Source organism: Rhinopithecus roxellana, chromosome 14 (assembly GCF_007565055.1).
Source record: "Rhinopithecus roxellana isolate Shanxi Qingling chromosome 14, ASM756505v1, whole genome shotgun sequence".
Lineage (NCBI taxonomy): Eukaryota > Metazoa > Chordata > Mammalia > Primates > Cercopithecidae > Rhinopithecus > Rhinopithecus roxellana.
In genome coordinates this window covers 54,511,453-54,583,541 of record NC_044562.1, presented here as the reverse complement: position 1 = coordinate 54,583,541, position 72,089 = coordinate 54,511,453, and the positions used below count along the sequence as shown (strand labels likewise).

At 36.0% G+C, this 72,089-nt stretch overlaps 1 long non-coding RNA gene and 1 other non-coding gene across 2 annotated transcripts; one reads left to right on the top strand and one right to left on the bottom strand.

Annotated features, from left to right (window-relative positions):
- The first annotated feature begins 33,303 nt into the window (after positions 1 to 33,303).
- On the top strand, positions 33,304 to 59,799 carry LOC115893307. The gene is made up of 3 exons (XR_004053325.1): positions 33,304 to 33,394; positions 43,897 to 43,940; positions 59,614 to 59,799. It is a non-coding gene; the product is annotated as an uncharacterized LOC115893307 (long non-coding RNA).
- TRNAV-UAC lies at positions 51,799 to 51,871 on the bottom strand. The gene has a single exon. It is a non-coding gene; the product is annotated as a tRNA-Val (tRNA).
- Positions 59,800 to 72,089: the final 12,290 nt, after the last annotated feature.

The window sequence follows — 72,089 nt, the reverse complement described above, 5'->3', positions numbered from 1 at the left end:
ATAGTATGTAAACCAATACAACGTGTGTGTGTATTTAACACTTTCTTAATTTCTAGCTGTACAAAATGCTTTCTGTTCACCTTGTATATATGAACAGAATGATAGACCTAGAGTCAGTCATTTCTGTTAGCACTCCTGGTTCCTTTTATTAGATAATGGTATTTGAAAATAAGATCCAGGCCGGGCACGGTGGCTCGAGCCTGTAATCCCAGCACTTTGGGAGGCCGAGACGGGCAGATCACGAGGTCAGGAGATCGAGACCATCCTGGCTAACACGGCGAAACCCCGTCTCTACTAAAAAAAATACAAAAAACTAGCCGGGCGAGGTGGCGGGCGCCTGTAGTCCCAGCTACTCCGGAGGCTGAGGCAGGAGAATGGCGTAAACCCGGGAGGTGGAGCTTGCAGTGAGCTGAGATCCAGCCACTGCACTCCAGCCCGGGCTACAGAGCGAGACTCTGTCTCAAAAAAAAAAAAAAAAAAGAAAAGAAAAAGAAAATAAGATCTGGCTTTAGGTATATTTCTTTTTAATGAGAGTGTTGTTGCTTCCAGGCCCTGTAAGCTGACAGGGAGTAGATACGTGTGTATAGTATGCAGATTATATATAAATACATACATACATATTTCTATATGAAACTATGTGTATCTGTGTGAAGCACAACAGGAGTTCATACTTATTTCTCTAAATCAAATTCATTGTCACATGGATCGTTCCACCTTCACCTTTTTCTTCTCTGAAACTTCACACACAACAGTCAGAAACTTGGCTTTTACTACCCATCACCAATTTACTTAAATATTAAATTCTTTTATTCATATATTGTGGTTTCAGAATTATTAACTCATATTCCTGTGCAAATGACTTCTTCAGTGAGAGTACAGGCTTATAGTCAGCTTGCCTTTAGTCTTAGAGACTCTACTTATTTCCAAATATACATATGTTTCTACTTTTTCTCTTTAACCCCTACAGCAAATTTGTTTCACACATATAATCCAGTGAGGTTCCATTCTCTCCTTTTGCATTTTATCATGAGATCCCTGAAGATCCTAAACGTTTATTTTATTTGCACATATTAGGTTAATTTTTTGCATCAAGTTCTTGATAAACATATTATATTGTGTATCCACTATCACGGTATCATGTAAAATTAGCATCACTGTCCTGTGCTGTACCTGTTCAATCCCTTCCCTTGTCATTCATGACAGGCACTACCATGTTTATCATCTCAATAGCTTGGCGTTTTCCAGAATGTCATTTAATGGTAACATGCCTTTTCAGATTGGCTTTTTTCACTTAGTAATATGCATTTAAGATTCATTTGTGTCTTAGTGTTTCTTTGTATCTTATTACTTTTAAACTCTTGCTATGGTTTGAATGGGTGCTCTCCAAGATTCAAGTGTTGCCAATATGATGGTATTAAGGGGTGGGGCCTTTAAAAGATGATTAGGTCATGAGGGTTCCTTTCTCATTAATGGGACTAAGGGTTTTATAAAAGAGGCTTCTTGAAGCATTCAGCTGGCTTGCTAGCTTGATCTTCAGCTCTAGTTTCTCTTTCTTCTAAGTAAGGATGCAGCAAGAAGGCCTCACTGGATGCCAGCACCTTCATCTTGGGATTCCCAGACTCCAAAACTGTGAGAAAGAAACGTCAGTTCTTTACAAATTGCTCAGTCTCAGGTATTTTGTTGTATCAGCACAAAATAGACTAAAACAGTTCTGAATTGTATTTTATTGTATGAGTATACCTTAGTTTGCTTATCCATGTACTTACTGAAGGATGTGTTAAGCCATTCTTGCATTGCTATAAAGAAACACCTGGGATGGGCATGGTGGCTCACACCTGTAATTCCAGCACTTTGGGAGGTCTAGGTGGGCGGATCACGAGGTCAGGTGATCGGGACCATCCTAGCTAACACGGTGAAACCCCATCTGTACTAAAAGTAAAAAATATTAGCTGGGCATAGTAGCGGGCACTTGCAGTCCCAGCTACTTGGGAGGCTGAGGCAGGAGAATCACTTTAACCCGGGAGGCAGAGTTTGCAGTGAGCCAAGATCATGCCACTGTACTCCAGCCTGGGTGACAGAGTGAAACTTTCAAAAGAAAAGAAACACCTGAGGCTAGGTAAAAAATACTTAGTTGGCTAATGGTTCTGTGAGCTTTACAGGAAGCATGATGATGGCATCTGCCTCTAGTGAGGCCTCAGGAAGCTTACAATCATGACAGCAGTCAACAGAGAGCCAGCATGTCAACATGGTAAGCACAAAAGCAAGAGAGTGGTGTGAGGAGTTGGTAAACTTTTAAACAACCAGATCTTGTGTGAATGAACTGAGCAAAAACTTACTTATCACATAAGGGGATGGTGCTAAACCGTTCATTGGAGATGCATCCCCTTAATGGAATGACCTCCCACCAGGTGCCACCGCCAACATTTGGAATCACATTTCAACATGAGATTTGGAATGGACAAACCTCCCCAGCATAAAAAAAGACATCTTGTTTGTTCCCAGTGTTTGGTAATTATAAAGAAAACCATTATAAACATTCATACATAGTCATTTGTGTACATGTATCTTAAAATTAATTGGGTGAAAACCTAACAGCAAGACTTCTGGGGTGGTAAGGTAAGACTATATCTTGCTACATAAGAAGCTCCCCAACTGTCTTCAAAAGTGGCTATACCATTTTGCATTTTTTGCCAACATTAGATGAGTTCCTATTGCTGGGCATCTTCACCAGAAGTCAATATTGCCAGGGTTATTAGATTTTTAGCCAGACTACAGAGATAGCAACAAACAGAAAACAAGAAAACATGGAATAAATAGAAACGGTACAGATATCAAAAGATTATTTAAAAATTAGCATCCTCACAGAAATAAGACAGTGTATTGAAACCATGGAACAGAAAAATGACACTATAAAAAGACATCCATAAGACAAGAGTTTTCAAAGTGAAAATGTGGCAGCAGACCATAAAAATTCAACAGAACAATTTAAAATGAATATATATGGATCATATTTGTGAATAAATGGAAGAGAGAGAGAGTCAAGAAGATATAAACCAAGAGAGAAAAGAAAAGGAAATTAGGTAATTTTAATTGCAACATCAAATTAATAGATTGAACAAAGTGAAAGCAACCATATTTTCCAGAATTAATAGAGTCAAAATTCCTGAACTTGAAAAAAATAATGTTCCAAAGAAAATAGAACAAGTACAATAAAAGAAAAAAGACCCATGTGAAGACAATTTTTTGCAAAATTTGAAAGTACTAAGGATAAAGGGATCATATTAAAATATTTTAGGGAGGGGAAAATCAGAACAACAAAAAGAAACTATGAAAATAATCAAAATGAGTGACATTGGCCTTCTCCTAAGATGATACCAGAAACTGGAAAACCAAATATACCTAGAATCCAATACCCAGTTGTATTGTGCTTATTCTTTGTCAATGAACAACATTATTTCTTAAAGCTGTTCCACATTTATTCATTACTTCAAATCCTAGTACTATCAAGTTCTCCTTCTGCAGTTACACAGTTAATACAAGTTCATTCCTTTCACCATAAACATTGTTCTTTATATGCACCAAATTGTTTATTTCTATTTTTGTCTGGTTTTTATGTCTGTTTATTTCTACTACTATTTGTGTTTGAAGCTCTGTTGCACAAATCTGCTCATTTCTATACTTCCGATGCATAGAATAGTGCTCCACTTAATAGATACACTTAATGAATTAGTAAATATTATACTAATAAAGAGCTCTAGCTTTCCTGTATGTTTCCCTTTTAGTGGGAATTAGATATTTGAATTATCCGTTTATCTGAAACCAGGCTAACTTCTCAAGGAAGGACAGGAAGTACATCTTCTAACCTCATCATCATCTTAAAATTACTTCATCATTATTTTAAAGATATTACCTTTGTGTTTACTGTGATGTAATTACTATACATATCCTCGTTACCAAAGATCCATGTGATTCTAGCACAGATTTTCATGTTCTGGAGCAGGCTTCACTCTTTAACTGTTCATGCCCATCACATACAGCTTACTCATCATTTTTCCTCCTGATTTCTTGGCGTCACTTGATGTGTACTTGGATCACAGACTCCAGGATCTTAAAATCGATAAAAATTTGCCAGTTAAACTCTTATTCTTGGGAATTTTCTGAAGAGTGCAGTCTGATTTTTAAATTATACATCTGAGCCTACAAATGCATACAAATGCAGCTGTTTTTACAAAGAGGGCATCTGGGATACCTCTGTGGAAGAGAGGCATAAACAGGAGGGTGTTTCTGAGTTTTGTAGGAAGTCATTGAAGGGCAAGAGTCTTTGTATGTTTTCCTTCAAACATAGTGACATAAAATTCACCCTCAATAAATTATTTCCAAATTGAAAGCCAACGTTGTGAAGAATTGAGATGGCACTACAGGTAAAAATGGAGTTGCTTCACTTTTTCCTTAATTTGGGACATGTATTATTTTTTCTCTTTATGGCAGTGTAATGCCTAAGGAGATTACTGTTTCTTCCTCTTTCCAAGTTTATATTAGTGTTCTAAATAAACAAATACAGTCACTTTTTCTATGCATGTCTGGGTATTTGGGCTTTGTAGTCATTTTCTCTCTGCCAGTCATAAAGTGATGTCTTTTCCGGCCACTGCACTCCAGCCCGGGCGACAGAGCAAGACTCCGTCTCAAAAAAAAAAAAAAAAAAAAAAAAAAAAAAAAAAAAAAAAAAAAAAAAAAAGTCTTGCCTCAATTTCTTCTTTCATTTTAGCTTCTGTCTTGAATTTTAACCCTTTTAGTTGCCGGGAAGGCTATAAGGTTATGAATAGTTAGCTCCTGCTTTCTATTTTCTTTAATTCTAGTAGGAAGGAAAAGGAGAGAAACAATGATATGTTTTGCCAAAAGGCTCATCCTCCTCAGCATTTTCTAATATATTATTTCCTGTCAAATCTGCTCCAAATGATCTCATATTCACCCCCATCCAACATACCTTACAAAAGGGTTTTGAGGAACACCTGAAAATATGTATACAAAAATGCTTCACAGACTTTAAAGGTTTATTGGATTAGTCGATGGATTGATTTTTGTGTACATAGTTGTATTATCTGAGTATTGTTGAGAAAGTCTTCTAAAGCAAAAATAGTCTTACAAAAACAGCAGGAAATATAGAAAATTTTTCATTTGGAAAAATCTACCAGTACTTTTATTAACTTAAGATGTAATGCATAAAAAGACAAAATGAAAATTGATTCATAATATATCTTGAATATAAGTCTGAAGATTCTCATGTTTATCCCTATAAAGGAACATCATTGTGAAAGTAAGTATTTAGTAAAATTAGTTCTGCAATTTCTTGCAGGTTGGATTTGCATGGCACAGCTGGAAGTAGAGATTAGAGAAAACTCACATAGCTCATGGTTACAGTCATAAGAAGTTGACCAAGGCATTCCTGGATTGGACCATCTCATGTAAAGACTTTACTTGGCATACATAAAGTAGGATGTAAACAGTGTTTTAGCCTAAAATATTCAGCACTCAAAAGGACATTCCTAATTATAACTTCTTGATAATTAATGAGCAAGTTATTATATTTGTATATTCAAAATGACTTTGACTGTCTTCTGTCTCTATTCAGTGGGAATGATTTAAGCTATCATTCTTATAACTTCAGAGTCCAATAAAAGAACCTAATCAGGCAAGTATTTCCCCAGATTCAATTAGACTTTCCATAGATTTTTGAGAGCCTGCTGTTTCCTCTTGAAACACTTGATGGCTTTTGTGTGCGGCTTCTTCCCAGAATAATTTACATCATAATCTAACCCCAGAATGAGAGAAATCAGAAATTTTCATAGCGTGATTCATGGGAGAATACATACAATATCTACTTGACTGAAATCATTGCTAGTTCTTATGTGGTTAGAATTCTTAAGTTCTGAATAAGGTATTGAATATTTAAACACTGTTTTGTATAGTACAAATTTTCGTGTTAGAAAAGAAGAGCAGTATTCACACCAGTAGGCACATATATAATATCTACAGTTGGTTCTTATTTTATTAGAGCTGTGTAGACTATTTTCTCTGACAGTCTACTAGATATCTTCCAATTGAACATTCTGCATATCCACTACTGAGTGTTAAATATAAATATTAGTTTACAAGAATATAAAAAATTATCATAAAAAGTGATTAAATGTATCACATGCATTTGAGTCTGTCCAGGGCTTGTTTACTTTCAAATCTGTTCCTTATTCTTACCATATATTGCTAGGTGTTCCAGGTGGGATGACCCCTGGAAGCAGTTTTCGTGGTTATTTTGTCAGCTGCTGCCAGATGTGTTTCAGCCAATGGGAGACACTGGCAGGCGATTTCAGAGCCTGATGCAGCGGAGAGAGGAAAAGGAAAAAGCTAGGGCATATATACTCCAGTCTATATGCCGAGGCAGTGCGTTGTACTCCAGTCTATATGCCGAGGCAGTGCGTATGACAGCATGGTATCTTGTTTACACCACCAATCCCTCTTGTGGTTATTCCACTTTCTGCTGGGTGACTTCACCCCCTGAAATTTAGTAATACCATTCTCTTTCTCTCTCTCTCTCTCTCTCTCTCTCTCTCTCTCTCTCTCTCTCTCTCTCTCTTTTATTTTTCCTGCTGATTCTAATGCAATAGTGAATTTCTATAGTTGGAGATCTCTGAGTTGTCTCTCTCTAATTGGCTCCCTTGGTCTTCCAGCAACTGTGTAACCAAATCTCTCTACTAAATTATCTGTAATATGCTTAAAATGCTTGCTATTTTCCCAAGTTGGACCATGAACACCAGTGTAGTGTTAATTGTATTTAGACTTTAATTTGTCATTATATCAAAATACATAGAGAATCGATCACTTTGCAGAAAATGCAAGCAGCAGACCTCTCCTTTACTTGTTTCCTCTATCCAATTCCCTTTTTAATTGAGGAGTACTAAGAACATTTTTGTGTCTCCTTCAGGGTAGTTCTTTATATATGTGGACATACACATGCACAAACATAACTTTGAAACTTGTTTCTGTTTATTTAAAAATGTCTCTATCAGTTCACATGGATCTGCCTAATTTTTTAAACTGCTAACTTGTGACATAATATAGGTGTTCTGTAATTATATATCACTTTATAGGTAGATGTTTAGGATATAAATTCTTATCAGATATTGCTATGTGTTATACTACACCCTTACAAATGTGTAAGTACCTTAAACTTTTTAATGTTTGCCAAAATGTTAAATGGTAACAATCTCATTTTAATTCCACTTAAATACTAGAAATTAAGATTTTTTTATAGTTGTGTTCATTTATTTTACTTATAATATTTCTAGTTCATACTGTTGTTTCTTTGTTTTAATATTACTTGATATATATAATGTTGTTGTCATTCATAAATAGGTTAGTCGCATTAGCTTTTTTTTTGACAAGAGTCTTGCTCTATCGCCCAGGCTAGAGTGTACTGGCTCAATCTCTGCTCACTGCCACCTCTGCCTCCCCGGTTCAAGCAATTATCTTGCCTCAGCCTCCCGAGTAGCTGGGATTACAGGCATGCACCACCATGCCTGGCAAATGTTTGCATTTTTAGTAGAGATGGGGTTTCACCATGTTGGCTTGGCTGGTCTCGAACTCCTGACCTCAGGTGATTCACCTACTTTGGTCTCCCAAAGTGCTGGGATTACAGGTGTGAACCACCATGCCCAGTCCACATTAGTGTTTATATAACATTTTCTTAAATAATGTTTTTTGAGTATACGATCATATAATTTTTTAAACAACAATTTTCTAGCTTTCTTCTAAAATTAACCATCTTAATAATTTATCTGGTTTTATTCACAAGGATCTCTAGTAAATGGTTTATACTTGCAAAGACAGCAGTCAGGCTTTTCCAGTTGTAGAATTCAGTGGAAATTTTCTAACATATCAGCATTATAATGGTTGCTGGAGATTATTTTTTTAAAATTACCATGTATTCCTTAATGTTGGCATTTTCTTTTGAGTTTAACAACTTTTTTTGCCTAATCTCAGAAATGTGTGATGTTATAAAAATATTTTTATGAGAAAAAATTATTTAATTTCCCTATGCCATGAATTTCATTAATAAAGTCCTGAATATTAAAATGTTTTACACTTCCTTGTAAACCATGTTTAATGTGTTATTTTTTCAACTATATTATTCATGTGCTTGGCTGACAGTTTTTCTTTCTCTAACTTTTCCCTACTGCATCTGCTTCCCTTTTTTCTTTCCCTCTCATTCTGTCAACTATGTTAGGTTTTGATGTCACAATCACTCTATAAAATATCCTTTTAGAACACTACAGGATGCTAGCCAGGTTTTCCCGGGCTTTAGAACAAGTTATGTAAATGGTGCTTAACCATCCCTTGAAGTATGATAAGATTTACATCCTAACTGTATGGAACTGGTGCTTTTGTTATGGTTTGCATTAGTTTCCCATTACTGCTTTAATGAATTGTGATAACTTGATGGCTTGAAATAACTTTGTGTTAAAATCAAGAGTTGCATTTCTCTTGTAGCTTCTAGAGGAGTGTATTAGTCCGTTCTCATGCTGCTTATAAAGACATATTGGAGATGGGATAATTTGTAAAGGTAAGAGATTTAATTGACTCACAGTACCACAGGGTTGGGGAGGTCTCTGCAACCTTACAATCATGGTAGAAGGGGAAACAAACACACCCTTTTTCACATGGCAGCAGTAAGGAGAAGTGCAGAACGAAGGTGGGGGTAAAGCCTCTTATAAAACCATCAGAAATCATAAGAACTCATTCACTATCATGAGAACAGTATGGAGGTGACTGCCTCCATGATTCAATGGCCTCTCACTATGTCCCTCCCACAATATGTGCGGATGATGGGAATTACAATTCAGGATGAGGTTTGGGTGGGGGCACAGCCAAAACACATCCGGGAACATCAGTTTCCTTATATTCTCCAACTCTTCGGGCTGCCTGCATTTCCCCTTCGTGGCACTCTTCCTTCCTCAAGGCAAGAATAGTTTGTATAATTTTCTCATCGTCGTTCTAACCATTCTAGCCTTCACTCTAGCTGTCAACTTTTGTTCCTCCTCCTTCCACATTTAACGACTTACAATTATATTGGTCCCACTTGGATAGTTCATTAGAATCTTTCTCTTTTAAAAGTCATCTGATTAGAAACCTTATTTCTATCTGGTACTCTAACTTGTCTTTGACATGTGATGTAACATATTCACAGGCTCCAGGGAGTAGGAGGTGAACGTCTTTGGTATGCAATTTTTCTGCCTATCACAACAGCATTTGACTACCTTTAAAGTTTATTCTTTGTTTTTTCTTTATTACTTCTTTTAAATCAGTATTGTTAAATAACATTTCACCAGGGAATCATATGTTAAGTTTAGAGTTTCCAATACATGATGTAAATTTGTACATTATTTTAATTATTTGATCACATATGTATCAAAAATTATGACTATCTATTTTTTATGTTTTGCTGTTGTTTATTTCATCATTTTATTTTTCAACAGAAATAAGCACTTTTCTGCATTTTAGTAATATTGCTTTTTTACAAATAACCAGCTTTCACTTATGTCAATAATTTTTTTGGTGGTCTCTTTTTAAAAAAAATACATTTATTTGAATTTTAAATATTAATCATGTTGTTATATCTTGTGCTTGTGTGGTTCTTCCTTTTTCCTCTTTCTCATGTGAAAATTGGATTTTAGTCTTTATTTTGTAATAAGTTAATTTAACACTAAATTTCCTCTGAGTAATTCATCAGCCATATCCCGAAGTGTTTGTTGTGTCATGCTTTCATTATCATTCATTGTTAAGTTATTGCCTACATTCCCTGGCAGTTAATAAGGAAATAAATAAATTATAATAAGTAATAAGTTATTTATTGTTATTTTATCCTTAAATCTTCAACGTATTCAGATCAGTTTTTTAAAAATAAAATATCCTAGTAAACACAGTTTTTTTTACAATTGACCTGTTACACTGTCATTTACAGTATGATGACCAAATATAAGTTACTTTATATATATATATATATATAATTTATTAATGATATGGTTTGTCTTTGTCCCCACCCAAACTTCATCTTGAATTGTAACTCCCACAATTCCCATGTGGGAGATAATTGAATTATGGGGGTGGATGTTTCCTGCACTGTTCTTATTGTGGTGAATGAATCTCATGAGATCACATAGTTTTAAAAACAGTTTTTCTGCTCATTCTCTGGTTTTTCCTGCTGCCATCCACGTAAGATGTGACTTGCTCCTCCTTGCCTTCCACCATGATTGTGAGCCCCCCCACCAGCCATGAGGAACTGTAAGTCCATTAAACTGCTTTATTTTCTAAATTGCCCAATCTCAGGTCTGTCTTTATCAGCAGCATGAAAACAGACTAATACAGTAAATTGGTACTGGGAGTGGGTTGCTGTTGAAAAGACACCTGAAAATGTGGAAGCGCCTTTAGAATTGGGGAACAGGCAGAGGTTGGAAGAGTTTGGAGGACTCAGAAGAAGACAGGAAAATGTGGGAAAGTGGGAAAGTTTGGAACTTCCTAGAGACTTGTTAAATGGCTTTGTCCAAAATGCTCATAGTGACATGGACAATAAAGTCCAAGCTGAGGTGGTCTCAGATGGAGATGAGGAACTTGTTTGGAACTGGAACAACATTTGCTCTTGTTATGTTTTAGCAAAGAGACTGGCAGCATTTTGCCCCTGCCCTAGAGCCTGGTGGAACTTTGAACTTGAGAGGGTTGATTTAGAGTATCTGACGGAAGAAATTTCTAAGCAGCAAAGCATTAAAGATGCAACTTGGGTGCTGTTAAAAGCATTCACTTTTATAAGGGAAGCAGAGCCTAAAAGTTCAAAAATTTTTCCACCTGACAATGAAATAGAAAAGAAAATCCCATTTTCTGAGGAGAAATTCAAGCTGACTGCTGAAATTTGCATAAGTGACAATGAGCCAAATATTAATCCCCAAGACAATGGGGAAGATGTCTCCAGGACATATGAGAGACCTTTGTGGCAACCCCTCCCATCATAGGCCTGGAAGTTTAGGAGGAAAAAATTGTTTCCTTGGCTGGGCCCAGGGTCCCTCTGCTGTGTGCAGTCTAGGGATAAGACACCCTGCATCCCAGCTGTTCCAGCCGTGACTAAAAGAGGCCAAGGTACAACTCAGGCTGTGGTTTCAGAGGGGTAAAGCCCCAAGACTTGGCAGCTTCCATGTGGTGTTGAGGCTGCAGGTGCACAGAAGTCAATAATTGACATTTGGGAACCTCCACCTAGATTTCAGAGGATGTATGGAAATGCCTGAATGCCCAGGCAACAGTTTTCTGTGGGTGCAGTACTCTCATGGAGAACCTCCACTGGGACAGTGTAGAAGGGAAATATGGGGTCAGAGTCCCCCCTGGGGCACTGACTGGTGGAGCTGTGAGATGAGGGCCACCATTCTCCAGACCCCAGAATGGTAGATCCACTGACAGCTTGCACTGTGCTCCTGGAAAAGCCACAGACACTCAATGCCAGCCCATGAAAGCAGCCAGGTAGGAGGCTGTATCCTCCAAAGCCATGAGGGCAGATCTGCCCAAGACCATGGGAACCCAACTCTTGCATCAATGTTACCTAGATATGAGACATGGAGTCAAAGGAGATAATTTTAGAGTTTTGAGATTTGACTGCCCCACTGGATTTCAGACTTGTATGGGGCCTGTAGCCCTTTTGTTTTGGAAAAATTCTCCCATTTGGAAGGGCTATATTTACTGTATGCCTGTACCCCCATTGTATCTAGGAAGTAACTAGCTTGCTTTTGATTTTACAGGCTCATAGGTGGAAGGGACTTGTCTTGTCTCAGATGAGATGTGGGACTGTGGACTTTTGAGTTAATGCTTAAATGAGTTAAGACTTTGGAGGACTATTAGGAAAGCATGATTGGTTTTGAAATGTGAGGACGTGAGATTTGGGAGGGGGTGGAGTGAATGATATGGTTTGGCTGTGTCCCCACCCAAATCTCATTTTGAATTGTGACTCCCACAATTCTCACATGTCATGGGAGGAGTCTGGTGGGAGATTATTGAAATATGAGAGCAGATATTTCCTGTGCTGTTCTTGTGAGAGTTAATGAGTCTCATGAGCTCTGATGGTTTTAAAAACGGGAGTTCCCCTGCACATTCTTTTTGCCTGCTGCCATCCATGTAAGATGTGACTTGCTCCTCCTCCCTTCTGCCATGATTGTGAGGCCTCCCCAGCTTTGTGCGACTGTTAGTCCATTAAATCGCTTTCTTTTGTAAATTGACCAGTCTCAGGTATGTCTTTAACAGCAGCATGAAAACAGACTAATGCACTAAGCTTTTTGGTTTGATATAATACATCAGTCCTCTTTATTATGCATTTATGATAATTAGAAGATATTTTGAATTCCTTTTAATAATCACAAAATTGTGGAATAATAGCCAGACACAGGAATTAAGAATATTGACTAAGACATAAATACAGAAAATAAACCATGCTGCCCATCCTATCTATCAGTATATCCATTTTGCTTTATTTTCGTTGTAGATTTACTGTTTGGCCATTTTTAGCTATTTCTACTGATGCAAGTTGGTCTAAGCCACCATAATGTTTTACATGAATTATTGCTATGGGCTTCCAATCTGTTCCTGTCATTCCACCCTTACTTACAGTTAACTTTATTTTTCCCACCAAATTACCCAGTCCTGCAATTTTGTGTAAACCAGATCATGTCATTGTTCTATTCAAAATCTCCTATTAGCTTTAACTCTTACTCCTCCTTTGAGCATTACTCAATGTCTTATTCTTAGTGAAGCCTTCCCTAATAAACCCAAGTGAAACTGCAATCTGCTCACCCACCCAGGCTGACTTTCCTCTTTCTCTTCAAATACTTACTACCTTGTCATATGTGGTGTATTTAATTTACTTTTTCAATTGTCTGTCTTTCGTTATAAAAATGAGAAGGTAAAATCTTTAGATCTGGACTTTTCTTTTTTACTGACACAATCTAGAACACTCCAAAGAGTAACTGTCACACAGTGAGTACTCAAAAACATTTGTTGAATAAATGGCTAAACTACTTTTATTGCGTCGTTCAAATCCTCTGCCTTATTTATTATTTTATTCTTTTGCTGATTTCTGAAAATTCTGTGTTAAATGCTACCATTGTGTTTCTAGAATTGGCAATGCCTCACTTTCTGCTTCTGCTTTATATGTGGTAGCTTTTGTCTTACATGATTAAAGTTTAATGATTTATATTTTATTATATTACCTTTTGTTAATACGGACTTTATGATGGAATTAAAGTCTGTTTGGAGTTTCATCAACATTTTAACATTAGCTTTCTTTCATCAGCACTTGCTGGCATATATATCATTTCTCCTATAGTTTTATCTTTAAAATTTTATCTTAGGTGCGTGTCTTAAAAGTAAAATAAGGCTACATGTTGTTGTTTTGTCTATTATATCTTTTCTTTAATAGTGTGATAATCAGTGAATTTTATTAAGAAAATTTAAATTTTCAATATGTAACTGATTTGTAATGGTTAATTTCTCAAGTACATATATTTTTATAACATATTTTTTATGAATCACCAAGATAAATCAGTTATTCCTTCATCCTCTTACTCTTCACCCCATTTTTCTTCTAATAATAGATAAACTAGCATGCTGTCATTTCCTCCTGGCCCCCCATCTCCCATGTTGAATTCATCTGGGGTTGTTTTATTGCAGTTAATAATCATTTGTTTTTAATATATGTATAAATATTTATATTTTATCATTACATGATTATATTGCATACATATAAATGATATATGTTATGAATATATTATTTATACTTCCAAATTATTAAATATCTATTTTAGTGGCTTCTATAATCTTACTATGTTTAAAATATTATATTTTATTACATTATTTTCTTTGGCTGTAGTATATGCTTTCAGTGCTAATTCTTTCAGAGAGAGCCAATGGGTTTTAGATTTCTTATATTAAATTTCTTACTCTTTACAAGTTCTAAACTTTCATTATGTCTTTAAAATTAACTGTTGCTATGTTCTGTTCACATTTCACATAATGGATTGACTGGTTTCAAAACAATTTTCCTTAAATCTCTGTGAATATTGCAGCATCATCTTTCAACATGTAATTTTGTTCATGAAATGTCAACATAGTTTTCCTTCTTTTGTTTTCTAGATATAGTCTTGCTCTGAAAGTTTTTAGTATTTTCATGTCCTGTTACAAAGCATGAAGCTTTGGATTCAAATCCTTGCTCTACTACTTACCTACTACTTACCAGTACCTCTATTAAAAATATATTAGCCCTCTTAGATTAATCCTTGATATCTTCTAACTTTTTAGCACATTTTAAAAAATTGCTACCTGTAATTCCCTTGTCTTGGTATTTTAATTTTCTGTTTGAGTTTTATTGATTTGATTTCATTTTCAGCCTTATGTCGATTAGGCAATGTTTATCCATTTGTTTTTTTTTTTTTTTTTTTTTTTTTTTTTTATTTATTTATTATTTTTTTTTTTTATTATACTTTAAGTTCTAGGGTACATGTGCATAATGTGCAGGTTTGTTACATATGTATACTTATGCCATGTTGGTGTGCTGCACCCATCAACTCGTCAGCACCCATCAATTCATCATTTATATCATGTATAACTCCCCAATGCAATCCCTCCCTCCTCCCCCCTCCCCCCTCCCCATGATAGACCCCAGTGTGTGATGTTCCCCTTCCCGAGTCCAAGTGATCTCATTGTTCAGTTCCCACCTATGAGTGAGAACATGCGGTGTTTGGTTTTCTCTTCTTGTGATAGTTTGCTAAGAATGATGGTTTCCAGCTGCATCCATGTCCCTACAAAGGTTCTGATTGCTTCATTTTCTTAATCCTTATAGTTGTTCTCTGGTTTCAATCATCTCTCAAATTTCTCATAACTAGCATATATATTTTATTAAAATCTCCTTTAGTCCCTGGATTTCCTTTTAGCATCTTTTCCAGGCACCTTAACTGATTTCTTCCTTTCTTTAATATTCTTTGTTTTCTTCAAGTAGCTTATGATTCTTAGTGATTGATTTGAGTTTATGAGTTTAAGTAGAAGGGATATGAGTTTAAGTAGAAGGGATAATCAAACACTATGTGTAAAAAGTTAAGAATTGTTTTGTTAAGTTCACTCAGGGTCTATTAGTGTGAGGCTTGCAGCGAACTTTAGGACAGTCTCTAGCAGCTAAAATAAGGAATAATTTCTTCCGACACTTAAAATATAAGTAAATTTCTTCCATGAATGAAATGACTTCTCTCCCACCTCCCCACTCCATTTCTCAACCTGTCCAGACTTTCCTGAAGCTCTCTCCTTCTTTCTCATTATTCTGTGTGTTAACAAAACCTGACCCCAAGCAAGTAGTTCATATTATTTATGGTACAGCTTTTGGGTTTTTAGATTGCCATTGGGTATTAGGGGTTGTGGACAGAAAGTAGGTGGATTCATTTGATCAGCTGGTTAGGATTTTTGTCTTTAATTAATTACTATGATAGCTACTTAGTACTCTCATGCTTTGTGGATCTCCACTCTTCATTTGTCATATTGGGTTTATAGTTTTTCTGTTCTTATTTATCTGATATTAATTACTTTATACCTTTTCTACATTTTTCAAAAATTTTGGAATTCCTGTTTCTTTCCATAAAATTGGAAATTAATCTGGGGTGGTATGCATAAACATACACACTTGTGTATGTGTGTAAAATATGCACACATATGCAGAGTAGTCATAAGAGATCACATAGAAGAGGACAAGTCAAGTGTATATGCTCAGACTATCTAATTAGTCCATCTTTACTATGTTTCAGAATTTTATTTTGTGTACCAGGATATTTGTGATTAGTGATTGAACAGCCAGAATGTTCCTTTATACAATGAAACAAGGAGTTTTCTATTGTATTAAAAAATTAAAAATATAGTTGTCACATGTACTCTGTCATCAGTGAAATACCATGAGAATATCTAGGTCTTTTAAAAGCTTGGCTGTTCAAACCGCTCCTCTGCAGCAAGAATTTCCCAGCCTTGGCAACCTGTCCTGATTCAACTCTAAGTAGAAATATGTGACAAATATTCTTTTAATTTTTTTTTAAAGAGAGACAGGGTTTCACTCTGTTGCCCAGCCTGGAGTGTCGTGGTACGATCACAGCTCACTGCACCTTTAACTCATGAGCTGGAGTGATCCTCATACCTCAGCATTTGACTAGCTAGGACTACAGACATATACCACCAAACCCAGATGATTTTTTTAAATTATTTTTTAGAGATGGGGGTCTCACAGGCTCCATGACAACTATTGCCTTAAGACCTTCACATTCTTCTTTCTACATCAAAATGAAAAACAAAACAAAACAAAAGGTATACCAACTGATGTCACTTTCAAAAATTCTAAAGAGTACATCTACCTGTACTCTTTAGAGTTGTCTGTGTCTTAGAGCCTCTTGAAGAGGCAATGTTACAATCTTTACTAAGTTATACAAAGCTCCTGTTATCCCTCCATTAATTTGAGCAATACTTACAGAGCACCTACTATGTGAAGGATACCATTCTCAGCATTGAGATACATGTGTAAAGAGAGGAAAACAAATCAATATTTCTTCCTTTATTAACTTACATTCTAAAGAGTATCTCAAGTATTTTCTCCTCTCATTCACAGTAGAACTAAAGCTAATGCTAGAGGGACTAATGTTTTAAAAACTGCTAGTTTAAGTCATTTGCAGCAAATTCAATAACTATAAAATACATTGCAAGTAATATAGAATAATAATTACAGATCTTCTATATTGATACTTGATGGTATCAGCAGTTAATAAGTTATAAAATGGTTAAAGTTTCTACTTTTATATTAAGCATTTAACATGGTTTGTCTATAAATTTTTGATGGTTTCTCTTATTTTTCCAAATTAGTAACACAGCAATTCAAAAAATATTTGATTTTAAGGTAAGCCAATCATTCTTAAATAAGAGTCTAGTTCAGAGAAAGGGCTTTTTCAGATGAAGGCTGGGTCAATAATCTGCCAGAGTTTCTAGTTCAGAAATGAAAATGTCAGTCACTCATAATGTTTCAAAGTATCTGGACACTTGACACTGCATAGACAGACAAATCTATGGGTGAGGGAGCTGAATTTTTATGTTATTTCTGTTGTTCCATCAGCATATACCGAGGTAATGCAGTCCCAGAGGCACTCCCTCAGTTCAGATTAGTTTCAACAAGATTCAAGAAATTAAGAATAGTTTAAGCCACCATATCAAGATATTCCAGGATATGTCAGCCTATTCTGATGCAACTCCATGGACATTATAGGACAGTTATTCCTTTAACTCCTTATCATTCTTTCTTCAACCTCCATGTAAAAAGAAATCCAACTAATTCATGCTACTTTTATAAATTAAGATGTATTGTCATCTTAGGGCAAAGTAATTTTTCCCTCCTCTGATACCATACCACAATGAGCTGAATGCCTTCAAAGCAGTTATATACAAATCAGCCTAAACTTGAATCAGAAAAATTTCCCTGGTAATTTCCCTGGTAATGAGTATTTCTCATTTAAACCTAAGAATAAATAATATACATAAATCATATGGTTTTATGTATGACATATATATTCATATTATATGTCACATATATAATCTTATATATTTAATATATCTATATAATGTTACAGTGGTATGAGAAATATGAGGTAGTCAGCATCAGTTATATTGCAAATAGCTATTGCTATCCTTGACATAGTCCCAATTTTATAAATTTTACTAAAAATAATTCACTTTTTAATCGCTTTTTGTGGTTATCAAGCATGATTTTATCAAATTCTTACATGAGGCTCAAATTGAAGATACAAAAGTTCTGATAAATACAGCAGCACTTGCCACATGTAAGTTACCTTTTAGGCCACTGATCTTATTTTACTTCATGCTATGTCTGTTCATAGAGCACTGCCGTCCCATACAGCATCATTGTCTCTAAGACTTGTTTCTACTTTTATACTCTCTAATGAACTCATCTGAGACAGTGGAGATTAGGTCACAAAGCAGGCTAAGAAGATGCCCCAGAATACAGTGACTCTACTCATCGTCAAAACATATACAACAGAGAAAATTATCTCACAGGTCATCAAAAACATGGTCATCTGTTTCCTGGGGAAGTTGAAACCTAACTAGAAACCCTTACAACTTTGAAAATGTGAGTCTGTGATCTATATCCTTGCTCTCCTACTCCTCACCATTTCTACCCCCATTAACATGGGAGTTGAAAAAGTTCAACACCTACCCATTAACACTTGACACACCTTGAAAGGATTTTGCTTTCTTCTTCATTCTTCCTGTTCTCCAGACATTATAGTAAGAAATTACTGTCTTAGAAAAGCTCTTGAATTTAATCTGCTATGAAAAGATTTGATTAATTTTTTCTTTGCAATTTCTTCTGTTTATATGCCTTTGGGAGAGTTTAATAAATATTTCTTTCTTATTCTTTGCTTTAACTTGATCTCTGGGAAATATTTAGGAGGTTATATGTATTCTTCACAGTTTTTCACTTTGCTTCCCTAATACAAAGTGACAATGGATTTTTAGCTGACTATTCAATTTATTAACAATTTTGAAAGTTTTCTTGCTGTTGTATCCATTATTTTTTTATTAGTTTAATTAAACTAAAACATTTATCCCGATTACACATTTCATTTACCTTCCTTAACACAAACAATTAATTAGAAAATAAAGTACAGAATACAATTTTTTCATATGGAACTTTTCAAATAAGTGTCCCAATCAAGTAAATATATACATTTACAGAGAATTGACATAGTAAGGTTATACTTACTCTTATATCCCTAGCTAGTCATGCAACATGAGAAAAACCCCCAGACTTCCTGGTCCTTTAATCTTTTCATTGATAAATACAGAGGATGAGATAAGATTATTCTGAAGCTTCCTGCACATGTATAATGACCTATTATTCTAAAGCATAGTCAGTGTAGCTTCTTAGACACTCATATTTTATTCTACATTTAGCTGAGTATTCTTTGAAAATCTTCACTATAGCAAATAACCTTTTTTTATTCATCTATATGTAAGATTGACTTTTGCAATCTTGAAGACAGGACTTAAACGTAGAACCTAGAGTTGTAAAAAAGAAAATCATAAATTCTTCAGTTAGGGCACAGTGAATTCTACTTAGTTCCTGGCCTCAAACACTTTACTGTAGATACAATAATGTACAATTGTGGTTGATTGAGAGTGCACACTGAATCCTGGCTGAAGGTGTCTGATCCTTATAGGGCATCATTTTGTAGCTGATGTCTCAGCTATACCTTCTTTAGGTTATTCCGTCATCGTATGAAGTCATTTGTTTCCAGATAGTGCCAGAACATGGTACAACTTTCTTGCTCTAGAGTAAGTCCATTGGTTATATGGGATCCTGTGTAAGGGATCACATATTCTGTGAGCTCTAGGATAGTACTGCTGATTTAGGTATTGTGGACAGGTAAGGGAAATTAATATCAAGAATATATTTGTATTATATTCCAGCCAGGTGCAGTGGCCCATGTCTGTAAATCCCAGCACTTTGGGAGGCTGAGGCAAGCAGATCACTTGAGGCCAGGAGTTCCAGACCAGCCTGGGCAGCATAGTGAAATCCTATCTCTACTAAAAATGCAAAAATTAGCCAGGTGTGGTGTCATACTCCTGTAATCTCAGATACTTGGGAGGCTGAGGCATGAGAATCACTTGGGTCCTGGAGACCAAGGTTTCAGTGAGTCGAGATCATGCCACTGTACTCCAGCCTGGGTGACAGAGTGAGACTCTCTCTCTCTCTCAAAGGAAAAAAAAAAAAAAAAAGAGTATAATTGTATTCCACTTTAGATGATTGCTATCTCTTCTAGGATGAAATGGATTAATGTAGTCAACTTGCCAAGTGGCTATGTTCTCTTTAAAAGATGGTGACATATAGAGGACTTAGTATGTATCTGTTTCTTGTAGTTAGGGCAGCAGTAATAGATAAATCGGCTTTGGGAACAGGGAACCCTTGCTTTCGCATTTATGAATAATCGTCCTCTCAGCCAACGCAGCTACTTTGTAAATGAACCTACTGTATCAGCATAAGTGTGGCCGACCAATGCAGAGGCTGGCTGTAGCATACCAACTGAATCATTTTGTTTATTTGATTGATTGTAGCTTCAACTTTGATATATGCTCTCTCGTGGATATTAACACTTGATACAGATCTTCACACCTGATCATTCTCATAGGTCCATGCATATGTTTCTTCCACAGAAGTTTTTCAACCCAATCATTCAATATCTCTTTCTAGTTCCATTCAGCAGCCAGCCTGTGAATCCATATAAATTCTAACCTCAGGACTGGGGCCAACTGGCATAATAGGAACAGTTTTTTGAAAGGTGTTTAGTTCTTTGCTTCCAATGTAACTAACTTGCTGTGGAACAATATATGTCTATATTGCAATTCTTCTTTAGGCCTTGTCATAAAATTTACGTGGTATCTTCTCCCAACACAGATATCTCTAAAACCCTGGGTCTCACTGGATCATATCTCCTAAATGATAGAACCACCAGACAAATTAGGAGACCACATATAACACCTGGAATTCAGCACTCTTGGAGGATTTTCCCTCATCACTGTCTCTCTATGTCATTTCTAAATAGGGCTATAGTACAACTGTCATCCATTTTCAATGTGCATAAGCTGCTGAGTTTATTCATCCATGTACCAATATTTGACTTCTTCCTCCTCTGTCAAGGGACTCCCATGCGGCTATTTGTGTGATCTGAGGCAATAAGCCAGGAGAAAAGTGGTAGATAATGTGGGGGATCTAGGCTACTTCCTGTACAGACATTTTGTGTCCTATGCTTTTGTTTGGTAACGAATGCATTACTTACATCCTGCAACTGATTCCTGCTGGTCCAATTCAGCCTATGATTTGGCATGTATGGTAAAAGCCAGGTTATAGCAGTTCTTTCTACATAGATAGTTTATGTCCCATCATCAGACAATCTGTCTGTACAAGTATGAATTTGTATACTAGGAACAGTTTTTTGAAAGGTGTTTAGTTCTCTTTTTCCAATGTAACTTGCTTTAGAACAGTAGAGGTCTATATTGTGATTCTCTACTAGGTCATATATCCCAAATGACAGGACCTCTTAGATCTTAATCTGGGGTTGCTGCAAAGCCTATGCTTACTCTTGGCCTCATTCAAAGCTGAGTAAGATATGTCATCAAATGTATGAGTTCAGCAGGATTCCTAAGTGCAGAATATGCTTCCTCAGGAACCCAAAGGAGGCCTACAATGTGCCATGCTTTCTTCTTAGTAGTGAGGGGTACAAGATGGAATCATTTGTTTTTAGCTTGAAGGGAGCACCATATACTATTAACTGTCTCCACAATTCTATGTGAGTCCCCCAGCTTTCTCTCTGGCCTGGTTTTGACAGCAATAAACAACTTGGCTTGTATCCTTTCAGGAACATGCCTTCCCCACTGCTATCATGTAGTGTAGTTCTGTAACTGTATCTCCTACCATCAGCTGTGAACTTTAGAGAACACATACTCAGGGCTTCTCAGTGATGCTGGTGCCTCTCGCATTAATATGCTCCTTATTGTTTTTGTAAAGGAGGCGTCCACCAGGAACACAGTCATCTTCTGAGTATCCCGATATTACATACTATATCCACTTTAGTGTGTCCAATGCTCAGAACATTTTGATGCCTTACTTCACTCTGTATCACAGTAGTCCAAATACTTCTATTTTATACTGTAATCCACTGGCTTTTCCAAATTTCTATTAACCATATAAGCACTGGTAGGTGCGATACCCAAGGTCTTTTCCGGAGTATTAAATTGTATGAACTGGAAGAGGAATCTCACATGAATAAACTTACCTTTATCCAACTTCACATTTCACTGCCCCCCTGCCCTGATTTAACACTCTTGAAATTTATTTCCATATATAACACTCCCAGTTCTTGCTTGTACAAGTTGGCTAGTTCTGCAAGTCATTCAGTGTGCAGCTTTTTTCTTTTATTTAAGGCCTAAAACTTCTCCAACTCCATTATCTTGTGATACAGCCTTACTTAATGATGTTGTAACCAGAAGGTAGTTAGAGGAAGATTAAAACAGTCTCTGCCTTTAAGCACAGGGGGTAGACCTAGCTTTCAACAGGGAGAAGTGGACCATTTCTGCAGGCCATAGAAATTGAAGATTTGAAATGTGTTACCCAGATATTCCTAACTTCATGTTTTGGAGGCCCTTCTTCCCAATCAGAGTCTTGACATTGAGGTAGCAGACGTGATGAGACTAAGAGTTCAAAATTTGCTGCAATTCTGATTACAGCTTTGAACTGAGCTTTTTCTGCCCTCCCAGTCCAGGAAGTGAGTCTCATTCTGTACTGCCAAAAAACACTTGTGATTTTTGCAAGTAATGTTTAATTGCTGATTATCACTCTCAGCATCTTATTAATAAAATTAATAAATCCTATTAATTATTAAATATAAATTAAATATGTGTGCTCACATAATGAAATCAACAAATTATACAGTATCAATTGCTCCCATCAACAGCTATCCAGTTGCATTGCTTTATTATTTTCTCTATTAGACATAAATACCCCAGTGCATTTGTCTGTCACTGACACAACCCAGGCCTAGAGAAAACTTGAGAAGGTCATGAGATGAGCTTTTAAGTATGATAATTTGGAAGTTTGGGTATCTATGCTGCTCTCTGTTCCGCTGCCCCATTGATTCTATATCTCTCTAGGTACAAAATCTGAAACTAATATTTTTGTTGTCATAAAATGCCTTCAGTCTTCAATTATCCTCAGTGGCCTGAGAGTAACATGACTAGGTGACTGTGCATTCCCTTAGATTACTACTAAGTTTCACTTCAATGAAAACCTGGAAATCTTTGCATACAAAAATTTTAATATGTAGAGTATGCATTTAGCTTAATGATTCCTACTGTCACTTAATGAAATAAGCTTAAAATGAGGGGAGTACAAACAACAGGAGAATAGATCAGTTTGTTATTTGTGTAATTCTATAATGTACTTTAAACCATTTTAAATGTTTAAACGAAAGTTAAACTGTAACATGGGGAACATCTCTCGTGAGCTGTTTTCTGTCTTGCTTTAGGAATTGTTTCTACTCCTTGGGAGAATTTGCACCCTCAGGTTCTACGTTTTGATATGTGGAATGATGCTGTTAATTTATGCTTTATATGAACATTGAATATTTTAGGTAGTTTATTTTATTCATTTTTTTAAACCCAAAACTTAATAAGCCAACAAAAATAACCAAAAAAAGGAAACAAAAATTAAAACCAACAATAATAAGGGAAAATATCTTCTGTTGTTCAGCTATTGTCCTATAATAAAGCACTGGAAAAGTCAGTAACATACAAGAGTACAGAAATATCATGCTAATAAGCCTCTGGTGAGCTGGAACAGATCCACATAAGGCTGCAGGTCTGTGAACCAATGAGAATGGCTCTGCTTCATGCTTTTCTAGGACTAGTGGACTTCCTGGAAATAGAGTAGGAAAGAAGATATATAGAATACAACCTGATTGATGATTTGAGCGATAAACCAGACATGCAAATTATATTGCCTTTAAAATATTTGAGAAAGTTGAAATTATACAAACTATTTTCATTATTTTATTTAAAAATATTGATTTAGTCTTTGTATATCATGTGCCAAACATTGTGGTAAATCCTAGAGATGCAAAGTTGAGCAAAGCAGACATATTGTCTTCCTCTAGGAAGCTCACATTATGATGTATCCAAGAATGGATGTTCAAGCTAAAATCCCAGATTCTCATTTGGCAAATCTCTTTTTCACATGGCTATATTTCAACTCGGGTAAATGTACATAAGAAAAGATTTTACATATTTTTTTAAAAAATTGTCCTTTTTATAAAAATGTTTTAGTCTTTAATTTTAATTCAATTTTACAATATTATAAAGCCTGAAATTAATTTTTTTTTGAGGCAGAGTTTTGCTCTTGTTGCCCAGGCTGGAGTGCACTGGTGCAATGTCGGCTCACTGCAACCTCCGCCTCTTGGGTTCAAGTGATTCTCCTGCCTCAGCCTCCCGAGTAGCTGGGATTACAGGTGCCCACCACCACATCTGGCTATTTTTTTATATTTTTAGTAGAGATGGGGTTTCACCATATTGGCCAGGCTGGTCTCGAACTCCTGACCTCATGTGATCTGCCCATCTCAGCCCCCCAAAATGCTAGGATTACAGGCGTGAGCCACTGTGCCCAGCCTAAAATTCATTGTAATCCATCGCTCATTTGCTGTTTAACTTTGAAAACTTATTTTGTCCAGTATTCTCTTGCCAGTATTCTCATATATAATATAAAATAAATATGAATGATAGTCTTGATTCTCCTGGCTCAAAGTATTCTCATTTCTCATGGGCACCATTCACATATTAATCTTTTACATTTTAATCCTTAAAGAACCTGTTAAACCTCTGCTCTTAAGCTCACTTCTTGTGTGTCCATGTCCTTGATTTCCTTGTCATGAGAAAATGAACCTCGGATATCATCCCAGACAACAAGGCTGCTTCAGAAGGGATCCAGTTTCAACTTCTGCATATGGCTAACCAGTAATCCCTGCACCATTTATTGATTAGGGAGTTATTTCCCCATTGCTTTATTTGTCAACTTTGTCAAAGGACAGATATTTGTAGGTGTATGACTTTATTTCTGGGTTCTCTAAACTGTTCTGTTAATCTGTGTGTCTACGTGTGTACCACTACCATGATGTTTTGGTTACTGTAGCTCTGTAGTATAGTTTGAATTCAGGTAGTGTGGTGCCTTTAGCTTTGTTCGTTTTGCTTAGGGTTGCCTTGTATATTCGGGCTCTTTTTAGGCTTCATACAAATTTTAAAATAGGGTTTCGTTTTGTTTTTTAGTTCTGTGAAAAATGCCATTGGTAGTTTGATAGGATAGCACTCAATCTCTAAATTGCTTTCGGCAGTATGGCCGTTTCCAAAAAACTGATTCTTCCTATCCATGAGTATGTAATATTTTCCCATTTGTTTGTGTCATCTCTGATTTATTTCAGTATTTGGTAATTTTCATTGTAGAGATCTTTCACCTCCCTGGTTAGCTAGATTCCTAGGTAATTTATTCTTTCTGTGGCTGTTGTGAATGAGATTGGATTCTGGATTTGGCTCTCATCTTGGATGTTATTGGCATATATAAATGCTACCAATTTTTATACAGTGATTTTGTATCCTTATACTTTGCTGAAGTTGTTTATCAGATTTAGGAGGTTTTAGGCAGTGACTATGGTGTTTTCTAGGTACAGAATTATATAATCTATATACAGAGATAGTTTGACTTAATCTCTTTCTATTTGGATGCCTTGTATATCCTCCTATTGCCTGATTTCTCTGGCTGGGACTTCCATTACTATGCTATGTAGGAGTGGTGGGATTGGGCATCCTTGTCTTATTCTGGTACTCAATGCTTCTAGCTTCTGCATGTTCAGTATGATGTTGCCTGTGTGTTGGTCATAGATGGCTGTTATTACTTTGAGGTATGTTCTTTAAAAGCCTGATTTGTTGAAGGTTTTTAATGTGAAGGGATGTTGGATTATATCAAAAGCCTTTTCTGCATTTATTGAGAGGATCATATAGTTTTTTAAAATTATTTTTATGTGATGAATCGCATTTATTAATTTTCGTATGTTGAACCACCCTTTCATCCCAGAGATAAAGCCTACATTATAGTGATGGATTAGCTTTTTGATGTGGTGCTGGATTTGGCTTGCAAGTATTTTGTTTAGGATTTTTGTGTCTATGTTCATCAAGAATATTGCCAGAAGTTTTAAGTTTTGGTTTTTTTGCTGTGTCTCTGCCAGGTTTTGGTACCAGAATGATGCTGACCTCATAGAATGAGTGAGGGAGAAGTACCTTCTCCTGAGTTATTTGGAATCGTTTCAGTAGGAATGATAGCAGCTCTTCCTTATACATTTGGAAGAATTTGTCTGTGAATCCATCTGGTCCTGGTCTTTTTCTGGTTGGTAGGTTTTTTACTACTAATTCACTTTTGGAACTCATTATTTTCCTCTTCAGGGATTTAATTTCTTCCTGACTCAATTTTGGGAGATTGTATATTTCCAGGAATTTATTCATTTCCTCTAGGTTTTCTAGTTCGTGGGCATACAGTTTTTTTCTAATAGTGTCTGAGGGTTTTTCATATTTCTGTGGGATCAGTTGTAAAGTTCCTTTTGTCATTTATTATTGCATGTATGTCTTTTTTAAAAAATTAGTCTAACTAGAAGTCTATCTATCTTATTTATTCTTTCAAATGACCAATTAATAAGTGTGTTAATCTTTTGTATGGTTTTTCACCTCCCAATTTTATTCTGTCCAACTCTGTTTTGCATTATTTCTTATTTTCTGCTAGCTTTGGGGTTGGTTTACTCTTATTTCTCTAGTTCCCCTAGTTGTGATAATGGGTTCTTAATTTGAGATGTTTAACTTTTTGATGTGAGTGTTTACACTGTAAACTTTCTTCTTATCAATGTTTTTGCTGTGTCCCAGAAATTCTCGTATGTTATATCCTTGTTCTCCTTAGCTTCAAAGGATTTTTTGATTTCTCTCTCAATTTCATTGCTTACCCAAGTGATTCAGTAAGAAGGTTGTTTAATTTCCATGTAATTGTATGGTTTTGAGTGATTTTTGTTAGTATTAATTTCTACTTGTATTACACTGCGGTCTATGAGTGTGGTTGATATAATTTCAGTTTTTGTGAATTTGCTAAGGATTATTTTATGGTCGATTGTGTGGCTGATTTTAGAGTATATGCCATGTGCAGATGAGAAGAGTGACTTTTCTCTTGTTTTGGGGTGAAGAGTTCTGTAGATGTCTGTTAGATCCATTTGGTCAAGTGTAGACGTTCCGGTCCCAGATATTTTTCTTAGTTTTCTGCCTTAACGATCTAATACTGTCAGCGGGATGTTGAAGTTCCTCATCGTTACTATGTGGCTAGCCACATTGCTTTAATAATCCCTAAGAACTTGGTTTTATAAACCTAGGTGCTCTTTTTCTGGGTGAATACATACTTAGGGTATTTAGGTTTTCTTGTTGAATTGACCTCTTTACTAATGTGTAATGCTCTTCTTTGTCTTTTTTTAAAATCTTTATTGTTTTAAAGTCTTTCTTTTTTCTGAAATTTGAATAGCAATATGTGTTCTTTTTTTGTTTTTCATTTTCTTGGTAGATTTTTCTCCATCATTTTATTTGAATCTATGCGTGTCATTGACTGTGAGATGGATATCTTGAAGACAGCATACACAGAGTTGGGTCTTGTTTCTTTATCCAACTTGCCACTCTGTGCCTTTTAAGTGTGTGTTTCACCCATTTACATACAAGGTTGATGTTGATATGTGTGGATTTTATTCTGTCGTAGTGTTGTTAGCTGATTATTATACATATGTGATTATGTGCTTGCTTTATGGTATCAATGGTATCAATAGTCCATGTACTTACGTGCGTTTTTTTGTGGCAGCTGCTAATGGTCTTTCTTTTCCATATTTATCATGCCCTTCAGGACCTCTTGTAAGGTAGGTCTTATAGATGTAGTAGGTCCTTGTATTCCCTTAGCATTTACTTGTCTGAAAAGGATCTTATATCTCTTTGGCTTATGGGGCTTAGTTTGGTTGAATATGAGGTTCTTGACTGAATACTGAATATAGGCTCCCAGTCTCTTCTGGCTTGTACGGTTTCTGCTAAATGATCTGCTGTTCGTTAGCCTGATGAATGGGGTGCTCTTTATGGGTGACTTGCCCCTTCTCTTTCTTTTTCTTTCATTTTGATATTGGAGAATCTGATGACTATGTATCTTAGGAATGGCCATCTTGTACAGCATCTCAAAGAGGTTCCCTGCATTCCCTGAATTTGAATGTTGGCCTCTGTAGCAAGGTAGGGGACATTTTCGTGAATAGTTTCCTTAAATATGTTCTTCAATTTGCTTGGTTTCTTTCCCTTTTGGGAATATCTGTGAGTCATAGATTTGATTTCTTTACATAGTTCCATATCTTTTGGAGATTTTGTTCATTCTTTATTATTTTTTCTTTATTTTTGTTTGATGGAGGTATTTTGGAGAACCAAGCTTTGAGCTCTGACATTCTTTCCACAGTTTGGTTGATTACTCTTGTTTACACTTGCAATTTTATTCTGAAATTCTTGAAGTGATTTTTTTCCTCCATCAGATCAGTTTGGTCCTTTCTTAAAATGACAATTTCATCTTTCAGCTCTTGTATCATTTTAATGTATTCTTTAGATTCCTTGGATTGCATTTCAATTTTCTTCTGAATCTTGATGATCTTTGTTTCTATCCATATTCTGAATTCTATTTCTGTCGTTTCAGCCATTTTAGGCTGCTTGATAACCATGCAGTCCTTTTGAGGTAAGAAGACACTCTTTTTTGAGCTGCAAGAATTCTTGTGCTTTTTTTTTTTTTCTCATCTATGTGCCGATGTTCCTTCAGCCTTTTAAGTTGCTGTCCTTTGGATAGGATTTTTGCTTTGGTCTCCTTTGATGACCTTGTGGGTTTGATTGTGGTATATAGTGGATACAGGTTATTGGCCTTGTTTCTGAAAGATTTCAGGAGGCCAAGGCCCAGCTCGGTGTCTGCATGTTTTAACTCTGTGGGGGCTGGGGTTCTACCTTTCAGTTTTGTTCTGTGGCTTCTTGAGGTTAGAAACATGCTGTGCCGGAGGGCCTGAGGTGTTCCCAGTCTCCCGGCCACAACACTCCAATGGGTGGTGCTGGCTAAAATGCTTTATAGGGGTGGTGGCAGTGAGATCCATGCTCGCTCATGCATGCCAGGAGTCACAGTAGCATGGTGGAGTGCACGTGCATCAGCTGGGGTAGGGCACCAGCAGGAGTGGGTTTTGACATTCCTGTGTGTGCTCATGCTAGCAGCAGCAATGATAGAATGCTGGTGGGAGCAGGGCTGCCATTGTTCCTGTGCACATTTACACTGGCAGTGGCAGGTGCGTGACAGGTGGGCAATAGGGGTAAGGTTACTGGAATCTGAGTGAGCATTCCCTCGGTAATGATGGCATGGCTGAGTGCCTACACATCATCAGGGAATGGGTGGGGCAGTAGTTGTCCTTCCACCTGCAGCAGTGTTTGGTGGGGTCTGTGCATATATGCAGGCTGGCAGGGTGTGGGGAGTAAGCCCCCGTGTGTGCCAGCAAAGCAGTGTGGAAATGGCTATGGGCAAGTGTGTACTGGCAAAGTGGTGGGGGAAGGCTGCAGAGGGAGAAGGGTAGCGTGCAGGGATGCTGCAGGTAGGCTGGCACATGTTGGCGGTGGTTGGTCTACTGGAGCTCTCTGATGGTCAGGTGTGGTCTTCTGGTAAAACAACTATAATGTGGGCACTGAGAGGCACCCTGGTTGGGCATCGAAAGCTGTGCTGCAAGTGGGCACAGCCAGGCTGGGGCCCCAGGAGAGGCAAGTGGACAGGAGAACACTCAGATCAGACTGGCCCTATCTCACAGGCAAGACCAATCTGCTCTGTCTAGGTCCAACAGTCACTTTATGGCTAAAGTCTCCTATAGGAGCATGTCAAGCCTTAGGGGATGGGCATCCTTGGTTGTACTGCACTCCTGACATTCTCCCATCAACCTCTCTGGACTATATACAGGATGGACTCCCACCCCTATAATCTCTTTAAGCAGCTCTCTGCCAACTCACGTGTCTGTGAGGGTCTTCAGGTTGCCTGCAGCTAAGATTCTGAGGTCCATGGTGAGAATACGCCATTCCTTGCCTTTTCAGCTTACTCCTTCACTAGGAGTTACTGGAGGGCAGGAAGCAGTCCTAGTGCTCACTAGCACCATCCAAGGTTTCCAGCTTTCTCCCTTTGCAACTCAGCATCCGTGTCCCCCCTCCATCCATTCTCAATGCTTTCCCTTAAAAAATCTGCTCAGAGTATGCCAGTCTTCCCAGTGTTCTTCCTAGCTTTGTCTGATAGGCCATCTTGGCTCCCTCCCCTTCTCCTTTAAATCTGGACTGGCCTGTGACTGCTTAACCAATAAAATGCAGTGGAAGTAATGTGCAACTTTTAGGCAACTCTTGAAAAGGACTGGCAAAATTGGCTTTGTCTCTGTTGGAAAGCTGCTTCCTGTCATACTTGCTCTCAGAACCCAGGCGCTATTTGGTGAGAAGCACAAGTCACATGCAGAGGCCATGAACACAACCGAGCTAAGCCAACAGTGTAGGGTCGTAGCTGCATGCTCAGTGATTGCCAGCACAAATTGACAGTCATGTGAATGCGTCATTTTGGTTGTCCAGCTCGTCAAGGACTCAGATGACTCCAGCCTTCTCTGGCATGTAATTCCAACTACATGAGGGACCCTAAGCAAGTACTTATTAGTTGATTCTATCCAACTCCAGAGATGTAAAACATAATAGGAAGAGTTAATTTGTAAATTTGGGGAATGATTTAATATGCAGCAAAACATAACTAGGATGGGCATCTTTAGAGCTACTTACTTTCATGGGTGTCTTCTCAGGGCTCCAATATTTAATTTTATATTCATAATTTTGTACTGTTTCCCATGAGGCAGTCCCCTCCAATTGTATAAGCTTCAGATATCCAGGATTTGCTCACTCTCTTACTTCCTCTAACCTCTCTTCTCTCCTACTTTCTAGTTTGCTTTTCCCATTCTCTCTTTACCCAACCCTCTACCCACCTTTTGAGTAAACTTTGCTAATTTAGAAAAGGCCAGTACTTTGCAGTTTTAACATATGCATGCCAATAAAGTTATTTGATTTAACCTTGTGATCTCTTTGTTGCTTACTTACTATGAGTTCCAGTTCGCCATATTTAGAGAAAACAACATGTCCCCATATGGTTGTGGAGCAGATTACAAAAGAAATGCCATGTATATTACTTAACACATGGTCTTGTTTGTAGTTTTCAGTACATACTCAGTAAACATTTACTTCTATTTTCTCAGCTCTAGCTTCAATATTGCCTCTATTGATGTCTGCCTTGCAGAGCAGCCTTGATGGCTGAAATTTACCCCGTTCTCTGCCCTAGCTTACCTCAGCCACATTGGCCCCAGTTACTGAAAAAAAAAAAATCTTCACTTGATTATAGTTCCTGGAGCTCATTAAGCTTAAGCCTTCCAAGCACCAGAATTTGATTACTGCATTAAAAATGAATTCTCTGGTGGTTGTTTTTAGATGTTGCTTCTAAACAATGGCGTGTTTAATTAACACAATTTATATCAAGTCACTCAGATATACGCATTCTCACTGTGTAGCATATTTACCCAAAATAGACAACCTAATTACTTAAAAAAATTGGCTGTATTTGCAGAACTAGAGCATTATAAGAAAAATGAACTGCAATTATGAAACAGAGAAGGATGGGAAAATGCCAAATTCTTGCTATTTTTATTTTGCTTAAAAAATGTTAATTAAGTTATGGAGTTCACAAGTACTGTAGAGTTTAGCACCAGTGAATGAATAAGTCTCTTCAACGTGGATAAAAGGAGAGATTCTTCTTTTCTAGCTTACTTATCTTGAATTCATAAATCCTAAGAAAGTGCTGCTGAAGAATCAGAACACAGTAACAAAGGCAGCACTTTGTCTCATTCGTGCAGAGAAGCTGGGTGCTCAATAAAGCCAGTGAACTTGTTGGGAAGTCATTTAATAAAATTTGGAAGATACATGATTACTTTAATTATTATCAACACAAATTTCTTAGAATTAAATAAGAGAATGGTGTTAAATTTAACTTTTCTCTCTGGTGGGCTTTGTGTTTCTGCTTTTCTAAAGCAAGGTCCTTAGGGAAAAAAGAAGTAAAGGGAAAGAACAAAAGCCTTTATAAATGTAAAGATAACCATATTTTCCCACAGAGGTCATCCAATGAAATGATAATTTTAACTTTTTTTTTCACTTGAGGCTTTTGTGCCTGATAGAGATCTTTTATTAATTTTAACTAAGTAGTGACTACAGGCAAGTAAGAACAATATAAGAAGCAAAGATAAAAATCTTTTATATTCCCACAAATATTTATCATTTTTTTTTTGCAGTGCACTATACTTGTTATTAAGAAAGTTACAATGAAGAAATGAGAATTAGTTTCTTTTTTTATAGACTTTTTGGGGACTAGGACACAGATATATTAACAAATGGTATGAATATAGAGTAAATATTACATCAAAATAGACATATGTTCAAAATGCCATAAGAACATATAGGAAAACATAAAATCTAATCTGGCAAGGAGGCCACGATGACTGAAACTGGCCATTTCTATATATGGTGCCCAGCCCCATTATTAACAAGTAATGAGTATTCAGTAAGTTTAGATTAAATCAATAAATGCAATGGTAAGAAGTTTTTAAAGAGGAGAATACCACGGAAAGATGATACAATAACACAAAAGGTTGCGTTGTCAGTTCAGACTCACATAAATCAGAGATCACATCCAGTATCAAGCTTTAGTAATAACGTCAAGGACAAAGCTAATCACTTGATATTATGGAGCAGCCACATGTCTTCCCAAGTATTTCTTCACCATATGAGAATGTGCCCTGAACCAAATTAAACATGCAAGTGGAACATCATCATGCAATTTAGGTTACAAAAATCCCTAGTTTATAATCTAATAATTGCATAGCTTAAATGATACTTTTTGACTTATGAAACTGTGCATTTCAGTTTAATTTATTTGACTTAAGCAATCAGAATGGTCCTGGTACATCATGCAAAAGCATTTTGTCGATAAGGACACTCATGCTAGTGAAGGCTAACATAGGATATGGAGGCTTCCTTTGTGAGGTCTGTTACTAGCATGTTAACGAGGGAATTTGGCAGTTTTATTACTTTCCCAGTTAGATTAGGGATGAAATAAACTGCAGGTTACTATTAACACTCTCTTTTTTTTCAATGGGAAAATCAAAGAGATAGATTAAAATGGTTTATTAAGGTCTTTATTACTTGGTTGCTATATTTTATTTTAGAAATTGGCTTTTAAATGAGAGCCACATGAATGCAAATCCTGACTCCCCAAACTTGGGTAAGCTATTTCAACTTTCTTAGTAGCCATTTTCCAATTTCTACATTGTGAGAAACAAACAAACAAACAAAAAATCAGACTCAGAGCGTTGTGATGATCAATAAATAAGGTAGCAAACACTGAGCATAATGACAAGCGTATATTAGATACTCAATGAATACATTTCTCACTTCACATTTCCCCCCAGATTTCTCGTTCTCTCATCCAGATGCACTGGATAAACCATGAGGCTGCTCATTCAATAAATCCACTGTTTCACAGTGTGGTCCTTTCAAGGTATGTTTTCTTTCCTGTATCTCAATATTCCACATATCACCCAACTCAGTCATGTTTATATTTGATAGGTTTGACCTCAAACCAGATTAAAAGCTTTATGAATACTGAGCCATGTCCAAGGTATCTTTTATTTCTCCAAATTTCTGTGTGTAATACCATATGCACAAATATTGCCAATTTAACACTGGCTGATTAATTGTTGATTGGGTAACTTATAACTCAATAATTAAAGTTAACATATAGTTCAACCCAGCTATGGTAAAATGGACATTTATTAATGCTAAAGAAAATTAGTCTTTATTTTCTCTATACCAGACATTGTAACCTTTTATATTACCTAATTTGAAACTTACTGACAAGTCAAAAAGATACTACAAAAACTTTGAATAGTTTGAGGGTAGAGGTACCATCTCTTAAGAATAAGGGGTTTCTCTAACAAAACTACAAGAGTGTAATCAAAACCAGGAATTTATCATTGATACAATACTATTATATAATTCTGGTCCATACTCAATATTTTTTAAATGTCTCAATATTTTCAGTACTATATCCCATCAACTACCACTATCGTCTTGGCCATAGCTCAGTCTGAGGATTGCCTGAAATTAGCATCAAGTTAGCTACTTTTAGTTGAGTGGAACATACCCTCAGCCCTTTTCTAGCTTGTGTAGCTTTGAAATTTTTGAAAAACATAAGCCAAATATTTTATAGAATATCCATTAATCTAGGTGTGTCTGTCTGACGTTTCCTATTGATTATATTTAGGTTAGAGACTTTTGGGAGAAATATCATAGAGACATCAGTGTTCCTTAGTGGATCATCAGTGCAAATAGAAAGTGAGTCTGTATTTATCCATTTTCATGCTGATTATAAAGGCATACCTGAGACTGGGCAATTAACAAAAGAGAGAAGGTTTTTTTGTTTTGCTTTTTTTTTTTTTTTTTTTTTTTAACACAGCTCAATAATTCCTTGAAAAAATGATAAAATTTATTTGGTACTGTTTAACTGAATTTTTTTTTATTATACTTTATGAACTTACAGTTCCACATGTCTGGGGAGGTCTTACATTCATGGCGAAAGGCAAGGAGGAGCAAGTCACATCTTAGGTGGATGACAGCATGCAAAGAGAGAGAGCTTGTGCAGGAAAACTCTCCCTTACAAAACGGTCAGATTTGGAGAGACTTATTTACTATCATGAGAACAGCATGGAAACGACCTGCCCCCATGATTCAATTACCTCCCACTGGGTCTCTTCCACAACATGTGGGAATTCAAGATGTGATTTGGGTGGGGACTCAACAAAACCATATCATTCCATCCCTGGGCCCTCACAAATCTCATGTCCTCACATTTTAAAATCAATCATTTGTTCCCAACAGTCCCCCAAAGTCTTAACTCATTTCAGCGTTAACTCAAAAGTCCACAGTCCAGTCTCATCTGAGACAAGGCAAGTCCCTTCTGCACATGAGCCTATAAAATCAAAAGTAAGTTAGTTATTTCTTAGATAGAATGGAGGTACAGGCATTGGGTAAACACAGCCCTTCCAAATGGGAGAAATTGACCAAAACCAAAGGGCTATAGGACCCATGCAAGTCCAAGATCCAGCAGGGCAGTCAAATCTTAAAGCTCCAAAATGATCTCCTTTGACTCCATGTCTCATATCCAGGTCACAGTGATGCAAGAAGTAGGTTCCCACAGTCTTGGGAAGCTCTACCCCTGTGGCTATGCAGGTTACACCCTACCTCCTGCTGCTTTCATGGGCTGGCATTGAGTTTCTGCAGCTTTTCCAGGTGCACGGTGCAAGCTGTCAGTGGATCTGTCATTCTAGGTTCTTGGGGTCAGTGGCCCTCTTCTCACAGCACCCTAGGCAGTACCCCAGTGGCTACTCTGTGTTGGGGCTTCAACCCCACATTTCCCATCCACACCACCCTAGCAGAAGTTCTTCATGAGAGCCCTGTTCCTACAGCAAACTTCTGCCTGGACATCCAGATGTTTCCATTCATATTCTGAAATCTAGAAACAGGTTCCCAAACCCCAATTCTCGACTTCTGTGTACTCGCAGGCTTGACAATACATGGAAACTGCCAAGGCTTGGGTACCCCCTCTGAAGCCATGGCCTGTGCTCTATGTTGGCCCCTTTCAACCATGGATGGAGTGGCTGGGATGCAGGGTACCAAGTTCGTAGGCTGCACGCAGCAGAGGGACCCTGGGTCCAGGTTACTAAACCACCTTTTCTACTAGGCCTTTGGGCCTGTGATGGGAGGGGCTGCCATGAAGACCTTTGATATGCCCTGGAGACATTTTCTTCATTGTCTTGGGGATTAACGTTGGTTTTCTCATTACTTGTGCAAATTTCTGCAGCCAGTTTGAATTTCTCCTCAGAGAATGGGATCTTCTTTTCTTTCTTTCTTTCTTTCTTTCTTTCTTTCTTTCTTTCTTTCTTTCTTTCTTTCTTTCTTTCTTTCTTTCTTTCTTTTTATTTTTTTAGTTTTTATTTTTTTATTATACTTTAAGTTCTAGGGTACATGTGCATAGCATGCAGGTTTGTTACATATGTATAATTGTGCCATGTTGGTGTGCTGCACCCATCAACTCGTCAGCACCCGTCAATTCATCATTTATATCAGGTATAACTCCCAATGCAATCCCTCCCCCCTCCCCCTTCCCCATGATAGGCCCTGGTGTGTGATGTTCCCCTTCCCGAGTCCAAGTGGCAATCATTAAAAAGTCAGGAAACAACAGGTGCTGGAGAGGATGTGGAGAAATAGGAACACTTTTACACTGTTGGTGGGATTGTAAACTAGTTCAACCATTATGGAAAACAGTATGGCAATTCCTCAAGGATCTAGAACTAGATGTACCATATGACCCAGCCATCCCACTACTGGGTATATACCCAAAGGATTATAAATCATGCTGCTATAAAGACACATGCACACGTATGTTTATTGCGGCACTATTCACAATAGCAAAGAGTTGGAATCAACCAAAATGTCCATCTGTGACAGACTGGATTAAGAAAATGTGGCACATATACACCATGGAATACTATGCAGCCATAAAAAAGGATGAGTTTGCGTCCTTTGTAGGGACATGGATGCAGCTGGAAACCATCATTCTTAGCAAACTATCACAAGAAGAGAAAACCAAACACCGCATGTTCTCACTCATAGGTGGGAACTGAACAATGGGATCTTCTTTTCTAACACATTGTCAAGCTGCAAATGTTCTGACTTTAATGCTCTGCTTCCCTTATATAACTGAATATATAACCCTATAACCTTTATATAACCTTTAACAGCACCCAAGTCACTTCCTGAATGTTTTACTCCTTAGAAAATTTTTCTGCCAGTTACACTAAATCATCTCTCTGAAGTTCAAAGTTCCACAAATCTCTAGGGCAGGGGCAAAATGCTGCCAGCCTGTTTGCTAAAACACAACAAGGGTCACATTTGCTCCAATTCCCAACAAGTTCCTCATGTCCATCTGAGACCACCTCAGCCTGGATTTCATTCTCTATATCATTATCAGCATTTTTGTAAAAGCCATTCCACAAGTCTCTAGGGAGTGCTAAACTTTCCTACATTTTCCTGTCTTCTTCTGAGCCCTCCAAACTGTTCCAACCTCTGCCTGCTAACCATTTCCAAAGTCAGTTCCACATTTTCTGGTATCTTTTCAGCAATGCCCCACTCTAATGGTACCAATTTACTGTATTAGCTCATTTTTACACTGCTAATAAATACATACCCGATACTGGGCAATTTATAAAAGGAAAAGGTTTAATGGGCTTACAGTTTCATATGGATGGGGAGGCCTCACATTCATGGTGAAAGGCAAAGAGGAGCAAGTCACATCTTACATGGATGTCAGCAGGAAAAGAGAGAGAGTTTGTGCAAGGAAATTCCCCATTATAAAATCATCAGATCTCGTGAGACTTATTCACTATCATGAGAACAGCATGGGAACGACCTGCCTCCATGATTCAATTACCTCTTGCTGGGTCCCTCCCACAATACGTGGGAATTCAAGATGAGATTTGGGTGGTGACACAGCCAAACCATATTACAGCCTTTGTCCAATATTGATGTTATTGATTTTGATAACTTGGTTAACATGGTATCTACCAGAATTTCCACCATAAAGTTAATATATTACTTTTTAAAATGAATACATAATGTTGTGAAAACATTCCTGTTCTTCATCTATGTAAAGTTTCTATTATTCATCAAACTCTCATTAGGTTTAGTGGTCATTAATGACATTATAATTTCATAATTCCTTCTGTATTTAATGACATACTAGAAAGATGAACTTCTCTTTCTCTCTAATTTTTCCTTTTATCAGCATAGACTTATGCAATTTTTCTTAAATTTAGTGGGTGATAATATTTCACTATCACTGTTAACTATTATTAATTATTATTTTTCAGTGGAAATCCATTCATTTTGATTATTGTCTTCCTTTGATAGGTCTCCTTTATTCTCTGAGAACTTCTTTGCTGTTTTGCATATCAAGCTCTTGCAGAGCCATGTTACATTTCCCTTTTTGAGCCCTGGAATTAACTATTTCTGTAAAATGGGTGCTAGGTATAATCTATTGCTGCTGGTGTGTCATTTTTTTATACCCTGTCAGTACTCAAAGCTAAGAACCTAAATTATCTAATTCCTTTATACTTAATATAATTACTCATTTACCCACACTTAGAATATGCAAAGAAATTGTTTCAGAATTACTAACCTATAGCACTATGAAAAGCACACCAATTAACTGAAAGTCAATATGTGCTTCGTATTTTTGTTTTTCACATGGAGGGAGGTGTAAAATACACAGAACAAACTACACAAAACTGAAGTAAACTTCATCTACAGCAATCTCCCTCATTCTGGAGACTGTGTGTGCCTTAGGAATGGGTTGGCTGCATGGATTCTCCAACTGCTACTCTCCTGATCTTCTATTATTCATCTAGGTTTATAGAAACATCTCCTAGTCTTCTTCTAGCACCATGTGGCTAATCCACAGGCTTAACATTTTAGCTGTAATCATGGGTTATTAGTCAAGACAGGCAACCTCTGAAATAAACTACATTAAACTTGAGGTCTAAAAAGGCAGGGACTGACTCTCAGCATGCACCTTATCCTACCTTCAAGTATCTTCATATTTCACTGTCCAAGCTTCAATAATTTCCTTGCATATTTGATGGTATATTTTCTCATGTTGTTTACAGTAAATTTTGAGAGAAAACATCAAAGCAAACATACTTTCCCTTGGTCATCATTATTCGTACATCAAGTAGGTCATAATTAGGTACTATAACTTACTGATACTCTTAATTACCAAGATTTGCATTTTATTTAAATTATTTATTTATTGAATTTTACATGTATGTTGCTTATATTTGAGACACTTGTTAATATTAGATATATATCAACATTCATAAACATTTATTTATAAGTCTTCATGTTACCATAGATGATACTAAGGTAAAAAATTATAGCCATTAACTAAGGTTGCCCTGCTAAATTTGGGAAAAACAGGGTCTGGGAACTAGATTCTCCTGATTTTTAGTGCAGTCAGTTTTCACTAGTTAATACCCTACTCTACTTAGTTACCTACCCAGGCAGAGGTTTCAGGTAAACAAGACGGGAGAATGTTGAAAAAGATGCTATTCATCTTATTGCTAGCGACAAATATATCCTATTTAATTATTGCCATAGACATTAAAGAAAGAATTGTGTGATCTCTCATTTTCCCTTTATATAAATATAATACTCTATTGGTAACAGAGAAACAACAATAATGGAAGTTTATAAACCTACTCTTTTCTTTTATGAACAGATTCAGTGGCATCAGAAAAATATACCTGAAAAAAATTATTTTATTTTTCAGTGTTTTAGAGTATCTCAGGGGACAGAAGGATTGTCAGGATTGTTAGTAGTGCCATGATAATTTTCAAATACTAGTTTCTGTTTAGTTCAAAAGATGGTTGAGATATAAAATTCAATTATTTTGTTTAGATGCAAATGGTTATAAGAAAATGCTGTTTTATCTCTTTGAAGATAATTAACACTTTATCTCAGTTAGATTGTCTTTAGCTGCAGTGATGTTGTCTAATATATCATAAATGTTTAAACCTTATAGCACAACCTATTGCCATTAATTTCTAGTGTTCTAAAATATTTTGAAAAATTGAGAGTATGGTCTTTAAACTATGCTAATTCCTTTCAATATAAATGAATTTAATTTTATTTTTACTTAAATTAATCTTAATAATTGAAATTGATATTGTGTTCCAGTCTATTGGGGGAACATTTATGATCTAAATCTTCATGAACAGTCTAGACTTGTCATTATAAAAATAGCAATCAAAAAGTCAATGATCTCATAAAGTATCAGTAAAAATTAAAATTAAAATACAAAATCTAATAGTCAGAAAATAGTATCATAAAGTAAAAATTGAGATCACTAAGTAAACCCACTATTCAAAAATGATATGAAATATTTATAAAGGAGAATAAATGTGTATATGGATAAAATTAGAATCAATAAATACCAGAAGAGTAATCAGTTGACAGGAAAATTAACATATGTGAAAAGAATCCAACCAATGGAACAGAATGAGGATCTCCTCGACAAATGATGTTGGAATAATTGGATATTCACTTGGAACAAAGTTACACTTAGTCTTTCCCTTACATGATCATATAAGCCAATTTCGTCTAAAAATTTTTTCAAAGAAGATGCAAAATCCACAAACCATAAAATAACTGACTGACAAATTTAATTTCATTACAATTGAAACCAAAAATATGCATAAGCACATAACAAAAAACTGTTAAACTGAAACCACCTTGAAGAAAATGAAGAAAATTTATAGTCTGAATGAAAAATCTGTTTATATAATAAATGATTAAAATTAGTAATATATTTGTAAACTATTTCTACAATAATTGTTTTAAGTGTCTATATAAAAGATCAAAAATATGAATAGACAATTGCAATGAAGACATACATGTATGGCTAATAAACATACACAAAGATACAGGGACCCATTATTAAATAGTACAAGTTAAAATCATAATTAAATCTTGTTTTAGATCGTTCAGATGGACAAAGCATTCTGTTAAAGGTGTTATGAGGCCAGTGTGGTGGCTCATGCCTGGAATCCCAGCACTTTGGGAGGCCAAGGCTGGTAGATCACCTGAAGTCAGGTGTTTGAGACCAGCCTGGTCAACATGGTGAAACCCTGTCTCTACTAAAAATACAAAAATTAGCTGGGCATGGTGGCAGGTACCTGTAATCTCAGGGGAAGCTGAGGAAGGAGAATTGCTTGAACCTGGGAGGCGAGGTTGCTGTGAGCTGAGATCTCACCATTGCACTCCAGCCTGGGCGACAAGAGCAAAACTCTGCCTTAAAAGAAAAATAAAAGAAAAGAAAAGAAAAGAAAAGAAAAGAAAAGAAGAAAAAAGAAAAGGAAAGGAAAGAAAAGAAAAGAAAAGAAAAGAAAAAGGAGATACAGTTGAGGGTGTGGTACCTAAGGACTTTTAGACACTGTGATGAGACAGTTTAGTAGAAATAATTTGGACAACGATTTTTATAGAATGCCCTGAGACACATGACATAAAGGTATACATGGATACATGAAAATAATAATCAAATTCAGGACAGAATTTTTATCTGGACAGAAAGAAAATACATATATGTACACACACATGTATATATACACCTGTTTGTGTATATATATGTGTGTATATATATTTTCTTTCTGTCCAGATAAAATTTCTGTCCTGAATTTGATTATTATTTTCATGTATCAATGTATATACATATATATACACACACACATATATATATACACACACATGTGTATACATATGTATTTTCTTTCTGTCCAGATAAAATTTCTGTCAAATACATATATATATATACACAAATATATATATGCCTGTATATATATATATAGATATATATATATGATAGGAGAGAAATACACAGGAGTAGTTTAAACTATACTGGAAATGTTGTATTTTTAACCCAGTTGGCAATTTAAGTGTTTGGTTTATCTTTTTTGGCATTTTAAAATATCTTTTTGTATATTATACATTTTATATATTGATTATTTTCAGAGAAAACAATAGAAGTGGTAAATAAAATGTGGTTTTTGGAAAACTTTTTCCATGGAAAGGAAATATGAACATTTTCAGACAGTTCAGCAAGTTCTGAAGGGGAAACGATGGTTTCCTTAGTTAATTCAGGATACATAAAATTATATTTATATGATACTAAATTAATAAGTTGATAAGAGATGTTTTAGATTCTATTCTCTATGTCACAATCTCTCCAACTCTGAACATACAGACATTTCAGAAAAATGTCTGTATGGGAAAATGTCTATATAGGAAAACTGAAGGGAAAGAAAATACAAAACCAATCACATAAAGACAACTGATCAATCAGATTCTAGAAAGAAATCAAAGTAAGCTAAATCAGGAAGAAAACATTAATCAGCTTTGGTTGGGCATTTCTTTTAATTGCTTGTAATACGTGTCCTTTGACATCAGTTAACTTCTTAAGATCCACTGCAAAATGGCTGAGCAGGTATTTGCAAATTATTTCTCATTCTAACATTGATTTTCATTTCTAACAAAATTTTCCTAATCAAGATAAAGTCAGATTATGTGTTCTATATAGTTACAGTAAGAAAAACATCACATACCTTTAACTCCCAGATTCGAATCTGCTTTCAACTCTCCTATGGCAGTTACCATCATCTGATCAAAGCACTGAACTTGGCTTTGCCACTTACTCTGAGAATGTAATTTAACATTCTGGGCCCAAGGTGACTTCTCTTCTAACACTTAAGTCTCTAATCCATCTTGAATTAATCTTCGTATAAGGAGTAAGGAAAGGATCCAGTTTCAGCTTTCTACTTATGGCTAGCCAATTTTCCCAGCACCATTTATTAAATAGGGAATCCTTTCCCCATTTCTTGTTTCTCTCAGGTTTGTCAAAGATCGACATTTCTCAAAAGAAGACATTCATACAGCCAACAGACACATGAAAAAATGCTCATCATCACTCGCCATCAGAGAAATGCAAATCAAAACCACGATGAGATACCATCTCACACCAGTTAGAATGGCAATCATTAAAAAGTCAGGAAACAACAGGTGTTGGAGAGGATGTGGAGAAATAGGAACACTTTTACACTGTTGGTGGGATTGTAAACTAGTTCAACCATTATGGAAAACAGTATGGCAATTCCTCAAGGATCTAGAACTAGATGTACTATATGACCCAGCCATCCAACTACTGGGTATATACCGAAAGGATTATAAATCATGCTGCTATAAAGACACATGCACACGTATGTTTATTGCGGCACTATTCACGATAGCAAAGACTTGGAATCAACCCAAATGTCCTACTGTGACAGACTGGATTAAGAAAATGTGGCACATGTACACCATGGAATACTATGCAGCCATAAAAAAGGATGAGTTTGCGTCCTTTGTAGGGACATGGATGCAGCTGGAAACCATCATTCTTAGCAAACTATCACAAGAACAGAAAACCAAACACCGCATGTTCTCACTCATAGGTGGGAACTGAACAATGAGATCACTTGAACTCGGGAAGGGGAACATCACACACTGGGGCCTATCATGGGGAGGGGGGGAGCGGGGAGGGATTGCACTGGGAGTTATACCTGATATAAATGATGAATTGATGGGTGCTGACGAGTTGATGGGTGCAACACACCAACATGGCACAAGTATACATATGTAACAAACCTGCATGTTATGCACATGTACCCTAGAACTTAATGTATAATAATAAAAAAAAAATTAAAAAAAAATGAAGAAGCTAAAGAGGAAAGTACAGGTGCCAATTACTGTCCTACCACCCATCAACTGCGTGATAATAAGCAAATCACTTAGCTTCCCTTTATTCATTTCCTTACTTGTAAGTCAGAATTTCTAATTTCTCACTGTCAAGGTCATTTTAAGGATTATATGGCAATGTTTGTGTCAATATATATAATGGTTGACATATGACAGATGACCACTTCTTCAAAGCACATTATATCTCTGCATCTGCTCAATAGGCTTGTCCTACCTTTGAAGACGTTTCTGTCTTTTAAAGGCAGAATTATCCAACAATTATGAATTCATTACTTTTGTATGAGACAGCTTTCTGAAACTGAGGGTTGAGGTTGCATCTTGTCTCACAATGGACAAGCTTTTGTAACACGTGTGGAAACAACACAACAAGAGAAGTGAATTAGAGGAATGGTTATCCTTTCATGCTTTCTGTTTCTTTAGCATTGGCTTCACAACTAGTAGAACTTAAAGGAATACAAGTAAACCAGGACTTTAGCAATCTATCAAAAAGTATTACCCAATCTCACTTTAATTCATTGGAATAATTTCATATTTGTATACCAGAGATAAGAAATTTCAACAATTCTAGTGAAATATGAGTATGTATTTGTTACCTTTCAGATAGTGGAATTTAAGTTCCCACACAGCCGTTTCAGTATGTCAAGGTAAGCTGATTCAATCTTCTACTATTCAGCTTTTGCTTAATCAAGCACAGTGAGCTAAAACAGAGTGGCTTTGATAGACATCATTCTTTAAAAGGAGGTGAATTTCTTTTCAGTTTATGCTGCATAAGGATTTATACTCCCATTTATGCAGTTGTTTCTGCCCAGTTAAGAAATAAGTACTTTCTTACTTGTGCTTCCCATTATCATTTACTGTGCCCTTGGAAGAAACGCCTGCCTCCCTCTTCAGCCAGATGAATCCTATTCACTTGTCAAGAGGCTCCTCCTGAAATCCTCCCTAGACTTTCTCTATAATAATTGGGCCATTGCTTTCTTTTTCGACTCTCGTGTTTACTTTATGCCTCTATCTCAGATTTTAATAGTTATAATACCTTATACAGTATTACAAACATTTTTGAACATATGTTTTTCATATAGGTATATAAGTTCATATTATGCTATGTTAAATATCTTTCAAAATAGGATAAATTAGACAACTAACAAGTATAAAGAGGGTAGGTCAAGGCATGACTGAAACTTGTAATAAAATGAAAACTATGGAGTTGCACATATTTGCTAGATTTGAAATGTATAAATTTGACTTCAACCTTCATAGTAATGAAAGCCAGGTGGGAAAGGTAGTCCGTTACATTAGGTTCTGAATAAATATGATGAAACCAAACCAAATTTCTAAAAAGCATAACATTTCCTGATGCAAATAATTTGTCAGATGGCCCCCAAGGCGAGGATATTATGCAATGTCACGATCTTTCTCAACAGCGTCATTTTAGGGCCCATAGCAATGATATATGTGGCATCATTTCTTTAAATAGCCCTCAGTGTGGTTAAGGACATTTCAGCAAAATTCAATTCAGTGAAAGAAGTTCTACTGGATATCTACCTGCTATTGTTTAGCTATTATCCTCATCTTACCTTGTGTTAAGGGATCAATTTTAGACTGTCGGGAGAAAGTATGAACTGATAGATTTTAGAAAATCCTTCATAAATTTCCTTTCTCATAGCTGAACTTTTATACAGTAGATTGGTGGAATGTTCAAGACAAAGTAAAGCTGGTGGAATGTTCAAGACAAAGTAAAGCTCCTTTCAATTCAGAGCTGTATTTATCAATGGATCCTGCTGAGAATAAGCGTGATATTCTTTTATTAACATCAGAAAGTGAGTATAGGGTAGGATCTATATAATAATCATGCCTAAACAAGGTACATAGTTCTCATGGCAACCACTACAATATGAAAAAACAGTAACAATGTTATGAGGTTATAACTAAGGAGTGGAATAGAAGGTAGAGAGTCAACACAGAATAAATCTTTTTGTTGTTATTACTAAATTTATTTATAAATTTAATTTTAAAATTAAAATATTTATCAAAATATGGTTATTTCCAGGATGGAGTTTTAGGTTTGCCCTAACGAACAGACAAATGAGTTTCTGGGAATAAGTCTTAAAACATGGCCACTTGTATCTGATTGTAATTAATTACTAGACCACTTACCCACTAAGATCACTGATTATTCGTTATAATTAAGTAGTAGTATCTACTTGTACGGACAGGCATTTCTTTCCATTGTATATATTGAGAATATATATGTATACACACACACACATATATATGTGTGTGTATATATATATATATAGCATTCAGTTTTTACAAACATGGTATTAGATAATTAACAAAAAGATTAAAATGAATAGGGGGAGCTTTGACATGTAAAGAGTTTTGAAGTTGTCATTCCCATTCTTACTGAATGGAGATCACACAATAAATCACTACTGGGAAATCTACAGATATAGGCTATTTTAGACTAATAGTTGATATCTGCTTACCTGAAGCCATAAACTAGCAGGAACATATAAATGGTAATTGGAATGAATGACTGGAGGCTCCTTTGAGAGTGGACAAAAGTCATGGAGGTGGGGGCAGGTCCCAAACTCATAAATATTTGCCATTGGGAACTTCATCAGATACCAATGATAGAGTCAAGAAAGGTCTCCTTATGGACTGACACAGGGAATAGAAAGGTAACCATATAAAATATGGCCAGAGAATTGTTCATAACAAAGGCCTATTCTCCATTAAAACATTAAATTCATATATAAGAAAAAAGAAAGATCTAAAATCAATAATCCAAATTTCTACCTTAGGAAACTAGGGAGAGAGAACAATTTAAGCCTAAAGCAAGCAGAATAAAATATATAATTAAAATTAGAGCAGAAAGCAATGAAATTGAAAAACAGGAAAACGATAGAGGAAATCAGTCTGAAGTTTTCTTTTTTTTTTCTTTCTTTCTTTTTTTTTTTTTTTTTTATATCTATGCCAAGTTTTAGAATGAGGATGATGCTGGCCTCATAAAATGAGTTAGGGAGGAGTCTCTTCTTTTCAATTGTTTGGAATAGTTTCAGTAAAAATGGTACCAGCTCTTCTTTGTACCTCTGGTAGAATTCAGCAGTGAATTCATCTGGTCCTGGGCTTTTTTTGGTTGGTAGGCTATTTATTACTGCCTCAATTTCAGTACTTGTTATTGGTCTATTCAGGGATTCAGTTCCTTCCTGGTTCAGTCTTGGGAGGGTGTCTGTGTTCAGGAATTTATCCATTTCTTCTAGATGTTCTATTATAGTTCATGTGCATAGAGGTGTTTATAGTATTCTCTCATGGTTGTTTATATTTCTGTGGGGTCAGTAGTGATAGCTCCCTTATCATTTTTGATTGTGTCTATTTGATTCTTCTCTCTTTTCCTCTTTGTCTAGCTAGTAGTAATCTATTTATTTTATTTTTATTTTTTTCTCAAAAAACCAGTTCCTGGATTGGTTGATTTTCTGAAAGGCTTTTTGTGTCTCCCTTTCCTTTAGTTCTGCTTTGATCTTGTTTATTTATTGTCTTCTGCAAGCTTTGGGATTTGTTTACTCTTGGTTCTTTAGTTCTTGTGGTTGTGATGTTAGGTTGTTGACCTGAAATTTTTCCAGCTTTTTGATGAGGGCATAAATTTACCTCTTAACATTGCTTTAGCTGCATCCCAGAGATTCAGGTATGTTGTCTCTTTGTTCTCTTTAGTTTCAAATAACTTGTTGATTTGTGCCTTAATTTCATTATTTACCAAGGAGTCATTCAGGAGCAGGTTGTTTAATTTCCTTGTAGTTGTGTGGTTTTGAGTGAGTTTCTTAACGTTGAGTTCTAATTTAATTATGCTGTGGTCTGAGACACTGTTATGATTTCAGTTGTTTTGCATTTGCTGAGGAATATTTTACTTCAGATTATGTGATCAGTTTTTGAGTAAGCACTGTGTGTCCATGAGAATGTATATTCTGTTGTTTTTGGGTGGAGAGTTCTCTATATATCTATCAAGTCCACTTGATCTCTAGCTGAGTTCAGGTCCCGAATATCTTTGTTAATTTTCTGTCTTAATGCTCTAATATTGATAGTGGGGGTGTTCAAGTCTCCCACTATTATTGTGTGAGAGTCTAAGTCTCTTTGAAGGTCTTTATGAATCTGAGGGCTCCTGTATTGGGTGCATATGTACTTAGGATAGTTAGCTCTTCTTGTTGAATTGAGCCCTTTATCATTATGTAATGCCCTTCTTTGTAATTTTTGATCTTTGTTGGTTTAAAGTCTATTTCATCAGATACTAGGATTGCAACCCCTGCTTCTTTTTCTCTTTTCCATTTGCTTGGTAAATCTTCCTCCATCCCTTTATTTTGAGCCTATGTGTCTCTTTGAACATGAGATGGGGCTCTTGAAGACAGCATACCAATGGAGTTTCACTCTGTCCAGCTTGCCATGCTGTCTGTGTCTTTTAATTGGTGCATTTAGCCCATTTACATTAAAGGTTAATATTGTTATGCATGAATTTGATCCTGTCATCATGATGTAGCTAGCTATTTTCAGAGTTGTTTATGTGGTTGCGTCATAATGTCACTGGTCAGTGTACTTCAGTGTGTTTTGTAGTGGCTGGTAATGGTTTTTCCTTTCCATATTTAGTGCTTCCTTCAGGAGCTCTTGCAAGGCAGGCCTGGTGGTGACTTATTCCCTCAGCATTTGCTTTTCTGAAAAGGATCTTATTTCTTCTTTACTTATGAAGCTTAGTTTGGCCAGATACAAAATTCTAGGTTGGAAATTCTTTTCTTTCAGAATGTTGAATATGGGCCCCCAATTGCTTCTGGCTTGTACGGTTTCTGCTGAGAGGCCCACTGTTAGTCTGATGGGCTTCCCTTTGTAGGTCACCTGGCCTTTCTCTCTGGCTCAAAAGATGGTTTATTGAAAGGATTAGTAAAATAAGTCCCTAGCCCTGTTAACCCCGAATAAAAGAGGGAAGATACAATGATCAATTTCAAAAATAAATAAATAAATAACACATACAAAAGGACAAAAGAGAGCCCATCACTACTGACTATATTAAAATGCTAATAAATGAAGAGTATAAACATTTCTAGGCCCACAGATTTGTATTTGATATCTTAGATGAAATAGAATGCTGCTCGAAAGATAAAAACTACCAAAACTAAATATCAAAGACACATAAGTACACACACACAGATACATATGTATTTCCAATGCCTATCTCAGTGTTCATGTAATAATTGGTACTAGCTAAAAATAATTAAAAAAGAATAATCCAATTCTAGTGGTTACGCTTAAAACCTTTGAACTTTTGCCTTGCATTTCAGAAGACTTACCAATCTGATCATCTAAATAAAAGAACATACTCTAACTCTTTCACTTGTTCTCCAGTCTCCAAACACGTAGACAAATGCCCCCACTATTTTTATATATGCAACCTCACTTATGATAAAAAATTCTCTTCAAAAAGAAAGAATTGACAAAGTTAATGTCTTCTTTAGATTAAGAAAATGTATGTTACTTTTCACCTGTTTTAAGGCAGTGGTAACTTAAGCCAGGAAATATATTCAGATAAATGATTACTATTTGAGGTGACAGGGGGTAGTAAAGTGAAGTATGAATTACGAATACTATAATTCATTCACTAACTCATCACTTCCCAAAATCTACTAACAAACAAAACAGGGAAGGAGAAATAATTTGTACTTTTCAAATATTACAGTCCATTTTGCATAGTGATATTCATGGATTTTTGAACTTCTGTTTTTTTTTTTTTCTTGAAAACTTGTTAGTGGTGAAATCATAAGCATGATAATATAAATTCAACACTAATTATGGGTTGCTATGTGTTTAAATGAATTAAAATATAAAAACATTTTTGAGCAAACTCTAAGAATGACCCAGTAATCTCATGTCATTTTGCTATAAGTGCATAGCCTTTGAAATGAAGAGATTTTTCCCTCATTTACTTCAGGTTATGATGTGCCAGTGGAAACACCATCTATAAAGGGCACACTGAGTGTGCTAACATATGATGGAATGGTTTCAGTATGCAGGCAGATCCCTATTCTAAAATACTATGTTCCCTATGAGTTCTGTTATTCCACCAGTATAGATTCTATTCACAGTAGACAAACGTGTGTAACAAATCTAAGGTCTATACTTTTCTGATGAAACTATTCTGATCAACTTTATTCACTTATAATTATCATCAGTTCTGAAGTGAACATTTCATCTCCTTTCATTTTTCATTGCTATTCCTGCTGATGAAGATAAAGTGAATGCATGAAGGACTTATACTGAATTGTTGCCATTTGTGCAATTAGTCTTCCAATTTCAGTTAGAAGCTTTATTTACTTAAATAATATTTAAAGTTACACATATTGGTAGAGTAGTAGAAATAAAATTTGCTTTTATGCAGTACATCTTAATGAAAGTTTTGTTATAAATGACAGAATGCATGGTGGAGTATGAGAAGGGAGAAGTTGAAAGTACAAGGTCCACATGAAATCTGTGAATTATAATAATTATTGTTTTCCCAAAGGGCTTTCAGGTGAAAAATATCCACAGGAGATAGAAACATCCTGCAAATGTGACATATATTATTACCTAAATCAAGATATGAGGAATAGAAGGTCCTTTTGAAGATTCAGTTAATAAACACAATTTATACTCTGTGAGTTTTCAGAGAGACCATCTGTGTGGCTTCATTTAGAAGTTCTTTATACTATGGGTGCCTATAATTCAACCTAGAGTTGCTTTATAATTAATATTTTTCATTAAAAATTTGTTAATATGAATCTCAAGGAACTTCTGTATTCACTGCTTTTCTCTATTTAAAATAAGCTGGTAGGCTTTTTTTTTCCCCCAAAGCATTTAAGAAGTAGGATAATAGAGTTTACTAATCTAACAGAATTGTCATGATTGTGACAAAAACAACTGGAGTCCTTTGGGTACTGAGAAATGAAAAATTGTAGAATTAGGTATTGTAGAAAGCAGGAACTTAAACATCTAACTCCTGCTACCAGCATCACGTATGGCTGTACGTTCTAAAAGACACTGATAGTGTAGAACAATTATACCGTGCATATGATAGTCTTTCTGTGAGGCCAGTTATTTTAAATGATATTGATAAATATTGCCAGGGCTGTCCTCCAACCAATATGTTCAGCACACACATTAGGTTATCTGTAAAAAGGAGGTTAGCCTGAGAATATTGCTATTGGCATTATTGATTCTTTTTTTTTTTTTTTGAGACGGAGTCTCGCTCTGTCGCCCAGGCTGGAGTGCAGTGGCCGGATCTCAGCTCACTGCAAGCTCCGCCTCCGGGGTTTATGCCATTCTCCTGCCTCAGCCTCCCGAGTAGCTGGGACTACAGGCGCCCGCCACCTCGCCCGGCTAGTTTTTTGTATTTTTTTTTAATAGAGACGGGGTTTCACAGTGTTAGCCAGGATGGTCTCGATCTCCTGACCTCGTGATCCGCCCGTCTCGGCCTCCCAAAGTGTTGGGATTACAGGCTTGAGCCACCGCGCCCGGCCGGCATTACTGATTCTTGAGCAACAATGAGGTAAGAAACTCCTACAACAGAACTCAAATTGTTTAAGAGGGCTAATGTAGCCACAGATCAGTATCACTCCCTTTGTTACCTCTTAAAAATGGTAAAAGTGGCCGGGAGTGGTGGCTCACGCCTGAATCCCAGCACTTTGGGAGGCCAAGGCAGGCAGATCACGAGATCAGGAGATGGAGACCATCCCACTAACATGGTGAAACTCTATCTCTACTAAAAATACAAAAAAATTAGCTGGACGTGGTGGCATGCACATGTAGTCCCAGCTTCTCAGGAGGCTGAGGCAGGGGAATCACTTGAACCCTGGAGGTGGAGGTTGCATTGAGTGAGATCATGCCACTGCACTCCAACCTGGGCAACAGAGGGAGACTCCGTCTCAGAAAAAAAAATAAAATAAAAAAAAGAAAAAGGTAAAAACAAGTCCTGTAAGCAGGAACACTATTGAAATTCCCCATTTAAGTCTTAGAAGTTCCATAGTTAAAAGCAAACAATGTTAAAAAAGGCACAATCGAAGATGAATATACAAAAAGGCAGGCTACTTTGATGAATTTACATAAATGATAAAAAAACTGATTTAGACCACCCAAGACTAAAAGTGTTAGAATTATTGTATGAATAATTTTTTTTTTTTTTTTTTTTTGAGACGGAGTCTCGCTCTGTCACCCAGGCTGGAGTGCAGTGGCCAGATCTCAGCTCACTGCAAGCTCCGCCTCCCGGGTTCACGCCATTCTCCTGCCTCAGCCTCCCGAGTAGCTGGGACTACAGGCGCCGCCACCTCGCCCAGCTAGCTTTTTGTATTTTTAGAAGAGACGGGGTTTCACCGCGTTAGCCAGAGATGGTCTCGATCTCCTGACCTCGTGATCCACCCGTCTCGGCCTCCCAAAGTGCTGGGATTACAGGCTTGAGCCACCGCGCCTGGCCAAATACAAGGTAATATCCCGTGGTTCCACTGGGGCTCGAACCCAGGACCTTCTGCGTGTAAAGCAGACGTGATAACCACTACACTATGGAACCTTACTGAATAATATTTTTAAAAACTACTTGTGAAACTGTTTAAGAACATAAGGGATCAAATCACAAAACTGGACAATTTTAAGATATTTTTATAAATGAATACATCAGAAAGAGAAAATGAAACTAAAAGTAACTAAAATAACTAAAACTAAGAAACTTATAAATTTAAATAAACATCCAAAAATGTAAACAGTAGATTAAACACTGCTCAAGAGAAAGATAACCTGCAGAGAAATAAATAACAATAAAATATACAGAATGAAGTAGAAAGTAATAGAGATTGAAAAGAGGAAGGGGATATTAAGAGATAGGAAAGATAGAATTAGAAAGTCTAATGTGTATAATTGGAGTACAAGAAGTAATGAACTGAAAAATGTGATTTTTTTGCATATTCAAACAGGGAAAAGCATAAATTCACATATTTTGCTCTTTTTTTTTGCAGAGACTCCAATTAAATGTATATACAATGCTAAAATATCTCTGGCCTCCGCACACAAAATGTCAGGAGTTCTCTTAAGTCACTATAACATCCAAAAACTTTCAGATGCATTTACAAATGTGTTCTATACACAAGATGAGAACACGAGAATTTGACATATCATGATCAGGAATCCATATTTCAGAAGTAGTTAACATAACCGAAACTGAATATCTGAATTAAGAAATTTAATTTAGGCCGGGCACGGTGGCTCAAGCCTGTAATCCCAGCACTTTGGGAGGCTCACGAGGTCAGAAGATCGAGACCATCCTGGCTAAGACGGTGAAACCCCGTCTCTATTAAAAAATACAAAAAAATAGTCGGGTGAGGTGGCGGGTGCCTGTAGTCCCAGCTACTCGGGAGGCTGAGGCAGGAGAATGGCGTAAACACAGGAGGCGGAGCTTGCAGTGAGCTGAGATTCGGCCACCGCACTCCAACCTGGGCTACAGTGCGAGACTCCGTCTCAAAAAAGAAAGAGAGAGATTTAATTTAAATTTTTGATACTCATGATATTTAAGAAATATAGTTGTTAGAAATAATACATACTGCTTCAGCATAAATAGGGTATGAAATTCCATCAACTTCAAACTATTCAATTTAGTGCTATAATTCTTTAGTTTTGTATCACCCCATTTCCTGTGGCACTCTGTTGCCTAAGAATCCTAGATTGGCTTATTATGCTATAAAAATATTGTTGTACATACCATAGATGAACCTTTCAGTCAACAGGCCTGTTGGAATGCCCGAGGACAGAGCTTAGAGTGAGGCTTCTCTGAACTTTTAGGAACATGTTCTGTAGTAATTTTTGTGCCTGCTTGTCAATAAATATTTGTAAGTTTGGAAAAATTTAGTACAAAACTTTTAAAATTATAATATTTACTTGGTGGTAGGGCTGTATGTGAGGAATTACAAAGGTTCTCTCCATCTATAATGATCAGAGCCTACAGATATTTACTAAAAGAACCCAATAATTGCCTAATGAACAAATTGATTCAGGTCAATACACACCCACACACACACATATACACACGTAAATATATATAACCATGCATATATAAAAGGTAGGGTATTAATACTGTAATGTCATGTTTTTACATATGGAAAAGCACTGGGATTGCCACAGAGAAGAACTGGTAGCAAATAGTCATTTTCCAAGTAAAAAGTAATGAAATGCCAATGAATATGTCGTATTACTCTGCATTAGAAGATGTAGGTTTTTATTTTCATGTTAGAAGAATGACTTTTTAAACATGCATATAGGAGTGTTGCAACAAAATTACTGCCTTTGACATGACTATTTGGTAGAGCTCAATACTTAGTGACTAAACTTTTTGGAAAATCATTTTGCTTTATTATAATACATGTACAAAAATGCTTGAAACAATCTGCAAAAATCAGTCTTATATTTTTATTTTATTAAAAACCTTTCTTAAACTCCAGCAATATTATCCAAATTGATTACTTGCATATTTCATTGAATTGCCATCAGATGTGTTTCATAGTTATCCTCTCAGGACAGAAATCAGTCATGACTAAAAACCATTATATCAATATTATCCAGATACCTAGCTATATACCCAGCTATGCGTACAACCATATGCACATAGTTTCTAAATCCATACATGGAAACACTGTTGGAATAATTAGCTGCTTGGAAAGGTCATGCTCAATTGGATATATAAATGGAGAATAAATAAATAGAATTGTATATTTAATAGCACATAGCATATTATTTTTGTTTACAGAAATACAATTTTTGCCTTCTTGTTGACTACTCAAATACAGATCTACCATCCCTTCTTTTTTGTTGTTGTTGTTTTTTTTTTTTTGTTTTGTTTTTGAGACGGAGTCTCACTCTGTCCCCTGGCTGGAGTGCAGAGGTGCAATCTTGGCTCACTGCAACCTCTGCCTCCTGGGTTCAAACAATTCTCCTGCTTCAGCCTCCCCAGTAGCTGGGACTACAGGTGCGTACCACCATGCCCAGCTAATTTTTTTGTATTTTTAATAGAGACTAGGGTTTCACCATGTTGGCCAGGATGGTCTCGATTTCCTGACCTGGTGATCTGCCTGCCTTGGCCTCCCAAAGTGCTGGGATTACAGACATGAGCCATACTATCTCTTCTTAAAACACTTGGAACAAGTTATAGTTCAGATTTCAAAATTTCTCAAAGGAAGATACATAATATATGATTAACAGTTCACAGGAAGGGCAGGGCCACTGGTATTTCTTCAACAGAAGAAATATCTGATTCACTGATTGATATACATAAAGATTCTAGGTTGTCTTAGATTAGGTCATGCTAGTCTGCCAAGTGGGTTATGCAAAAAACAAAACAAAACAAAACAAAACTTCTCATACATTGGAATTCAAAATTATAGGCAAATAATAGTGGACACGTGTTCATTTCTACAAGCTTTCTTTCAATTCACAATGAAGCCTCATTGTGAAGGTTCACATTTCACCCACATGTAGCTTCAAGGGAAGACTCCGATTCTGAAGAGTTTCTAATGTCACTTTATTTGCTATTTATTTTTATATATTTTCATCTTTGATGACAGTCAATACCACAGGAATACTTTGTAATTTCACTTTTGTACTTTTGATACAGGAACTCACTTTCTTTCTGTGTGACATCTTCACCATGTCTTGTATTCTCAAGCCCATAAGCTTCTTTCTACAAGTTGTTACTTCATATAGAATACAATTGAATTTGTATTTGATAAATAACAGTGAATCTCAATACTCAATAATATTTTCAATGACTTTGAGTTCAAAGATAAGGTCATTGCTAACTAAAGTTGAAAATAGATTCTCTTAACTCTCTTTTTATTTTATAAGAAATACTAAAAAAAAAAAAAAAAAAAAAATCAAATACTTCCTAGAATGGAAATTGCAATACTTCTATAAGGCTACTATGGGTAATTTTTTTTGTCTTACTCTTATAGTCCATTTAAAAATTTTCACACTTTTTGTTTTCTTCACTTGGGATTGATTAGTTCAACCATTAGATTTAAATTGGCTATTGAGATTGTGTCTAGTCATTTGGTAGGCACGAAATAATTATTGCACACTCAATATCTCTGACTGTGGGGGCTCTAAGTTCTTCTTGCATGTAAATCCTTAATAATTACAATACAAATGAGTGAATGTAGGTAATTTAATTATCATTTCTGGGTCTAGTATCTCTTTGACATTCTGGAACTGTCACCATCAAAATGAAGTGTTGATTCTAGGTTGTCTTCATTTGAAATTATTACTCATTATCTGGTACTAATTGTTTAGTTCACAATGGTTGCTTCAGTGATATAAATCACTACACACATTATAATTTGTACAGGAATTTCTATTACTGAGTCATATGCTATCTAGATAGGGCAAAGTTTTGTTTAACATAAATAAAAGTAATTGTATAACAAAAAAGTTTCCTTGGCAACGATAATCTCTATGATTTCTCCCAGGATGATGATTCTGACTTGTGTTGTGACCCTTTGTTATTTCTGGGAAATATTATTTCTGCCGATGTATGACTGGCAGTGAACATTAAATCCTATTTGAACAAATGAGATCATGAATTTATTGAACCCTGTTTCTTGCACTGCGGTGTATTTGTAATCAATTATTCCAATTCTTCCAGTACCCAAATTACTTGAATGACATTGGAAAACTGATACTAAACCAAAACAAGACAGAGCTCCAGAGATGCAGAATGTATTAAAAAAGGAAAAATATACAAGATATAAAAATCATATGAAGTTAAAAAAATACTTATAACATGATGGGATAAGTTGGAGATTATAAATGAAGATAAGAGAATAAGACAAAACAGTGTGCAATCACTTTGTGTTTTCCAGAACATATGTGGGCAGACTTTAAAATATTATGAAAATATTAATACAATTATGGGTATAAAAGTCTAAATGCACAGCATTGAAATGAGAAATATGAAAGTTGAAAAATAAAAATCAAAAGAATATTGGGTGGTACATCAATAGATAAGTTTAAAAGAAGTCAGCTAAATTCAGTCAATTAGCAAGCTGAGATATTAGTCAATGAATTCTACAATACATCATACAAGTGTGTGTGAGTGTGTGTGTGTATGTGTATAAGACAGAAGAGGGACAGGGAAGTTGAGAGGAAGGCAAGGAGAGAAAATAAAATTTAATACACAAAAGAAGACATCGAATTCCATCAACCATCAGTACTTGTTATATACAAAAGTGACAACAGAGTGGGGAGAGTAGGTAGGAAGATAGTTAACACATAATTTTTAAAAGTTCCTTTAAAGGCTCTGAAAAGGAAGCACAAGTCCTTAGATTCGTATTGTCTACCTAAAATAAGAAAGTAAATTTAAAATGATCAATACGTTGTCGTATCAGAAAGAAATTTCAGAACACCAAGGATAACTCCATTGGAAGTTCTACGGGATGGGATGGAAGTAGAGGCTGCTATGAAATGAATAACAGCAGATAGACATCTGGATTCTCATTAGTAATAGTAAGTGCGAGACTCTGAAGAATTAATTATCTGTCTAAATGTGCAGTATGACTATTTCACTAGAACTCTTTATTTAACCAAACCAACATTCAACTGTGAGCACAAGATAAAAACACTGAAAGCATGCCTAAACACACAATGTTTCCCAATGTCCACCCCTGTCTGGAAGAATTACTAGAGGAGACATTTTGAAAAAAGGAGCAATAAGTCTGAGAGAGAGATTGTATAAGAAATAGTGAAGAACAATAAAACCGGTATAATTTATGCTTAGGCATAAATAAAGCTAGCTTTTGAAGAAAACAATAGGACTTTTTATTTTAGATTTAATTTATTGATTATCTTAATGTAGAGTAGGCTTTTCAATGTGCTGATATAGAAGATGGCAGGGAGTGGGAGGAAGAGCAAAATGATTGCTAAGATTCTTGATTTATATGAGAAAAATATAAAGAAAATGATTAACAAAGGCATTGCATAGAAGTAGCAAAGCTTAAATACACATGTTAAAATTTCAAGGGGAACCATTTAAAAAATATTAATGAGATGTCAGACTTTCAAACCATTAGAGAAAAATAAATGTAAGGTAGCTGCATGAATTCATCAGAAGACAAGAATAATATTTTTTAAAGCAGAGAAAGTAGAAAACATAAAAGAAGTTGTTAAAAATGATTTAAACATCTCAGTAATCACAAATCAAATCAATATCTAAAAACAATTTAAATGCTTAGTTTCAAACTGGGTTTTAAATAGCTCTTTTCTTTTGTTTAAAAGAGCATTAAACATTTAATCTTAGAAAATAAAATGACTCATTAATAGAGGTAGCAATGAAATAAAAGAATATCAGACATATGTCCAAAAAAAGGTGTTAATATTGGTGTTAGGATAGGACAAAGAAAATGTTAATCGAATACATTTAAGAGGACATCTTAAATATCCTTTTAAAGAGGATATTTTTAAAATCTATCACACTAGGAATATATTTTGTGCTAAGCCTATTTTGGACTCTATAAAGAAGCAAGTAACAGATACAATTTCACAGGTTTATAAAACAAAGATCACAGTTGCCTTAAACTGAGATGGCAAAGATTGTAAGAAGAAGTGGTGGTATTGATGACATGTTAGAGTCTGAGAGCTAAGTTTGGGGTATGATTGTTTTGAGTTGCATATTAGAAAACTAAGTATACATATCAAGTAGAAAGTTGACTGTAAAAGTCTTTGAATCAGTGTTAAATCTAGCTACAAGGTATAAATTTAAAAATCTCTAGTATAAAAACTGCATTTAAAAATGTGTGACAAAATGATATTTGGTTGGTGTACACATGTCAAATTTTTAACACTTAAGCAATCCAAGGACTAAGTTTTTGGGCATTCCAATGTTTTTAGAGCAGGAATTGAGAGAACACAGTGAAGCAAATGCAAAGATAAGAGTATACAAGGACATTCAGGAGAGTGGTGACAGTATGGAAAAAGTTACAAATTGCGTATTAAAGATGAGAATGGCAAATACTGCAGATAGATCAAGCAAGATGAAGACTAAGAATTGACTATCGAAATCAGTGATTAAGAAGTCATTGCTGACCTTGTATTAGAAGTCTTTTACAGTGACAAGAGCAATAGGCTTGCTTGGAATGGGCTCAAGGGGTAATATGAAAAGAAGCATTACAATAAATGAGGGAAGTGAAGTGTTGTAAGGAGTGTTGTTGTAAAGAAAAAAACCAGGTTTTTATATAAAGCAGAGGGAGAGGCAGGATCAGCAGTGAGCTCAGCAGTTTTTTAATTTGTTTTAAGATAAGAGAAAAAGCTACATCTTTCACATTGATGTGAAAGATCATGCACACAACTAAAAATAAATAAAACAAAGGTAAAAATTGAAGAAATGGGGTACTTTAGGAAAATGGTGATAGTAGAATCTATCGTAGAACTGAAGGTGTTGCCTTTGGATAGAAGCATGAATAATTTATTTCTAACGAAACAGGAAAAATGTATATATTGTCATAAAAAACTATTACAAGGTTGTAATAGTGGTGGAAACATCTAGAAGGTATTTTGGCTGCTAGAATTTCTTTCATAAAGCAAGAGCTGACCTCATCAGATAAGAGTGTAGATTTTGGAGGTTTGTGAAGAAAGGACAGGGTCTGAAATGGTCATCTAGGAAGATGGCAGATTGAATGGAGAATGGAAACACCTAATACAATTGTTGAGCAGCCGTAGGAGTATGTAAGAAGCTGGCAAACATGCTTCTATATGTGAACAATCTGCCTGATAGTGTGTTTTACACCACTAAGCTCAAGTAGGTATACAGAGGTTCAAGGTACGCAGAGAATGTGAACTAGGATTGTGGTGTTACTAAGGGAGTTGAAGACATAGGTGAGGGATTGATTATAATGTTTTACCATGAAATTTAAGCTGGGTAAAGATACAAAAGAAGGTAACAAATAAGAGAGGAATAATGTAATACAAGAGGGGCAATAAACCTTAAGTTCTGGTTATTGGTGTTGGGATCTTAGAGCATGTAAGCTAGTGAAGGGGTGGAATTAGAGAGGAATTGAAATTGACATTATGGAAAGTTTGTGCTTATTAGTAATGGTAAGTTCTAGGGTACAAATATGATTGTTGGGTGAGTTATCCATGTCAATATTTAAAGCATCGAGAGTTATGAAAGTAGTCATGTGGGACAGACAGCCGAAATTCTATGGGATGTGAGATGAGCCTAAGTGTCTATGATATTTGTTAGAAGGAGGATGACATCAAATTTAAATCTGTTGTTCCTAGGGATGAAGAAGGAACATCACTGGAGCTAGGCGTTTTGGAAGAAAAGGGAAGAAAAGAGATTGGATGTGACACAGAGGGTATCTTTCGCATCTCCATAGTATTAGGAGTAAGGAAAGTGAAACAGCTACCAGTTGGGAATCTTACAGGAGAAGCAGTATTCTTGAGGGTAGGGAGTTTACTAAAAGCACTAATAATACAATAAATAAAATGTTTTAAAAAAGTGATTCAGATGATTTTATCAATTATTTGTTTCTGTTTAACAAACCACTAAATCTTAGGATTTAAAGTAGCAACGCTTTTTTTTTTTTCCCCCCTCATAAATCTACACCCCAGCCAATAAGTTCCACTGATTTGGGACAGAAGTACTGATCAGAATTGGGCTTGCTCAGGTGTTTGTATTCAGTTAGTGAATTGGCCAGGGCTGGCTGGTTACTATGCTTTGCCTGGAAAACCTGAGTTCTGCTCCATGTGTTTCTCATATCACTCCAGCTACCATTCCCTCCACCCATGGTAACGGCAGAAGATTTGAATTAACTATTCAGAAAGAAAGCATCAGTGACTAATAAACATATTACAAGAAGGTCATTTCTCATTACTAATCAGTGAACACACATTAAAACAATTAAAAGGTAAAATTTTATACGTGTTAAGAAAGGTTTGTAAAATTCATTGTTGGTGAGCGGGATGGAAAAATATATGCTTTCATTTAGTTTCAGAGAGAGAATAAATTATTCCCCCACCTTTGGTAGGACTTTCAGCCATGTGTATCAGTTTTTAAATTGAAGCTACCTTTTAATCCCAAAACTATTCTTCAAGGTATCAACCATAAAAGAATATTCATTATAAAAGAATACTCACAGTACTTATAAAGACGTTTAAAGACGTTCATTGTAGCATTGTACAAAATATCACACATTGTAGGAAGTTAAATGTGTAAGTAAAGATTGAATACAGCAATTCCTCATGCATCAGTCAAAGACTTAGATGACAACAAGTGCCACACTCAAATTAAGTAACTGAACATATTTTAATAAAGGCATTGTTTACAATGATATGGGTACAAGTTTAGGAAAGCCAGAAAGGGAAATGTAGTATCCTGGAGTTTATAACTATGGAAAACTCCCAGTATCTCTTGACCTAATGGGAAACTCATGACAGCTGTGTGTAGAAGGCCACCTGATAAAAGGTATGACCCTTGGTGGGGGAAGATGGCAAACAAATAGATAACAAGTATGCAGGAAGGTGGGAAGTAAGTGTCTCAACTTTGCTTTTCTTCTTTCTGTATCTCCTGCCAGTGGCTTTCACTGCACTGACAGATACAATCAGAAGCCACAGGGCAAGGAAGGTATTGAGGATCAAGAGCTCTTTCAGGCAGTCGTTTTAGTTCAGTTTCCCAGGACACAGAGCAGTGTGGAGAAGAGTGGAGACTGGATCCGGACAGACGAAAGGAAGTTATACAGCATAACACACAAGTCAGTATTCAATAGCAGAAAGGAGGTCCGGGTAAGTTCATACTTGTTTATATAGAATGATTTCTCCAAAATGGGTACATGAAAAATTTTAATACCTGCAATCTAGTATTTTTAATATAAAATATACAATGTGACCATATACTTCTAAATCTACATATGTAATTATTTCAGTGAAAATATATACCTTAAATTGTTAACAATAGTCATCATTCCTGTAGCAGTAGTTAGTGGATATGGGTAGAAAATTGAGAGGGATTTTATTCATCTGGATTTTGAAGTTTACAATGAGCGTGCATTTATGTATCAAATTTATTTAACTGAAATTTAAATTTTTTACATCAATAAAATTACTAAAATTCTATAGAGTAGTTGGGCAAGGGGCAGGAGCAAAATTTATATTATGATAAATAGTAATGTGTCTTCTAATATATACAATATAGAGAATCAGAATGAGGAAATGATGGAAGCCTGCTTATTAATTATTGAATTATGAATTTAATTATGAATTGAATTATAAATTGAATTCAACTATGAATTAAATTATGAATTATGAGTTATAAATTGAATAACAAGAAATAGGTAATGAGGGTGGCTGCCACCAGTCTAATTCTGAGGTTTGAAAAGTTTTACGGTGGAAAACAGGTACATACGTACTTTCAGTAAGTAATGGTGTTTAATTGTATTTAATTTCTCCTATTTTTTTAAGTGTTAATGTTTTAGGAAATAAACGTTATTTGGACCTAAGTGTTTACTAAACAGGATTTATTTCTTTTGCCTTAGAGGTACTATGAAAAAAATCACTGAGATACTAAGGGCACGGTGAACACAAAGGTTGAAAACCTCAGATCTAAAGTATTAAAATCATTCTCGGGCAAATCACAAAAGTTCTACGTACGTATTTCTAAAGATATAAGCATGTTAACTGTAAACTTATTCTACCTCTAGATTATCAAATGGCACTTCACTCTTTTACTATTGTTTTCTTTTTAATTTTTTCGGGCAGGCAATTCATTTACATGGACTCCTCTTTTATGTAATTTGTATCTAGATGAAATATTTTGGGACTTATCATTGAGTGTAAATAGAAAGAGCTAATGAGAACCAATGCCTTTCTCCCGCCATCCACTCAGTTTATTTCCCTAACGTTTGCTAATCACTTGTGACTCATTTGCAAAGAAAATACCCTCATATGCATAGTCTAGCAGAAAGCAGGTGTTAAGCATTGTACTGTGAAATGATACTAGTTGGTACCATGCACAGGAACATGCACAGAAATATACAAAGAGGAAATTGCATCAGGTTGTAACGTAGTGCTCAAAACTAGGAATCGGAACATGATCTGTGCCCCATCTAGCTACGTGATCATGGGCAATCATTGACTGTTCTGAGCCTCAGTTTTGTTTTCACAGAGAAATGAATCCATCTAACAGTAATTGACCAGTTTCTTGAGGAACTTAAGGACCAGGATAAAATAACACCTAGTTGCAGTTACTACATAATCTATTAGGTCAAATTAGACATACAGTTACTTAGATATATGTATAGCTACTTATTTTAGAAACGCTTGAGGATTCCAGAAAATTTTCAAACTCCTTAATTTGGCACACTTGGCCTGGCCTAGCATTTTGTCAATTAGCCATGACTTATTTTCGCAATTCTGACTTCTACCACAAGCCGTACCAGATTATTACTAATTTAAATTACAATGTTATGTAGTTTCATTTTTCCATGCTTTGACTTTAATAAGTGATTTAAAATATATTAATGATGAAGAATATCTATATAAAATCTGATAATGAGTGATGGAATGTATTGGAAATGTGAGGGAATCAAAATCTGCTATAGGAATTCAGAAAAAGTGAAGATTAATTTCAATGAGAAATGAGTTTTATTTTAAAAAATGGTACCTGAACTAAACCACAGAGATGGGTAAAAGCTACAGCAGCAGAGACTATATGAGGGCTTTAAACCTAGAGGAATACCCTACGTGTGGAATAACTCAGGCACATGCCTGCTTTCAAGACTTTATTAAATTTTTTCTTGCTAACTATGCCTTTTCTAATCCAGCTTATAATCTATTCAATTCACAACTATGAACATTTGCTAGACATAAATGAGGTAGTCTTCAGCTCACAGGAATTCTTCTGTGCTGGGAATTTTCCCATGGTAGCCAAGTTTCTCCTCCCTGATACCATTCTCCTTATCCTCCTATGACCCTGGCTGATTGTTGCTGTTATTACCAATGAGTGTTGGTAGTAACAATTGCAGCTGTGCTGGAAACATTTTATTTACCAGATTCAACCTTTGCCCTTCTCCAGTCTGCCAATAAGATGGTCAAGGAGGAATCATAGTAGTTCAGTCAGAAGAAATGATTGATATTGAAGGGTATTTTTTCCCCCGAGATTTGGACTCTTGCTCTGTAGCCCAGCCTAGTGCTTCAGTGGTGTGATCTCGACAACCTCAGCCTCCTGAGTAGCTGGCATTACAAGCACCCGCCACCATGCCCAGCTAATTTTTGTATTTTTAGTAGAGACATGGTTTCACTTTGTTGGCCGGGCTGGTCTTGAACTCCTAACTTCAACTTACCTGCCCACCTTGGCCTCCCAGTGTGCTGGGATTAAAGATGTGAGCCACCACACCCCGTACTGGAGTTTTTATCTACTTTACTTCCTTACTGTATGGTATCTCTTAAACTTTGCTCCCCTAGGGGGGAAAAAAACAAAACAAAAAGCCCAGCTCTTGTCAAGAGCAAATTCACTATAAAATTTTCTCTTGGAATCTTTGCTTCCTTTCATCCCTTTAAGTAGATGGGTGGTAATAGCTCCGTTCTTATTACTGGTAAAGTTTTTATATTTTTCCTTATGGTACTATTCAATTACTTATGTTAAAAGAAAATTAAACGACTCAGTTTCAGTTTTCACATGTACAGAGGTTAGGAGTTTTTACTCTTATTTTTGCAAGAAGAAAACAGCATTCAAAGAATTGAAAATGTGTGACTTTTCTTGGACAAGGGAACTGAGGTTTTAGAGCAACTCAAAATGTGGAGACAGGTGAATCGAGAGTCATTGCGAACACCTGCTTACCTGAAACGGGAGTCAATGGAGTAAAAAACTGGTGGGACAACTTACATGGTAATGTTGATCAATTGTTGGAGGCTGAGCGTGAACTAATGAGAAACTATAGGAGCTGCAGTCTTACTGCTCTTCACACTTTTTTGAGCCCCACTATGAGCCCCACTGAGTTCTCCTGGTGAGGATCTGAGAAACCTACCCTCTTGCCTCTAGGCAGGGGAAAGGGAAGAGCAATTTTATTTTATTTTTTATTTTTTATTTTTATTTATTTTTCTATTTTTTTATTTTTTAAATTTATTTTTATTATACTTTAAGTTCTAGGGTACATGTGCATAGCGTGCAGGTTTGTTACATATGTATACTTGTGCCATGTTGGTGTGCTGCACCCATCAACTCGTCAGCACCCATCCATTCATCATTTATATCATGTATAACTCCCCAATGCAATCCCTCCCCCCTCCCCCCTCCCCATGATAGGCCCCAGTGTGTGATGTTCCCCTTCCCGAGTCCAAGTTTATTTTATTTTTTAATGCCTAGAACATTTCCATAACAAACACCTTCTGAGAAAAAGGCTTTATTAGAGATTTTCCCAAATAGGGAAAGTCATTTCTTCCCATGCCAGCCTCCTATTGCTTTTCTATCTCATCAAATGAGGGCAAGGGGGAAGGTGGGGTGTTTTTTTTTTTTTTTTTTTTTTTTTTTTGCAGGGGATGTTAAGGAGGACTATACCACTGGTGAAGATTGCATTCCTAAAATACAGGCCCACAGAAAGACTGAGATTTAATAATGAGATTATAGAATGCTTCACCCCCTCACCCATACACATATTACCTTCACATCATTAGGGGTCTAGTGTAAAAATAGCGAATTACAGTTAAATGTGCTGCAAGACATAGACTCGGAATTTCTGCAGTGAGCAGGTCTATGCAAACCTACCCGCAAAGGCCTAGGACGCTAAGGGGAAGAATAAAGAGGCTGACAAATGCAGTTTCACAGAAAGAAACATTCGTTAATTGTAGGGACTTACAAACAGAAGCCATGTCTTGAGCAGCCAAGGGACAAGACGGTTAATCCCTGTCCACAGACATAGGGTTTATATACCATATGGAAATTGCCTAAGGGCAGGATTTATGGTAAGTAAATGTTTACAATAACATCAAAGTTGTTTTGACCTAAGGGCAGAATTTATGGGTATGTGAAAGTAGAAATCTTAGATGCATTCCCAGAACTGGTGTTAATCAGAAGTCAGCATGATGGATGTGCGTCCAAGAGGAAGTTGCTTCAGCCTCCACAAAGGTGAAGTTCTTAGGGAGGCCAAAGTGAGTGGCCAAGATTAAAATAATAATAAGAAAAAAATCAGAAGAGTTTGAGGCTCTGGCAACTAGAGCTACATAAAATATTAAACATAGCCCAACTCCTAGCCAGATTAGCATAAATAATCATACAAAATGTTTACTTACCTCAGTTCTTATTACCATGTACATTATGTTTGACTTGCAGCAACAAAAAATTACATAGCCTGTTAAATGATGGGGGAAAAAAATTAAAAGCAAAACTAAATGATGCTATGAAGAGATAAATTCCTCACGAGAATTAAACTCACATACAAGTTTTCAAATTGTCAGGAAGGGAATTTAACTATAATCATTTAATTATCTACCTCACACTTTCTGGCTCTACTAGCTCAGTTTTAACTTTCCTGGCAAGTCTACAGTAGGTGATCACAGCAGAGGAGTGCGTTACAGCATTTGATCTCAATGATGGTTAAATGATCAATTAATAATGCCTTCTACGAATAAGACAAGGCAAGACAAAGACTTACGGAATGTAACACTTTAATTTCTGTTCTAGATCCTTCATTTTAAAATACCAAATGACTGCTTAATAAATGGCTTTCAACCTCAGTTTTATTTCCAAGCTTATGGATACCTTGATTTCTTTATCCATACACTCTGGGGATGTCTATACCACAGGCTCCTGAAGATTGCTCTAAGACCTCTGTCCTATGCTTAGCCTCTGCTCCAGAGAAAGAAAAATAAATACTTCCTGAAGCTGTGTTTCACTCTTAACACTTCTAACTTCCTCTTGTCCAGTATCTAGTCCTAGCCTTTCACCTAGGAGGATGCAAACCCCATGAGAAGCAAGTTAGATTTGAGTAATAGAGAAACCTTTATAGCAGTTTAGAGGAAGTGTACAATTTTTCCTACAGGCAACGTAGAATAAAAAAATGCTTCTGCGCAATGAGGTCCTATGTCTTTCTTGTATTTCTTAATGGAAAATAACATCCAACCTATATCAAATATAAAATATCTGACCATTGGAATATTTAGCACAATTGTAATAATATTTTTATTCTATTTTAGATTATTTGAATATAAGCAGGTCTCCTAGGTAACACAATCCATTGCTGATGGAAGCTAAGCAGGAGTTATTTCGGCAGTGGCTATCTGAGAGAAAAGTAATTATAGTAAATGCACTATGCAATACAAATGAGATAGAGCTATTGAAATTACTCCAAACATCTTTACAAAGAAAATACCTGAAGAGTTTTTTTTTTTTTCTTTTCTTTTTTCTATTGCTTTGTGTTTTACCCTCTCAAAACTGCTTTTATAATGACATTTTCTGGGCAGGAGAAGCAGTAGTGTATATATAGGAGGTAGCTTGTGCTAAAAATTGAAACTTCCAAATGATAAAAAAAAAAGACCAACTGAAACTTCAAAAACAGAACTTTTAAAGCTGTATTTATTGCTTAAACCCCAAAGTGAGATGTTATTTTTTATTTTGAATTAACTTAAGGCCAATGAGATTGAATCCTTTAATTTCCCATTTCAGCATCAAATGTAAAATTGTGCATACAATGTAGTCTAATTAAAAACAGTTACATTTGTTTTACCGGAAAACTTTCCAGAGAATAACTTTATAGGTTATTGTGATTAGCATTTACTTCAAATGTAAAATTAAATTATATAGATTTTATTGTTTTTCTGTTGGAAGAAAAGATAACGACATCAACTACTCAACTACTTTTATGCAGCTACTGTTAAATTTTCAATAAACACAATAGCTGAAAATGTGAAATTGTTCTACTTTAATATTTATTTTTCTAATTCTAGTACTTTTATGAATTAGTTGCAACAATATTAAGGCATACCACCCGGTTTCATGCAGCTGTATACAATAGAAAGGAGAAGTGGAAAAGTCCATCCCATAGTACATCCTTTTTGTAGGGCTCATCTTGTTTTTAGTTCTGTGAAATTGGAAAAGATACTTATTTTTTTAAGTCTAAGTTTTATCTTATGTGAAATGGGTGGAAAGAACCTACCTCTAAATTTATTTCCAGAGCAAAATGCCTATCTTTATGTGATGTGTTTCACACAGAACCCAGAATATAATAGGAATCAATATTTTTACTTTCCACATAGAATGAAGATCTCTCGGTTTAGTGTTTATCAATAGATTAGGACAAATTTTGGTGTTGCTAGGACATAAAAGCATTGTAATAAAATCTGTGCCTTTATTAATGAAGATACTAAAGCATTCCACTGATTATTCCAGTTTCCTAATATTCAGAGACAGGTTTACTTTTTGTTACCCCAAAACCTCAACTCTCCTATCCCTGGGAATAAGGCAGTTAATTAATTCCACTTCCTTTCCAGGAAGATGTGTCAGGGCCAACGTACATCCACAGATGAATTTCAGGACTACTTTACATACCTTCAAACCCCAGCGCTTCAGCTTTGTATGACAATATTTGAAAAATATTCCCTACGTAAAAAAGCATCAAGGGTACCCCCTTGGGATAGAAAGCAATTTCTGTATCAGCCTGTGTTGGGACATAGAATAGGCAGCCAATAACTCTTACTATGATTGAATCATTCTGACCTTAAACAGTAAGCATTTATCTTCACAGTAGGCGACTGCCACTGTGCTATGAGAGTGAAAAAGAACTATGCGATCAGCTGTGCCCACAGGGAGCTTATAGCCACATGAGAGAAGTGTTTCACAAATATGAAATAGTTAGAATAGATGCTACTTGACTTCACATACTTTTTACAAGTACTGTTGCTATTTGGAGGAAGGGTGCAATCTCTGCTGACTGTGATACACAAAAAGCCTACCATTTTCCTACCTTTTTTTTCAGCAGCTGTGTTTTCAACTAAGCCATAACATTTTGGCACATATTTCCCCACATCTTGACTTAGAGTTTCATGTCTTGACCTTTGGGTATATACCCAGTAGTGGGATGGCTGGGTCATATGGTACATCTAATTCTAGATCCTTGAGGAATTGCCATACTGTTTTCCATAATGGTTGAACTAGTTTACACTCCCACCAACAGTGTAAAAGTGTTCCTATTTCTCCACATCCTGTCCAACACCTGTTTTTTCCTGACTTCTTAATGATTGCCATTCTAACTGGTGTGAGATGGTATCTCATTGTGGTTTTGATTTGCATTTCTCTGATGGCAAGTGATGATGAGCATTTTTTCGTGTGTCTGTTGGCTGTATGAATGTCATCTTTTGAGAAATGTCTGTTCATATCCTTTGCCCACTTTTTGATGGGGTTGTTTGTTTTTTTCTTGTATATTTGTTTGAGTTCTTTGTAGATTCTGGATATTAGCCCTTTGTCAGATGAGTAGATTGCAAAAATTTTCTCCCATTCTGTAGGTTGTCTGTTCAATCTGATGGTAGTTTCTTTTGCTGTGCAGAAGCTCTTTAGTTTAATTAGATCCCATTTGTCAATTTTGGCTTTTGCTGCCGTTGCTTTTGGTGTGTTAGACATGAAGTCCTTGCCCATGCCTATGTCCTGAATGGTACTACCTAGGTTTTCTTCTAGGGTTTTTATGGTATTAGGTCTAACATTTAAGTCTCTAATCCATCTTGAATTAATCTTCGTATAAGGAGTAAGGAAAGGATCCAGTTTCAGCTTTCTACTTATGGCTAGCCAATTTTCCCAGCACCATTTACTAAATAGGGAATCCTTTCCCCATTTCTTGTTTTTGTCAGGTTTGTCAAAGATCAGATGGCTGTAGATGTGTGGTATTATTTCCGAGGACTCTGTTCTGTTCCATTGGTCTATATCTCTGTTTTGGTACCAGTACCATGCTGTTTTGGTTACTGTAGCCTTGTAGTATAGTTTGAAGTCAGGTAGCGTGACACCTCCAGCTTTGTCCTTTTGACTTAGGATTGTCTTGGCAATGCGGGTTCTTTTTGGTTCCGTATGAACTTTAAAGCTGTTTTTTCCAGTTCTGTGAAGAAACTCATTGGTAGCTTGATGGTGATGGCATTGAATCTATAAATAACCTTGGGCAGTATGGCCATTTTCACGATATTGATTCTTCCTACTTGGGAAGAGGAACATCACACACCGGGGCCTATCATGGGGAGGGGGGAGGGGGGAGGGATTGCATTGGGAGTTATACCTGATATAAATGATGAATTGATGGGTGCTGACGAGTTGATGGGTGCAGCACACCAACATGGCACAAGTATACATATGTAACAAACCTGCACGTTATGCACATGTACCCTAGAACTTAAAGTATAATAAAAAAAGAAATATATTTAGAAATAGAATAATTGTGCTTTGTGCTTTATTGAATTTGGGACTGAAACAGAGAAATCAGTGCAGACACACAAATATGGAATGCAGCTCTGTCACTTACTATGATGTAGAAGAAACAGATTTGGGGGAGAAAGGATAAGATGAGATTAAGTTCAACATTGTGTGTTGATGAGGATGTGGGCGAACTAGAACTCTCAATGGAGGCGTATTTCTATAAATGGTATTTTACATGGAAATAGAATTTATACTACTACTTTGGAAAACTGTTGAGCATTATCTTTAAAAAAAAACAAATACGCACATGAAATATACCCTAGTAATTTTATAATACATACCCAATAGGAATAAGCACATATATTTACAAAAAAGTTTTATTGCAAGATTATTCGTAACATTCCAAAACCAGAATCTACCAAAATTCCCACTGACAGTGGAATGATTGAATAAATTGTGACACTATCATACAAAAGAACACTGTAAAACAACAAACAAGCTCCAGCTGCATGCAACAACATAGATAGATCTTGAAAATATCATGTGGATTAACAGCAGCCTGATACAAATGAGCACATGTGGTATGATGGCAACCATTACAAAGTTTCAAAAGAAGCAATTCAGGTTCTAAGAATTCAGGGTAAGTTATCCTGGGATGGGGGGAAGAGGCTTTAACAGGAAGACGGCATGAGGGTTTCTGGGATTCTCCCCTCCCTGACCGCTCCTGTCTTAGTGGCTCCACAACTCTTAACATATTATAAACAATTTTTTTCATGTGTTTATCTTTGCAAAAGTGTGTGTTCTAGGTATGTCTGTTTGTCTGTTTTCCCTAGTAGACTTCGAGCTCCTTGTATAATAGAGACTGTATTTTATTCAGTTTGGAACCTGACACATAGTAGAATCAGAGTAAATGCTGAATGAATGAATGAATGAGTGAATGAATGAATGAATGAATGAATGAATGAATGAATAGCAGGGTGTTAGGAGACAAGAGGATATGGATCATTGTATCAAAGCTAGTACCTAAAGGAAACATACGCAATGCTTATGGTATCAGATGTACCGTGGCAGCGGGCAAAACTTAAAGGTCCATATGAAAATGAATGTGGCAACTTTCAGTCATACTCGAGTACATTTGAAGTGATAGTTACTCAGTTGTTTTGCATGACTTAAACACTTATACCTTGTACTAGGGCTTCTTTTTAACGGGGATGCAATGTGTCCAGAAAAAGATGGTCTTTTCTAAGTTCTATGACTACTAGGAAGGTACATGAGAAGTAAGCGAAATAGTATCAGATAGTTCTGTTAGAAAATTTCCTGAAGAATGCAAATATTTGTCCCCTTCTTATCCTCTTCCCTACCAATGCACACATTTTAAGCTCCATGCCTGGAGTGTGGATGTGATCATGGGAGCCACCATGAATCTGAGGTAGCCTTAAGGACAGAAGACATCTACTAAAGAAAGCAGAGATAAGGACCCAAGTTTTCCATGACTTTTTGGAGTTTTCATACCAACCCTGGACTGTCTTCTCATGCTTACTTTAGAGGCAAGAATAAACCCATTTGTGTTCAGCCATCAAAGTTTAGTTTCTGTTTCTGGCAGCACTTTATAGTTTCTAACACAGAAGTTGATCTCTGTGCAGATAAGAAAAGTCTCCCACATCACACAGCAAGTAAATAGTAGAGCTGACTATAAATCCGTCAGTGTGCCAAAATATTTTATTTACTCCATATCACTGAATGCTCCCTCCCCTTTTAATGCTTTCTGCTGTCTTCTTAACTTACAGGTAGAAAACTGTAGCCAGAGGGACAATCAGGACTGTGCCTGAAACCTTCTATGAATCAGGGCAGAGGTTTCAGGATTTCTAGAAAATTACATGAGGAAGATCTAAATGATCCCAATACATCACCATGACTTCCCCATGGCACCGGCACCATACAATGACAATGAAATTGTTGTTATCAAATGGAAGAATATTTTGCACAGCACAATCTTTCTGATACATCACAGTGGCTGTCAACTGTTAAATCATGCTGAACACGGTGAAAAGAATTAAAAGTATAGGGTCTTAGCACTTATCCCTGTCAGCCAAGCAGTTGAAATAAATACACGACTATCTAGGAAAATTGAAACCAGTGTGCCACCTCACGGACTTCTACATCCTTCCCAAAACAAAACAAAGCAAACAAAAACGCAGAGCCCCAGAGTTCATTAAGAGTTCTGAAACAGGCAGTATTAAGAAAGAAAAAACGGTGCAGTCCACATATTCCATCAGCTCCTCAAGAGTCACTCCAAAAGTTTTTTGTGTCCCATGCCATCTTAATGGGGAGCAATAGGTTGTTTATACTGCAGGGAGATAATAGTAAATGGTTT